Source organism: Bos grunniens, chromosome 1 (genome assembly GCF_055505025.1).
Source record: "Bos grunniens cultivar Pamir isolate PY7600 chromosome 1, Bosgru_T2T1.0, whole genome shotgun sequence".
Classification (NCBI taxonomy): Eukaryota; Metazoa; Chordata; class Mammalia; order Artiodactyla; family Bovidae; genus Bos; species Bos grunniens.
In genome coordinates, this window is record NC_141165.1 from 14,363,656 (window position 1) to 14,429,054 (window position 65,399).

The window sequence follows — 65,399 nt, forward strand, 5'->3', positions numbered from 1 at the left end:
GGACTCAGCCCCACACTGCGGGCCAACTGGACGGTGCGTCCACTTCCGGGGCCCAGGACTCTTGGCTTTGGTCTCTGTTGTTCTATAGAAAGCATCCGGCATTTGGTCAGGAGTCAGGAGATACAGCGAAGAGAAAACCACCCATCCTCAGAACCAGACCTGAGAGTATCTGCCTGCCACCCATTCTCCATCAACTGCACGGCTGCTCCACTCGGCAGGGACCCCAGGGTGCTTCTGTGACTCTCGCTGCCACAGATAGCACCCACGTGCATCGCCGTAGGTCCCGTGTGACCCTGTAGGAGCCTTCTGGTGAAGCCTGTAGGACCACAGAGTCCAGCTTCATCTCCTTGGGGACCGCTAGGTTCCATGACAACCGCCCCAGCAATGCTCCCACCAGCAGCAACCAGCAGTAGGGCCACCCATTAACAGCAGGGCCAGATAAACTGCCATCTCACGGGTCTCCAAGCATGTGTCTCTGATGAGGCCGAGGCCCAGAACATCTTCATGCACTTGTTGGCCGCGTGGCTTTTCTTTTCAGGGAGCTATTAAGATCCTCTGCCATTTTCTCCTGATTTCCAACAATTCTCCCTTAACCCTAAATATGAATTCCTTGCCAGCTTTAGCATTAAAAAAGAGAGAGAGGGAGAAGGCTTCCTCCCCGATGGTCGCCTGTTCATAGTCAAGGCTCTCCTCCTGATGTGGCTGCATCTCCCAGGGCCTCCACCGATGACTCACACGTGTCTCATAGGTCTTCTTCACCCTGAGTAGCTATGATCAGGAGAAGGCAATGGCACCCCACTCCAGTACTCTTGCCTGGAAAATCCCATGGGAGGAGCTTGTTAGGCTACAGTCCATGGGGTCGCTAAGAGTCGGACACGACTGAGTGGCTTCACTTTCACTTTTCACTTTCATGCACTGGAGAAGGAAATGGCAACCCACTCCAGTGTTCTTGCGTGGAAAATCCCAGGGACGGCAGAGCCTGGTGGGCTGCTGTCTGCGGGGTTGCACAGAGTTGGACGCGACTGAAGTGACTTAGCAGCAGCAGCTATGATCAGCTCCCACGTTACCTTCTGCTGGCTTCACACCCCCACTCCAGGACCCCTGCATCTGGCTTGGCCCTGGCCCCGCTGCCGTGACGCTGCTCTGATCAAAGCCGCCCTGGTTCCCATCCAGTGTCCTCCACACTCAGCTCCTCCTCTAAACTTTCCCCTCTGGCTTCACTTCCTGCAACATTTCCTCCAGCTCTATGGCTGTCCTCCTGCCAACAGAACTCTCTGGCTGGAAAACTCAGGTCCACACTCACAGAGCATACACTACTGAGGGCTTCACCTCTCATCTCTGACACGGACTGATCGTGGTGTTAATATTGGAAGGAAACTGAGTGAACGTGAAGCAAAATATGTTTAAAATATACCCGATTTTTTTCTACCAACCATTTTCTAAAGATGTGTAAGCAACTAAAGCCACTAATTTCATTAAAATGTTCCTTTTCAGAAATACTGCAATCAAAGAATTCCTGCTTTATCCCTATATATTAAACCCATCATTGGCTTTTACAGATTGCATTTTTAAAAAAATGTCTCTTTTCTCCTCCATTTATTTAATTTTTTGGCTTCACCTGGTGTGGCCTGTGCGATTTTGGTTCCCTGACCAGGGATGGAGTCTGGACCCCGGGCAGTGAAAGCACTGAATCCTAACCACCGGACCCCCAGGGGTTCCGCCCAGGGCCCAGTTCTGGGTTGTTTCAACAGAGACATAAAAAGTGGGAGCACTTGTATGAGACAATGCCTCAATACCATTTGTGTGTAAATTTTTCACCAAATCATTTAGTTAAGAAACACTAACTAGTTATTTTTAGACCAATTAGAGATGAGACAGACCTGGGCCCTGCTTTGCTGAGGCCGGCCCTGGGCCTGGGGGTCAGTGTGATGCTCAGAGTGGTCACTGGAGGCTGGCCGTAGGTTGAGACGCCTGTCCCCTAAGCCGGCATTCATTGTCATTAAGCAATAGCTCTACTGTTTAACGAATTTTAGTTTAAAAATGGTACAGAGATCTTAGGTCTTAGTGAAAATAAGAGGGTCTGTCCGTAAAATGGCAAAAATAATTTGTGCAAAGAATTTCTTCTTAGAGGGTATAGAGCACAGCATGTGGGCTAAACATAATGTACATTATTTAGGACATCTGCATAATGCAACAGAATGCAAAACACTGAATATTTGGCCCAAGTACAGTTATTTTTAGGATTTGCCAGGTCACTGCTTTTTAAAAATGTTGTTTATTTTTGGCCATGCTGGGTCTTTGTTGCTGCGCTCGGGCTTTCTCTAGTAACAGCTGTGGTGCACAGGTTTCTCATTATAGTGGGTCCTGTTGCAGCATGGGCCCTGGGCACACGGGCTTAGCTGCTCCTCGCTATGCGCAATCTTCCTGAACCAGGGATCCATCCCAGATCCCCTGCATTGGCAGGCGGATCCTTAACCACTGGACCACTGGGGCAACCCCCAGATTGTTATTTACTCATTTTTCTTTTTAGAGAATATTATTAGTCAAGTATTACTTTGAGCTACACTAAATCTTGTAAACCAACTTCTTCTTGATATGAAGGAAGCACTTAGGGGCTGAAGGCTGGGCCAAGGTCTCACTGGGTAAAATTTCACGCCCACCCTCTCGCCTCTGACCTGAAGGAGTTGGAGACAGAACAAGGTGACTGTCTTCTGCCAAACCCATGAGAAGCGTGTCTTAAAACAACACACTTCACCACGGTCATTCCTCACTCCAGCCAAGTCCACAATTTTACATGCACTTAAAAACAATACTTTAGTCTGCAGACTCAAGCCTCTATGTACAAACGTTAGCCTCTACGTATAAACAGTTTGGCAGCTAAAACTCTCTGACAGTGGTTTAATGGACTCTTCAGCGCAACTGGAAATTTACTGGCAGGAAATTTCACATTATGAACTACAAAAGGTAATATCTTACTGATGAATTTTCTTCTCATTACTATCAGAATAATTAGATTTACGGTGAACTACAATAAAAAACAAACTGAAGCTTTCCATTTTTTTTTTTCCTGGAAAACCAGTGACTACCTCAAGAAACTTAGAAAACATTCTTGAAGATGCAAATGGGCCTGAGTGCTCCAGGGTGGTGCAATCCTGATTTTTTAGAATCTGTGGGGGTCACGACAAACCCCAAGTGTCACCAGCAAACATGTCAACATCTGAATGTTGAATGTCCTTAAAATGGAAAAGCATCTGTGGTGACATGAGTTTTAGAAAATAAAACGTCCATGAAGCATGTTTCTGTTTTTAATTTTTTTGCTTTGATAAATCAGTTGCTTCACAAAAATCCCTTTCAAAGACAACAATCCAAGAAAACATTGTTACAGCATTCACATTTAAAGATTGTCAGTTCACAGACCAGACAGAACTAAATTAGGGGAGGGTGGCGGGGTTTTTTTTCTGTCCCTAACTACCAGAGGCGGGCCGTTCTCACTTTCCCGGGATGTCTGAGCTTGTCTAAAAGAAAAGGTGCTCCCCCACTTTATCGCCCCAGTCAGAGTCAGGTCAGGTCGTGGGCAGGTTATGTGGAGAAGACTCTGGGACTCGGGCCACGGCGGCTCCAGCATCAGGGCCCTGTGGTCTTCGAGCGAGCTGGGGCTGTGGCCCACCGTACATTGCACGCTGGACAAACACTTACACTGTTTTATTTCTGGAATCAAAACACGAAAGCTGCATTACTGCAGCAGCTGGAGTGTGGCTGGACATGGCCCAGCTATCTGCTACCCACTCAAGAGCTGAACAGCAGGTAACTCGACACGTTCAACCTGGGTTGCAAGACACAGTCAAAACCATCCTTCAGGGAAAAGAATTTAACAAGAGCAAATTCCTTTAAGATGAGAGCTCAGCAGGGTTGTGCTCTCACAGATGCTCTTAAAATCCCAGGGGCTGGAAAATGGGTCTTTATTAGGTGCCAGCTAACTACCAATGCCCCAGACAGTGGCTTATGAACCAAAACAGTCTGCCTGTTGGGTTAAGATCCCATTAGTTACTCATGGGAAGAGCTTGAAATGCCCCCTCTCGAATGATCTTTATCCTAGTCCTCTGAATGTAGCGACCAGGATGCAGACTCCAGCTGCAGGGAGCAGGGACTGCGACCCCAGGCACCGACTGCCAGACCCCAACATGGCCCTGATGTGGCCCCATGTCCACGCTGCTGCAGCCTGTGCAGCCCGAGCCCTCTACCCCGGCTCCAGGGAACAGGATTTCTGCTTGGGGAAACTGACCAGGAGTGACCACCAACCTGAACCTGAGGTCAGAGGGACAGAGGGAGGCGAGGGAGGGAGAAGGTGGCTGGCCAGCTTCCACAGGGTCTAGTCTTAAATCCTAACTTTGTTGGACTTAAAACAATTTTTCAAACTGCTATAGTTTAAAAGATGTGACTTAAAACATAAAATTGTTTAAAAGGAACACAATAGCTGCTTAAAAATGTTATTCTCTCCCCCAAAAGAGAGTCAAGTTTTTCTTTTAAATCTCCTGAAATATTTTAAAAGAAATTCCTCTGTATTTCTTGCTTCCTTCTAAGTTATCCAGGAAGTACTCTCCTATGACTAACTTTAATTATTAATAATTTGGGAAGAAAAAGTCAGTTCCAGAAAAAAAATCTGCACTTGCTCAGAACACTTCTGGATAGCCTTGGTCCACAGCCAACTACTGTCGCTGCTTTTCAGGAGCTGATGACCATTAGACTGTCCTTCAGGGCTTCCGGTGTCCCACTGATGGTGACGCAGAGACGTCTTCTGTGAAACCAGGTCCTGCTTCCTCTCTGAGAAAAAGCCTCACTTGAAAGTAAACTGGCAGATGCAAATCCAAACCCAGAGAAACAAACCCAGTCTGCTCTGTGGTCCATCTGGTCACCAGGAGCCGAAGTCCCACCGTTATCCAGATGTGATGTGATCAAGTCAGAGGAAGAACCACCGACCGAGTGATGACGAGCCGCCGGCACCCCACCCCCAGGCCCTGCCGGTTCCTGTCCATCCTGCAGTGGACATGCACTAATCGTGTAACAAAGCCAAGGGTCTGCTCTTTGCCTGCTCTGAGCCAACAGGATGGACACTTTATAGTAGTTTATGACACACGTTCTATGCATAACATACGCTGACCGAAAGCTCCTAAGACAACGCCCAGCTAACACGGCACATCACCACTCAACCGTGGTCAGACTTAAATCAGACGGAAACAGTCAGCAAAAGCTTTTAACTGACCACCGGCTACCACTTAACTTAGCTAAGCCCTACTTAGCAAATACCTTGAGACGCACGTTTAGATAAAGTGTAAATTGCAATCTGAGCAACATATTGACTAAAATTTGAAGATATCAAAATTTCATTAAATAGATGTTTCTTTTATAGTAGAAAATGTGAATTAATACCCTGGGAGAGCAGAGAACCAGAATACTAGCTAACTGGGGGCAGGTTCATCAAATTTGGCCAATTCAGAACATTCCAAATTGAGACAGTCAATAAGTGTGTACTGTTTCTCCTCTAGAATTTACCCTTGACATAGTCATAATCCAATTCATACGGAATTTATAAAAATAGCTTTTTATCCAATAATTCCAGCAAGGTAAAAATAGGAGTTTCTTTTCATATATAGCAAATGACACAGGCTCACGGAACATGAGAACGGAACCACATCTGAGTCGCCAAACATCCACCACAGGTCACACGCGGTTTATTGTGCTGTCACCCGCCTCGCACGGGCGGTCTCCAGGTGCAGAGGCTTCTTCCTAATCCCGGGGCTGACAAGTAAACCAGCCCCCTGAGGCCTGCCTTACCCACAGAACGAAATTAAAACTGCGTAATCGCTCAGAAAATGGAAGCACTAGTCCTTAACCTAATCAGGGGCTCATGGGGGGGCGGAGGTGTTTGTCATTCATCACATTTTTAGCGTTAAACCTTTAAAGAATTTCCTTAAAAACTCACGCACACACGCACACACACACACATGCACACACACGCACACACACCTTGAAAGAAGTCGCTGCACCGGCAAAGACGCCCTGGAAGCTTACTATGAAATACAAAAGTGCACTCTTCTATGCCTACATATAAAACATATTAGAAATAAAACTGTGTAAAATGTTTGCTGTGCAAACTATAAAAAGGGGCGCCGGCGGCCGGGCCCTACTGCAGGGAGTCGCTGTTCTCCAGGACCAGCCCGCCCAGGTGGCTGGGCGCCAGTGCCGCCCCGCCGTCCCCCGTGCTGTCCACGGAGTCGTCCTCGCTCTGCTCGGCCATCATCACCTGCTGCACCGCCAGCGTGGCCCCGTCCGATGACAGGGACTGCAGGCTGTCCACGTTCATGCTCACGGGCGCGGTGATGGTCACGACGGCCCCTGTGGCACAAAGCGGCGTCACCGTGCCATCGGGGTTCAGCCCGCTGGGCTGCGCAGCCTGGCTTCCCCTGGCTGTGTTTCTGGGACCATCCACAGGGATTTAAGGAATGTCTCTACTAGGATCGTCCCAGACCCTGCAAAGCTAAGCTCTCTGTTTAGAGAGGGTCTGAGGGTCAGGATGGTAAAGGGGACAGACGCCTGGGGTGGAAAGCAAGCGTCACACAGAGGAGAAGGGACCCAGGACACAGGGGAGAGGCCTCAGAGGACAGGCAGGGGTGGGGGGACTGAGGTCAGAGGACGGCAGGCCAGTCTGCGAGGGAAAGTGGACACCCGAGACACATGCTCCTGTGCTCCAGCCCAACAGCGGGGAGTGGGAACCACTAGGTACCCGTGAGCGGGACGCAGACTAGAGATGCTAGGCCGTGAAGGCTCTGCGCCAGGAAATCGCACAGCTGGATGAAGCCTGGGGGGACACAGGGTGAAATACCAGGCAGTGGGCGCATGACACACACACACACCCTGCACTGAAGCAGGAGGGGCAGAGAGAGACAGGAGCGGCCTTGGGCGTCTGGCCGCGCACTCCGCTCTCCTGGGCACACCTGCACTGCTGACGGGCACCTGGACCAGCACTGTCCCCACGGTCAGATGCAGCAAGACTGCTGCTTGCCCCTGGTTTACCGCCTCACCCGCACCTGCAGGACAGGGTCGCCCAGCCCGGTGCCCACCTTCAGACACAGTCAGCTCACTGGCAGCTGGCTGTGCCGCTCCCGAGGCAATGGAGTCAGGCCAAAACCTCTGGACGGGTCTGTTCTGAGCAGTCTTTTTCTTTGTTTTTGGAGTTTCTGAGCAACTAGAATCCAACATCGGCTGTAGGATTCGTCTTCTTGCGTTGATGAACCTGCGTGAAGGAAATACTCATGTCAAAATGGCCTTTCCAAGGCCCTGTGGCCTCAATGACAGGCCAGGTGCTTCACAAACCACATGAATGTGACCACGTATTCCCTGCTGTAAGAAGTGCTTAAGAGTAACGCCAAGCATCTCATCTAAACTTCCAGAGAGTAGGGCTGTTTTTAGAGTAATTCACTTGAATAAAGACAGACTGCCCCACAGCGTCTTTTCTCCACTCTGATTTATCCACCTCTGTGAACTGGGTATTCACGATGACACAGAGGATGCTGTTCAAACTGTGGATGTGACATGCCCTTCTCTAAGGAAGTGGCAGGGTAGAGCAGCAGAACCAGGCACCCTGCAGCCTCCGACCCGAGGCCCGCAGGCGGTGCATCTCCGAGCGCCCACCCTGTTAGGCCCTGAGTGTGGACAGATGTCCGGCTCGGAGGCTGTCTAATTGTGAAATACTAAGATTCAAAAAATCTCCAATTGCCCAAGGACATATTCTAATAATAGATATGAACAGGCTGACACTACAGAGCTCCGTTCAGAGACTGTCGCTGGTCCCTGCGGCTGAGTGTGAGCCGGACTGAAGGGTCACAACAGCCCCTCAGCACACCACAGACCCCAGCATGACCTGGGAGAGAAGCCTGCTGCCATCTCTACGTCTGTCCGTCCTTCTCCGTCAAAGCTTCTACAAGGCACAGGCGTGAGCTAATGATGGGTGTGTCCAAATTCACTCCAAAACACAATTTTTGCAAATATAAAAGGAAAGTCATAAAAGGTAAAAAATAGCCACTAGAAGACTTTAGAAATTTTAGAATTTATAAAAGACATGTATCAAATTGTTATTAATTTTAAAATGAAAAGCTGAGGTCAAAACTTCTAGAAAAGACAATTCTGTTAACAGCACAGAGGAGCAAGTTAGGAACAGCAGGGGCCCACAGGTGAAGAGGCTGACAAGCCGCCAACCATCAGCACATCCAGAGACATCGCTCTGTCCTCTGTCCGTCACCCATCCGTCAGTCACTGAACCAAAACACAGTTTCTAAATGGGATGCCATGAAGACAGCGGAGACTGTGACAGAGAAAGACTCAAAACTCACAGCAACGAAACACTCAAAGCCTTTCAACTCTTGTTAATGCTCTGTTTAAAAGATCCAACAGGAAATAATCCAACACCATGGTTTATAGTTGCCACTTAAGTCAAAAATAATAGCTCAAAGGCAAGATAGGAGAAGTACTTAATACAGTGCCAAAGCATACCTCCCGCATGTATAACTGCGCAAAATGGAAAATTTTTATTGTTTACACTGGAATCTACCTGATCTTCAAATTTAAATTTTAACAGTTAAAATGAAAATACAGCAATGTTAATAAGTGGTAGAAGCTGTGTCTTCTTTTACGCATGCCAATGCTATTAAGCTGAAATCATTTCCTACGTCTGACTGATGAGTAAAATAGTAAAAAAAGAGGCCAACGACTAAAAGCGCAATGCAAGCGCACGTTCAGAGCCCACCGCCACTTAGTGACATCAGTGCCTCTAATTTAAGGGGAAGCGGTCAGGATCCAAGCGTCCACAGTGACGCGTGACGCCAGAGCCACAACAGGGTGCTTCCTGTAGAAAGTACACGTTTCCTTCTCAGGACCCCTTAGGCCTGCTGGGACAGGGCCACTGTGGCCAGCCAGCTCGGGGGCTGCCTCCCCACATCACTGCTGAACAAAGGATACAGGGTCTCAAAAGCGGGGGGTGGGGGCTACCAGTGATCAGGTGAACTCACCTCGGCTGTTCATGGCCCATGGAAACTCGTCCACAAAACATCACGGTTTAAGGGGGGTCGGGGGAGGCCCTGGAGAAACGCGTTTCTGATTGAGCGAATACATCATAGTGAAAAGTCCTTGGGCATCGGTCACAAAACTTAGGTGAAAGTGTGTGCGATTTATGCTTAAGTGTCCTGCTGCCAATCCCAGACTCTGATAACAGAGGAATGCTTGTGTAATTCACCCAGACTGTACTATTCACTGGTGTCAGGATTTCCAGGTGTGCTGTTGACAGCAGAGTCTCAGAAAGTGGGCGCGTCTTACCAGTTGTTAACTTGGAGTAGTGTCAAGTTTGTCTGAGCAGCAATCTGTTTTTTCTCATCTTCTGTCGGGTATGGATGCTGAAAATAAAAAGGAGTGTCACCGTGAACTTTAGTGTTTAAAAAGGAATTCAAGACCATCCTGGTGAAACAGAAGCACACAAATAATTGTTAGTAAAAACTGGTATGAACAGTGCTTTTAGCTAAAACTTAACTTTAGTCTTATATTTGTTTCCAGAAATGCCTAAAACAGAATGAAGCCTTTTTCCCAGCTGCCCAAGAACACAGGGCCTGCACAGCTGGTGGAAGCCCAGGCAGAGCTGTCGTCCAGACGGGAGTCTGGCTCAAAGGCCGCGGGGAAGGTAAGAGATGAAGGTAAGAGCACTGGAAGTAGAGGGACTCCGGGGGCTCTGCCAGGTGCTGTTCTAAGCCCCCGATACAACCTGCGGTTCTTCTATCAGCTTCACAGCTGTCATTTCAGAACCATAAACTGTATCCATTTAAAGCAGATAAATGGCTGTGTTCTGACCCACAGCACAACAGATAATGTGATCACCTGTGTACATCCTACATAGGAATCCACTGATTCTGCACACTCACAGACGAGGAACCCAAGCAGGGCAGGGCACACCCTCCCCATCCTGGGCTGGTGGAACAGGAGGCGGCAGGAAGAGGCCCGGACAGACTGCCCCGGGCCATCACGTCCAGGTGACACGTTCTGTCACGGGAACTGTGAGCATGAAGTGGACCGGGATAAACTGCAGTCACCTAACAGCGTCTGCTAGGCTAACGAGCGCTGTCGGCAGAGAGCTCAGCTCGGGGCTGGGGAAGGGGTGTCTGCTATTTCCTCTTTCTTTCATGGATGACTGAGATATGTCACTTAGAAAAAACAGAATTAAACCAGAAGTAAATACAGACACACCTAGGAAATACTGCAGGTTCAGTTCCACACTACCTCATTAAATCGAGCATTGCGATAAAGTGGGCCACAAATTGTTCTGCTTCCAAAAATGTATGTAAGTTGTGTTTACACTATACTGTAGTCCAGTAAGTGTGTAATAAGCATTTTTGTCCAAAAAAAAGTACACACCTTAATTAGAAGAAACTTTATTGCTAAAAATCACTAACCATCATGTGAATCGTCAGCGAGTCATGATCTTTTCACAACTGCTAAGTCACTTCAGTCATGTCCGACTCTGTGCGACCCCATAGACATCAGCCCACCAGGCTCCCTTGTCCCTGGGATTCTCCAGGCAAGAACACTGGAGTGGGTTGCCATTTCCTTCTCCAATGCATGAAAGTGAAAAAGTGAAAGTGAAGTCGCTCAGTTGTGTCCGACTCTTAGCGACCCCATGGACTGCAGCCTACCAGGCTCCTCCATCCATGGGATTTTCCAGGCAAGAGTACTGGAGTGGGTGCCGTTGCCTTTTCACAACAGTCACATCAAAAATGATTGAGCACAGACCACCATAACAAATATAATAACGATGAAAGAGTTTGAAGTAAATATTGCGAGAATGACCAAAACATGATCCAGAGACACAGAGGGACCACGTGCTGTCAGGAACAGCACCAACAGATCTGATTCACGCTGAGCTGCCACAAACCTTCAACTCGCAAAAATCACGACATCTGAGAAGTGTGATATGCTTGTATCAAAATTCACAGAAGCACCAAAGGAAGGTAATTTCTATCTACAGGAATAACATGTCCAGAGGTGACTATTGCCCGCATGGGGGACCAGAGAGACACCTACTCTAAAACCTACATGCACTCAAGTCCCTCATTTTCCACCAACCAGGACCTCAGAGAGTGGACAGCGCCAACAAAGAAGGAGGTGGGAGTGTGTTTCAGTTCTTAAGTGAGCATCCTGTGTTGGAAAAGTAACTGTGTATCCTGGGGACAACAGAACAGCAGCAGATTCATCTCAGCAGCGCTCCATGCCTCACACTGACTGATAGTAACTCACTTTCATTCCACAGGAGCACACACGGAGCCAACTGAGAGCTTCTGGAAACAGAAATATCATTCTTGTCCTCTAAAAAGCTCATAAAATAAAAAGGTGACAGGAAGCAAGTACACAAACCAGGAAAAAAAAAAAGTAACAACTTCTGCCTAGAGTGTGAGGAAAAACCACAAAGGGAGGATAATATTTACAGGCAATGAGGGAAAGAAGACATAGAAAATGTTTACACTGGCATTTTAAAATGAACCTATGAGCAAGGTCTATTTTAGAAATGATTAATACATTAAAGGAAACAATAGGAAAAAACCCAATTCCATTCTGTGTGTAATAGTCCAATCACTACATTACAGACGTACTCACCAGCTCTAATAACCAGTGTATTAGAAACACATTCGATCTGCTTTCTCACCAGGTACCTAAGCTTCTGGTGCTTTGGGCCCTCATTCACCGTGTTAACTAGCTGCACAACCTTCCATCAAATCTATGGGTCCTGATTCACACACCACCTCATTCCCCATTATTATAATGAACATCACTGTGACACTCAGCCATGAAATCTCCATTTCCTTCTGACTCTTTCTAAGACCAACTTCCCCATGAGGCTGTACTGCAGCAAACAGCAGTGTTCTCCTTCCACACGAGTGCGTGAGCTGCGCCCTCCCACCGGGGCCCAGGGCGCAGAGCCTGACCCAGGCAGAGGAAAGAGGCTTAGCAGGGACCAGGGCCAAGCCCCAGGGGGACACAAGGCGACAATCGGGCGCTGGCCTTGGGGCTCCCAGTCAAGGGAGGACAAAGAAGACGCCGAGGAACAACCTTGGCCTTAGCCCAGGCGGCGGGCACCTCTGGGGGGTGAGGGGGACTGTAGAGACCTGAGGGCACCAAGGCGCACTGGGCAGAGGCAAGGAGGCGGGGGCAGTGAGGATGCGGCTGCAGGGGTGATGACTGTCGTGATGCCGAGGGGCAGGTCTGGGCCCACCGGCTCAGCTCAGGAGCAGCCCTGGGCAGGACCCTGGAAGGAAAACCTCGTGGACGGAAATGCCTGGTGGAGAGGGGCTTCCTGCCAGCCTTCCTGGCCTCCCGCCCCTCTGGATGCCAGAGGCAGCCTCCGCATCTGCCCACAAGCCCCCCTGCCCCATTCCTCCACCTGGACAGGCTGTAACTTAGTGGGTGAGCACTTTCCTACCCCCACCCCCTTCAACCTACCCCCACCCCCCAAAGGTCAGCCTGTCCTTCCCGACCCAGCAGCTAGACCACTGTCATCCCTGAAAACTACTCAGGGTCACCCCCTCTCCTGAGTCAGGGGTGTGAGGACTGCAGCTTGGGTGGGTCATGAGCGAGTCTTCCTGTGAAATCAACAGACCAAGCTCTGCTTCACAGTCAATAGCCCATCTGCCAATCACTCTGCCCACAAGCTCAACTCCCCACCTCCCTTTCAAATCCAACATACATAAAGTGTTGAAAGTGTTAATTGCTCAGTCGTGTCTGACTCTTTGTGACCCCCATGGACTGTAACTCTGCCCATGGAATTCTCCAGTCAGGAATACTGGAGTGGGTTGCCATTTTCTTCTCCAGCGGATCTTCCTAATCCAGGGATCGAACCTGGGTCTCCCACATTGCAGGCATTCTTTACAGTCTGAGCCACCAGGGAAGCCCATAACATACATAAAACATAACTATTTTGCAAGGTTTTGCCTGAGAGCACCATTTCTCTGCCCGCTTCTCTAATCAGCCTCCCCTCCCCCAGGTACGTTCCCCAGGCAGTTCTCTCAGGCTCAGGCACTGTTAATGTCGGCTGAACTCAGGGATTCCCTCTCACTAGTGGTATCCCTGGTTGATTTCCGTTTCCTGAAGCCTTTCCTCCAATTCTGGGTAGCCCCACTTCTGTCTCATGGTCTATGCACTATGGGCAGTCAGTAAAACACCGATTCTTACAACCTGGCCTACCAGCCCATGTAAGTCAATGTTTCCTAGACAATAAGCAGAAAGAAAGCATCTCGAAGCTGTGCTAACGGGGCAGTCACATCTGTTCTCACCCCAATGTGCTGAAAGAGCCAGGACCGCATCACGTTGGTGGCGTGCTTCGGCAGGACCCCCCTCTTGTTCTTAGATGAGCCGTCATCTTGATGCAAGATGCTGAGATCTTGGTTTAACTGTAACTGAAGCTTTTAAACAATTGAAAATAACGTTAGACAGCATAGTTAATCTCAGCACACCCCACCAGGGCCCCCGTCAACTCTATTTACTCTTCTGTGAGAAACCCCACGGGGCTTGTTTCTCTGCTCCTAGCCCTGATGCCCTGGAAGTGGCAGACACCCGGGACATGGCAGGGAGGGGACAAGGGCGGGGGAGGGCCTGTGGGGCTGGCCAGGACTAGGGCAGAGGGGGTTCGCTCGTCAGCCATGCTGCATGTTAGAAGGGGCTCCACTGACCCAACCCACACTCTGCACGTCTGCTCTGTAAACCAGAGGAAAATTCATATTCTCCCTTAATTGACAGCACGAATGAACCTCTACAAAACAAATAAGCACGTGATTTAAGAGTGCGCTTCCTCTAATTCTTCGCTATGATGCTAGGAAATGCTCTGCAAGCCAGCTCTATGTTCAGAGCCGCTGTAAATGGAAAGCTTCAGGGAAAGCAGGCTCGTGGCGGGGCGGTGGAGGAAGGGCTCTAGGGGCCTAGCCCCACCCTCCCCACTGCTGGGCCTGGGCAGCCACTCGTGTCGTGGGCCCGTGGGCCCAGCAGGCCCCTTGCCCAGGCCTTCTCATACCTGCTTCTGAGTTAGGAAAACGTTGACATGCCTAGGGCTGGGCCTCAAAGTGGCCAATAAGGATGTAGAAGACATCCATGCAGGCCAAAGAGAACTAATGTAAACAATGGTCTGAAATAAGTACTGATAACAGAAACACTGCTTCTGATGTAAACCCAGCAAAGTTGGGGGGGGGGGCGGGGAACAACTGCGTGTGTGTCTAGAATAGAAAGGAGACTGGCCTTATTTCACCACAAAGGCACAGAGAGGGCGGGAGGACTTCAAGGTGGGCACACCACAGCATTTTAGCACCGTCACTACTGCAAGCCCAGCCCCACACCCTTAGCTAGAAGCCTGCAGTCTGCCGTGAACCTCCAGGGGTCTGGGAAGGATGCGTCTACACAGCCTCCAATCTCCAGCAGTGGAGACAGCTGCACAGCCCACGTGGTGGGGAGGGGTCCTGGGCGACCTTTTCCTCCTTATGCTTCTCTGAACTTTGCAACAATAAGGCAGATGAAAAGTGAAAAAGACAGGCAACATGGACATTCAGATTAACTGGGAAGTACCTGAGGAAGCAGGTCTGGGACAGTGACCTTCACGCAGAGGGCAGAGCTTGAGCCCAGCTCCACCTGTGCCCCCACACTGGGAACACGCGCCCCACCCGCCCCCTGCACTGTGAACACGCACTCACCCGCACCCCGCCCAGCCCCTTCCACGCACCTGGGAGTTCTGGATCCGGATGGTGCCAGGCGACAATGCCTGTGTCACCACTTGGCCTTGGGGAGTGACAACTGTGACAGGCTGATAGACTGTACCCCCTGGAAAGGACAAGAGAAGTTAAATCACCCCAAGCCTCAACAGTGAACACCATGCCTCAACGTACTCATAGAAGAATAAAGTCGTAGCTTACGGGCTTTGAAAATCATTTCAGACAGTCACCAGCACCTTGCTAGTGGACCTGTCACTTCCAGGGTGGGGCGGAGGGCAGCCAGGGCTCCTCATGAGACAGTGTGGGGGGTGGCTGGGGGAGGTGGGGAGTCCGTGAGCCCCTTCCTTGGCTTGCCTCTATTTCCTGGCACGTCTTAAAGGACTCAAGCAAAGGTCTGAGATCACATTTCTTTTTACTCTAGTTGTTTCTTTCATCCAGTGTGCTTTCATCTTCCTGGGGAGGTTTCCTTTTGTGCGATTATGTGGGGGGTTCAGCATCAATTTCACTCCCTCCTTCAGCGCGCTTGCCCTTTTCATGATGGTTCTGATGTGCAACGTCTACTAAAAACCATCACAGGAAGGAGGACAGAGTCTACAGTTCCTTGGTGTATCAAGAACAGGTAATCCCAACATTAAGACTGCATTTTCACTCCTTGTCATCAATTAATAATACGACTTATGGAATTCCAGCTGAGATATTTCCTAAAAGATAAATCCTAAAAGATGATGCCATGAAAGTGTTGCACTCAATATGCCAGCAAATTTGGAAAACTCAACAACTTAAGATTTTCCAGGTGCTGCTAGGAGGACAACTGAAAACTGTGCTATTTAAAAATTTCAGGTGGTTTTGCTATGTATTTTCAACTTCTACATAAAACCTTTCCTTCCCATATTTTTTGACAGGGAAACACAGTTTGCATAATATATTTGTTACTGAGAATTAACAAGAACCAGACATTCAAAGAGATAGAGATGCTGGTGGTCCTGTACTGGGAACTGGCATTAATTAGAAACCTTGGTTATGTGCTGCTTCATTCTAATATGAAGGACTTTCTTCTGCAAAAGCTCAAGGAAAGTGTCTCTTTCTCTATCATCATACCTGCCACTGTTGCCATGGTGACATTCCCCTGCTGCAAAGCGGATGCTGGCACCACGATTCCTTGGGGGCTAAGAGTGCCTGTGATGGCACTTTGAATCTGCTGCAAGTCAGAAACACACAGTGAAGAGGTTATCAGAAATCAGAAAACCTATGGTTAACACTTCACAGCAAGTGGCATAAAGGCATCATTAATAAGGGAAAGATGCTCGAGCAAAGAGCATCATCAGATGACAAGTCTTCACAAGGCAAGTGCTACATCCGTATCTGGAAACCAAGAGATGCAAAACTGACTGTTAAATATGATGATCAATACTGAGACAGGACTTTCAATTTAGCTTCCAAAGATTATCTTTCACCTCATCAGCATACTAAATACATCCTATGGCCCTGGAGATATAATTAGGAAGACAAAAATTACCTGATCTCATGACACACCTTTTCCATTCAACTTAGCTCAGAGTTTTCCAAGAATCAAAGCCTCCTGGACAAGATGAACTATTCAGAAGACGATGCCACAGGCTGGGGCTGTGGCAGGGGGTGGAGGGTGGGGGCGCACCCTGGGGCAGCAGAGTCTGTACCTGCCCTTCCCACTGCGCAGAGCACATCAGAGCCCCCAGGGTTCAGGTGTGTGGGGTGCTGGGTCTGCACCTGGCCGACTGCAAGAGCCATGCAAATATCTGTAACACCACACTGGAGGATCTACTCATCTGAAGTCAGATCCAAATGGGCTAATTTATCCATTTTCTGTGATGGCTTCCCTGGGAGTTGACAGAGGACAGGCTCTTTGCACCTGGCTTCCAGCACTGGTTTGGCACAGAGAAGGCACCCAGACATTTGAGGGGTTGAACAGCCTATGTGGATATCCTTCAGAGATAATTCCTCTGTGTGCCATCGCATCGATTTGAACATAAAAGCTCTGGTCAGTCTACATCAAGTTTGCTACATAAATATAAAGCCATCTAAGTCAGTCATCTAAGCTCCCACATCAGGAACACAGAAAAAGAGGAGCCAAATGAGACCAAAGCAAGCAGAAGGAAGGAAACAATAAAGATGAAAACAGAAACAATGAAATTGAAAATAGAAAAACAGACAAAGCAGAGATAAGAGCTGGTTCTTTGCAAAGATCAATACACTGACAAATCCCTAGTAAGACTGACAGAAAAAAAAAAGAGAGAGACAGAAAAAACAAATTACCAATATTGGGAATGAAACAGGGCCTAAAAAGACCCTAAAGACATCAAAAGATGAAAAAGGAATACTACTGTAAACAACTCAACACACATAAATTTGACATCTGCAAAGTGCAAAGTGCAGCATGAAACAGATAATCTGAATAGCCCTATAACTAATGAAACTGAATTAGTAATTTTAAAACTCCCCAAAAAGAAATCTCCAGGTCTAGGTAGTGTCACTGGAGAATTCTGTCAAGCATTTAAAGAAGAATTAACACCAGTTCTACATCTCTTCCAGAAAACAGAAGAGGAGGGAATACTCTCCAATTCATTTGATACCAAAGTTAGCCAGACTGTACCAAAAAAGATAACTAAAACTAAGATCATGGCTTCCTGTCCCATCACTTAATGGCAAATAGAAGGGGGAAAAATGGAAGCAGTGACAGACTTTTCCTGGGCTCCAAAATCACTGCAGATGGTGACCACAGCCACAAAATTAAAAGACACTTGCTCTGTCTAGTCAAAGCTATGGTTTTTCCAGTAGTCATGTATGGATGTGAGAGTTGGACCATAAAGAAACCTGAACACTGAAGAACTGAAGCTTTTGAACTGTGGTGTTGGAGAGGACTCTTGAGAGTCCCTTGGACTGCAAGGAGATCAAACCAGTCAATCTTAAAGGAAATCAACCCTGAACACTCACTGGAAGGTCTGATACTAAAGCTGAAGCTTCAACACTTTGGCCACCTGATGGGAAGAGTCAACTAACTAGAAAGGACCCTGATGTTGGGAAATACTGAGGGTAGGAGGAGAAGGGGGCGACAGAGGCTGGGGTGGTTGGATGGCATCATTGATTCAATGGACATGAGTCTGAGCAAACCCCAGGAGATAGTGAAGAACAGGGAAGCCTGGAATACTGCAGTCCATGGAGTTGAAAAGAGTCAGACACGACTTAACAATTGAACAACAACAATTATAAAATTTGTACGGAAAGGCAAAGGAACTAGAATACCAAAAATAATTTTGAGAAAGAATAAACTAGGAGAAATCGACCTACCCAGTTTTGAGACACATATAGCAGCAGGAATCAAGACTAGACAGTCTAGATACACACAACAGAGAACACAGAAATGGGCCCTACTAATATACCCGACTAAGTTTTGACAATAATGCACAGGTAATTCCATGGAGTAAGTACAGCCTTTTCAACAAATGGCGCTGGAGTGAATGGACAAACATCGGCATAAAAACAGACCTCAAAATGGGTCACAGGTTTAAATGTAAAATATAAAATTTTTAGTAAAAAAAAAGTAAGAGAAAAAAATCTTTGGAATCTAGGGTTAGACAAAGAGTTTTTAGACTTGGCACTGAAAGTGTGACTCATAAAAGGAGATTCGATAAATAGGACTTTATCAAAATTTAAAAGGCTTGCTCTGCAAAAGACCCTATTAAAAGGATGCAAGATAAGCTACAGACTTGGAGAAAATATTGGCAAACAATATATCTAATGAAGGACTTGGATCTAGAACGTTCAAAGGTGAACAATTTTTAAAAAATCCAATTGGAAAATAGGCAAAAGACGTGAGTAGACATTCTACCAAAGAGGATACACAGATGGAAATCAGCATATGAAAAGATGGCTGTTGTCTCCCTGATGGTTAATGCGAAAGACAACCACAATGAAATGTTAGCACACCCTTTCAGTGACTAAATACAACAGTGCCTCAACGTGGATGAACTCTAGAGGACATTATGGTAAGTAAAATACACAGAAGGAAACACGCGTCATGACTGCCCCCACACAAGGCACCTAGATCATTCAAGTTCCTGGAGACATAAAGCAGGATGGAGGGGCCAGGGGCTGCGGGCGGGGAGGGCGAGGGGTCAGCTTCACGGGGACGGGGCTTCAGGCTGGGCAGGGACGGCGAGGAGTCAGTTTCACGGGGACGGGGCTTCAGGCTGGGAGGGGACGGGGCTTCAGGCTGGGAGGGGAGGGTGAGGGGTCAGTTTCACGGGGACGGGGCTTCAGGCTGGGAAGATGGCACGTTCTGGAGATGATGGTGAGGATGGCTGCAGAACCCTGTGAGGCTGCCTAATGCCCGAGCTGTGCACTCTAAAATGGTCAAGGTGGTCAATTCTGTGTTGTGTGCTTTACCACAATTTAATACATTCATTTACAAAAAGAGAAACAAAGAAATGACTGGTGCTCCACCTTGGGCTCTGGGGTAGGACGCAGTCAGGCCCACTTGGTTCACGGCGTGGAGCCCAGGCGGGAGGTCTCTCTGGCCTGAGGGGCCGTGTGTGTTCCCAGCACAGGCCATGTTTGGAGACCTGGGGGCTCCTCAGAGCAGGATAGCCAAGTACAGCCCCCACCCACCCCGATCTTGACAGGGCTAGTGGCCTTGGATATGCTTCACCCCTGCCAACACCGCAGTGCCCCAACAGGCGTGCAGCCCTGACGTAAATACCTGGGACTGGACGGGGGAGTATGGGCTGCCGGGTTCCCCACTCAGGAGAGTCTCGCTGTTCATCTTCGTTTTTAGACAAGCAATATAGCGACTGCAGAAATCTTTGCAGAGTTCATTAACCTTTTCCAGCTCAAGAAGATGAATACGCAGAACCTGGATGGCTTTTACCATCTAGAGGCAAGAAAATCGAAACTTTCAGACAAGAACCAGGGAGCACGAGGGTAAGCGGCCATCATCACCACACAAGTCTCCTGTACAGACACGGCCGCCTGGGCTGCCAGGACCAGGAAGAGGAAGACATCAGAGCTGCCCCGCGGCTTGGTGTCAGGCTCAGCGTAGTAGGGGAGACAGCAGGCGCAGGCTGGGAGCTGCCGGGCTCAACCTCGGTCCCCTTGGTGACTCACCCTCAGTCTGCTCCTGTTCCTTCATCTGTAAACGAGGAGGAACCTGTGCCCACCTCCCAGGCGCTTCTTAATTTTGAAGAAGTTCAACTTACCAACTCTGCTTGCAATGGATTCTGCTTTTGGTGTCAAGTCTAAGAACTCTCTGCCTGGCCCTAGATTAGCCCCAGATCCTAAAGATTCTCTCTTACAGTTTTCCTAAAAAAATCTTCAGTATTATACAAAGGCACTAAGTTTGGGAGTAATTCGCCTCCCAGTAGTACATAACGTGGACACTAGTGATGAAGCAGTACCACAAACACCACTTCCTGTGAACCCACAACCTAAAACTCAGCTCCCTCCCGTGACCTTGGTGGCAGCGGTTCAGGCATCTCCGAGGAACGAGCCAGCCAGCCAGCTGATGCCAAGAGTGACCGTGTGCCAGCCCTGCTGGACCTGTGTGGGGCATCCAGCAGGAGGGCCCCGGGCCCTGCCAGCCTGGCCCACACTGGCACTCCTGCTCCCTCCTCACTGATGGCAGCACATGGAGGGCCAGAGGCAGGGAGCACACATGGCCTTCATCCCCAGAGGGCGGGTGCTGTTGGTTCCAAGATGAGGACTCAGACTCAAAGTCAGACACCTCATCTAGAAAATCTATCTAGCTGTAAGGGTGAATACATACTGAGAAGTTAAAAACTACACCTAAGACCAGTGCAGTTTATCCAGCGAAGTTTTCCAAAAGCCCTTCCCTGCTGATGAGGGCCCTCGGGCTGTGGTCTGAGAGCTGGCTGACTCCAGGGAGGATCTAGTGGAGGAACACATCCCAGACACAGGCTGCCAGAGCTGCCAGCGCTGGAGGGCACCGCTCCCCTGGGGCACTGCAGAGATGTCACCCCAAGGAACTCTCCGCGGCCTTCAGAAAGCACAAAGAACCCAGAGCTTGGGAGCACTGCACCTGGGAGGAAGGCGCCCTCATGAGCCAGGCTGGCTCGGACAGAAAGGCCAAGGAGGCCATGAGGGGTGCCAGATGCTCTGTTAAGCCGGCCCCTGCTCTGTGCTCATGCCCTGGCCCGCTCAGCCCCAGGTCTTCACACAGTCTCACCCACCACCAGTGCTGGCCTCCAGAGCAAAACCAGGCTCCACAATGAGGGAAGAGCTGAGAGCTGAAGCTGGGCTCAGACACAATGCCTGGGAAGCAAGGCAGGGGGCACGACGATCCCAGAGGACCTTCCCAAACACTCGGGAGGGACTGAACTCCTGGCCCACTCAAGTCACAGGCTCAAGCCATCTGGCTGCATTACTACAGAAGGGGTCACCGGAGAATGCTCAAGACCTGGCTGATCTCAAGAAATAGAAAATTCCCCTCTTCAGCAAAACCAAAAACAATCCAAAGTTCTAATTAGAAATGTACATTTTATTGAACAGGTTAAATTTAGAAGAAATAAAAATGAAAACCGCAAATTTCACTTACTAAATTGTCAGTTTCTGGATCTTCACAGAAGAAGGGCTTTCCCTCCTTCTCCTGCTTCCTCACAAAGTTCTCAATGTCCACATCGAAACTGGCAGAAGTCGTGCCTTCTGAGCCCTGTGTAGACTGTTCACATTTTTCAAACAACAAAGCTAATAATGGAAACAGTGGATGCCTGGGGGAAAAATGTTAAAATATGTGTTCTACATTATCATGAAAACACTTTAGTATGTATATACGCACTGTTCTATATAAGAGCTCTGCTGAGATACAACTCACATGCCACACAATTCACCCACTTACAGTTTATAACTCAGTGGATTTTCATATATTCACAGAGTTGTGCAACCACCACCATAGGCAATTTTATAATATGTTCACCCCCCCAAGGAAACCCTGTAGCTGTTTGTAGTCACTCTCCCTTCTCCACCAAACCCCAGCCCCAGGTCAGCACTAATCTGCTGTCTTACAGATTTGCCAGTTCTAGACACTTTATACAAATGCAGTCATATATTATGCAACCTTCAGTGTCTGACTTCTTTCACTTAGCATGATGTCCTCAAGGCTTGTCAGTGTTGGAATATTATCGGTCAGTACCTCGTTGTTTTTTCTGGCCACATAATATTCCACTGTATGGTTAACACCAGTTGCTAACTCCAGAGTTTACATTAGATCTATATTCCATTTTGAGTAGATTTTTGTGTCGGATGTGAGCTTAGGGCAAGGGTCTTCTCTCTGCTCATCGCGTCCAGCTGCTCCAGCGCCATTTGTTGGAGAGTCTACCTCTCCTCCACTGAGAAAATCAAGTAGACAAATTCTTCCAACTTCATTCTTCTTTCTCAAAATTGTTTCAGCAGGTCTAGTTCTTTGACTTCCATATAAAATTTACAATCAACTTGTCTATATGTATAAATACATCTTGCTAAGATTTTCATTGGAACTGCTGCAGAGCTAAAGATCAATTTTAGGACATCTTTACTATGTTGACTCTTCCAATCCATGAACACAGCATGCTCTTTTATTAAGGATTTCTCTGATTGCTTGCATGGGCGTTTACAGTTTTCAGCACAAAGTTTCTGCATGTGTTTTGTCAGATTTACACCAAAAATTTTTTGGAGCTCTCATAACGGTATTATCTTTTAAACTTCAGTTTTCAATTGTACACTATTGGTATAAAAATAGGACTGGTTTCTATGTGTTGCTGTTGCAACCTGTGACCTTATTAAACTCAATTGTTTCATTCTGGAAGTTCTTTGGTAAATTTGGGGATTTTTTTTGGGGGGGGGATTTTCTATACATAGACAATCACGTCATTTGTGCATAAAGCCAATTTAATTTCTGCCTTTCTAACTGGATATGTCTTTTCTTTGTCTTGCCTCACTGAACTGGCTAAACTTCTGTCACAGAGATGAACAGGAGTCAGGGTGGACACCTCTGCCTTGTCCCCAGACTTGGGGAAAACATTCCATCTTCTACCATTAAGTATGATGTGAGCTATAGGTTTTTTTGTAGTTTCCCTACATCAGGTTAAGAAAGCTCCCCTCTGTGACTGCTGCACTGATGGGTTTTAGTTATAACTGGCTGTTGACTTCCATCAAATGCTTCTGGGCATCACTTGATATGATCATGTCATATGGCTCACTGGTTGATCTCTGAATGATGAACCAGTCTTGCTTCCTGGGATAAACTCCACCTGGTCACTAATATTCTTCTCTTTCCATGCTGCTTGATTTTATTAATATTTTACTAATGATTTTTATGCCAAAGTTCATGAAGCATACTGACTGGTCTTCACTTTTCTTTTTCTGTATTGTCTTTGTCTGGCTTTGGTAGCAGAGTTGATTCTCCATTCATAAGGTGAGCTCAGAAGCACCCCGTCTTCTGTTTACTGGGAGAAACTGGGTAGATTTGCTGTTTTTCCTTCTTTGTGGCAGAAATCTCTAGTACAACCAGCTGGGCTTAAAGACTGCTTTTTGTAAGGTTGACTAAAATGTAGACTTATATTCCAAAACTTTTTTTTAAAAAGTATATTAGCAATAACATGGTAACCTGAGAAAACTTTCACCCCAGCATTATTACATTCCAGCCCACTGCTCTGCCCATCCAACAGCTCACTTTCGGTTTAACAGGCCTCCATCCTCATCACTCCTCTGAATGAACACCCACACACTTCACATCTCACCGCTACCTATAAATGGCCTGCTTGTCTGCATCCATCGGCGTCTGGGACCCCACTGGGGGAGGGCTCACTCCTTCCACATCTGGTTCAGAGCAGTTGGGGTCTTGCTCCGTTTTTAACTCTGTGACTACCTGCATCTGTGAGAGGAGGGAGAGTATTTTTGTTACCAAAAACAAAGGAACTTGCTGCTAAGTATTCTATTCTCAAAGCAGTGGAATGGCAAACTGCCAGGTGGTTATATAACTGGCAGCAGTAGGTAAGGAATATCACCAGCAAAGCTCCTTCGAATGTACTAATAATATGCTTTTAAATGGCTAAAAAAAAATAAAAGGTCAGATTTCCAAACCATTTAAAAATTGAGAGGACTGATGTGTGAAACACTTATTATTTTCAAAACCTCTGAAGGGAACCAGTGCACATGAGATCTGACCCGTCCACCTCTCCTTGCTGTAACATCCTCACAGTGGGTAATGCTGTGGGTGGAGAAGGATAAACAAACAGTCCACGCTCTCTTATCTTGTCACAAAAACAACTCAAGCCCAAGACACTCCATATGTGTGACAGGGCTGGAATTCTCCCTTACCAGGCCTTAAACTCAGGAATACACAAGGTATAAAACTTTAAGGAAAGTCACTGCATCTAGAAAGCAAAGACTAGCTGTGTTTAAAGAAACAGTTTTAAACATAAGAGGAAGTCTTAAAGCTATTATCATTGAAATTGCTTTGGCTGGCTGTGCTATTTGGAACTTAGATGAAGAATATTTAAATCCCTAAACATAAAAGAAATCAATTTACAAATAAAACAAAATCACTCCATTAACTTCTCTTATCCCTGAGCAGATCGGTGCCCTGGCTTCTTCAGGGCAGGGGTGTCTGGGATCTACCTGCCCCGCCCCCAGCTGCTACCCCTTGCCCCTCAAGGAGGTAGACTCTTGGTGGAGCCTGGGTGGGGGGGCTCATCCTCAGTCGATAGAAGAACCTGAGTCCTGCCAGGAGGGCAGCCTGGCGCTCGGGGCCACAGCCCTGCAGCCTGGCTTGGGCTTTGTTCTCGTCTCTCCGACAGAACAGAGCCAGCAGGTCACTCCATGATGCCTCTGGATGAAACGGCATACTTGGGAATAGTTTCTCTCTTAAAAAATAAACCAAAACCGAAAGCAACTGACTAAAAAAGCCCAATCAAACACAGTATTTCTGGAGAGAAGTCTGACAGGATTATTTTTTAAAAAGCTTAAGATTTATTTCAGGATTTTTAAAAATGATTGTGAAAAAAGAGCAATCTAACTGCTCGCCCTCAGAGGGCTAAGTAGACGTGGTCGGTCTATATTGTAGAAAATCAAATGCTAACTGGAAGAAACACTCACAACGGTTTTCCACATCCTGGGAGGTGCGGAGCTATTACAAGCACGGGCCCAGCCCTCCCTGGACTCACTGCCTCAGGGCGGGGGTCAGCTGCAGGGCAGCAGAGGTGAGAACACGTGAGGGTCCAGGGTCCCCAGGGCACAGAGCCCCAAGAAGCGGCCACAGGGACACCATTAGATGTGCCTCTGAGAAACAAGATCGCTTGGAAACAGCAGAGGACTTCTGGTGAAGACAGCAGCCTGAAACAGAATTCCCTATCTCTGAGAAGTAAAAACACTTAATTTAAAAAGTCAACAAAGTTGCTGCAACGGGAAACATCCCAAGAATGGCACAAAACTGTCCATCAAGAAAAGACCTAACTTGGAAAGGGAGGGGCACAGCCTCCAAATCTCACCACATGGGGAGTGACAGGTGGGTGAGGTGCCCCAGGCTTGGGTGCTCCCTAAACCCTCAAGCAGGGAGCCGGGTATCGTGACTGCCTCCTGCAGGGATAGGAAAAGTACAGACAGAACCCATATGTCATCAGACGAGTCCCCTCCACCGCCCACGTCCGGGGACAGAAACCAAGCAGGTGGTCCAGCTCCACTCGGACCAGCAAGCGGGCAACACAGGAGTCTGCGATCATCACCACAACCAGCTTTTCTGTAAAACCGACATTTACTAACATTAAAAAGGTAAATTCCCAAGAAACTCTGATTTAGGGGACTCACAATTACTGAATCTTGGTGTTATTTAGGAAACAACTTGAACAATTCTACAGCTAATCCTTCAGGGCACCAAGATGAATAAATGCATCGAGCGTTTAACATTGAACCTGCCCGCAGGGAGACGTGTGTGAACACACAGGCACTGCTGGTGTTCCAGCGCCAGGTCGGTGGGCTGCTCAGGGTGTGGGGCAGGGTGCAGCACTCACTTGTTGCCCATCTGGATAGCTGTCTATGCTCAGTGTCTGTGTCGCCATCATGGTGAATGAATTCCTTATAAAACATCAGATCGTCTTGAGTCAAACGCAAATGGTGTCTGGGAAAACAAAAGCAGAGAAGCAACAGCCACTAAGTCAGAGCGTTGCTGTCCCCTTACTCCATAGCGCCCATATACCTTTTAAAATACGTTATTTCCACACGGAAAGTAAAAACCGCCCTTCACTACGATCTGAGACGAACACTACGCAGCACTCCGCACCTGCCTGGTATCACACCTTAGCACCTGCCTGGCCGGCTGCGTCAGCTCGTTGGCAGTCATTTGGGTCTCTTCCTCACTCACCGAGCAACAGCTAGTCAAGTCTACACGTGCAGGACACTGTCCTGGGCCCTGGGGCTTTCCCAGGACCACAAACAGGAGGGACACCAGGCAGCACACGGAGACTTGGGCAGGGTAACATGACAGAGGGCGAGCGTACAGCTGGCGGGTCCCCGGGCCGTGTGACACAGCCTGCCAGGAGGCCAGTCTTAGGCAGGAAAGACACAGGAGGGCTTGGAGGGGTGGCGCCAGGCACCGGCTCACATCCACATGCAGTGCAGAGGTGGACACTGTCATCCACCTGTCAGTGCACACTCAGGTAAAGGAGATGAGGGAACCAGGTGGGGACAGAGGATGACGGGGGCAGGGGCAGCTGCCCATGCCACCCACAGGCAGTAGGACAGTGGTGCTGTGTGCAGAGGGACAGCAGGGCGGGGGGGGTGGTGTGTGGCAGTGCGCCGTGGGGCACAGAGCAGGTCACACCGGCTCACGGTCCAGGTGAACACGGTGGTCTTCCTGGGGGGCAGGAAGTCCTGGGAAGGTGAGCAGGAGGGCACAGGCTTCAGCTCAGGACAGGCCCTCTGATGGTGTGCAGGGCAGACTGAATGACTGTGGTGCCAAGGAGGGCGGGGGTGTATGCACAAGAGCCTCGGGAGCACAGGCTGTGCAGAGGGTCTAGCTGGGCGTGGGAAGGGTCAGGAGAGTTGACAGTTCTCACCTGAGCAACCGGCCGAGCAGAGCCGCATGTCCCGAGGTGGAGCTGACCGTGGGGAGCAGGTTCTATGACCTGGGGGGAGAGAGCAAGAGACAAGACATTGCAAGCTTGAGACGCTTCTCAACATCCACAGGGGAACCTGAACAAGCGAGGCTGGGCCACAGGGACAAGCCCAGTAGCCATCATGGCGTGGCCAGCACATGCAGAGGTCGGACGTGTCCTCTAGGAGGGCCCAGGTCCTACCCCAGGCCTGCACACAGGGCCTTACTTAGACACAGGGTCTTCACAGATGTCATCATGTTAGGGGTCTCGAGAGGGGTGTTCTGAAAAGGGGGGAGTGGAGAGGCTCTTAGGGGCAGCCAGGTGAACCCCTGTGAATTGGAGGCAGAGACTGGGGTGACTGCGACAAGCCAAGGACTCCTGGAGCCAGCCGGTCCTCAGGGGATGGAGCCGGGAGGGGCCTGAGCCACTCACTGACTGGTGTCCCCCTGACACAGCTTCTGGGCAGGTCTGCCGTGCTCCCTACAGCAGACCTGGACGAAACACAGCAGAGGCCCCAGAGAGTTCCAGGCAGACTACCAAGGCCACAGCCACGTCGGTCTCGGCGGGAAGCCAGTTCTCCAAGGTCTCTTTCAAGGACCCACCAGCGGGGTGGAACACACTGCAGCCAAGCCCACTGCTGCCTGATCCAGGTCGTGGGGGTCACGCTTCCACTCTTTCAACGTCGGGGGCTTTCAGAATGCCCGCAATGAATACCAGGGACAAGTCAAAATTTTATCAACAGAATATATAGATGTGTAGTCCTTCTCACTACCAAATCTGGTTAAACCTTCAATATGGGACCTAACTGGGTACAACTGTTCTAAAAGAGAATTTTGAAATTTGTGTCAAGAGTTTTGAAAATACCTGCACTGTCTACAATGGAAGAAACTGGAAGAAGTGGGGGGTGGGGGTGGGCGAAGCAACTCCATGTGACCAACATTTCATTGAGTAAAGATGGGGAAAGACACAGATGTATAGAACAGTCTTTTGGACTCTGTGGGAGAAGGCGAGGGTGGGATGATCTGAGAGAATAGCATTGAAACATGTATATTATCATATGTGAAACAGATCGCCAGTCCAGGTTTGATTCATGAGCCAGGGTGCTCAGGGTTAGTACACTGGGATGACCCAGAGGGATGGGATGCGGAGGGAAGTGGGAGGGGGCTTCAGGATGAACACATGTACACCCATGGCTGATTCATGTCAATGTATGACAAAAACCACCACAACATTGTAAAGCAATTAGCCTCCAATTAAAAAAAAAAAATAGGGGTAAAGAGTGCCAAGGTGACCAACACTGCCACAGGACACCCAGAAAGCCAGGAAGACCAGCCAGCAGGTGGCGCTGTCCGCGCGAAAGGGCAGTCCAGGTCCAGGCCAGCCCGCGGCACTGAGGCGGCAGCAGCAGAACGATCCTCCACCTGGGCAGTAACACTGACTGGCACCTGCGGGCGGGCAGCGGAATTCACAGGGTTCACGCCAGCAGAGCTGCTTGGGCATGGGAGGAAGGGTCTGCTCTGGTCAAGGCCTCTGCCAAGCTGCTCAGCTACAGGCCCTCCCAGATCACAGATAGGCCCTCCCCTATTGCACAGAAAAGTAAGTTACTATTATGTTCAAACTCAAACAACAGTGTCTTCACTTCTTTTTGGAAAATATCATACTCCATTTATAGTTACTTAAAAATATTGGCTATATTCCTTGTGCTGTGCAAGATATCCTTGAATCTTACATTATTTAAAAAAAATATTCATCTATTGCTTATTTGGCTGTGCCAGGCCTCAGTTGCAGGATTCGGGATCTTTAGTAGTGGCACACGAACTCTTAGTTGCAGCACGTGGGATCTTGTTCCCAGGCCAGGGATTAAACCTGGGCTCCCTGCATCAGGAGAGCAGAGTCTTAGCGAAGACAGGGAAGTCCCTATCTTGCCCATTTTACACTTAGCAGTTTGTGTCTCTTAATCCCCTACCTCTGTTTGCCTTTCCCCTCTCCCTGCTGGTAACTACTAGTTTGATCTCTGTATCTGTGAATCTGCTTCTCTTTTGTTATATTCACTAGTTTATTTCTTAGATTCCACATATAAGGGAACCATGCAGTATTTGCCTCTTATTTCACTAAGCATAATATCCCCCATGTCCACCCATATTGTCTCAAAAGGCAAGTTTTCAATCTTTATGGCTGAGTAATATTCCATTGTATACATGTACCACTTCTTTACCTACTCATCTGCTGAAGGATGCTTAGACTGCTTCCACATCTTCGCTACTGTAAATAGTGCTGCTATGAACATCTGAATCAGTGTTTTCGTTTTCTTCAGATACATGCCCAGGAGTGGGATCGCTGGATCACACGGTAGCTCTATTTCAGTTTTCTAAGGAACCTCCATACTGTTCTCCACTGTGGCTGCACCAATCTATATTCCTACCAATAGTGCCCACAGGTCCCCTTTCTTCCGAGTGTCCTCACTACTTACTGTCATGTGAGGCTCCAACTCATTTGAAAAGACCCTGATGCTGGCAGAGATTGAGGGCAGGAGGAAAAGGGGATGACAGAGGATGAGATGGTTGGATGGCATCACTGACTCAATGGACATGGGTTTGGGTGGACTCCGGGAGTTGGTGATGGACAGGGAGGCCTGGCGTGCTGCGGTTCATGGGGTCGCAAAGAATCAGACACGACTGAGCGACTGAACTGAACTGAACTGAGGCTCCAACATACAAGTTGGAGAACCACCAGCCCAACAGACATACAACACCCTGGTGTTCAAGGGCAATATGACATGGGCTTTGTTTATTTTATTCTACAAGTTCCATCCAGTTAAAAAAGGACACATTAATGAAAACTGTCACTTTGATACCCTTTCAAGAGTCCAGCCAGACTAATACAAATGAAGAAAATGCAACTTTCCAAACTTCATGTACAGAAATCTTAAAACTAATTTAAAAAATACAAAATTTAAAACAATACATCCTTTTTCAGCTGGCAATTATTAAATCTAAAAGAGTGGTGCGTTACTTTGCTAGCAAAGATGAAGTGAAACCTGCTGCTCTGAAGGAGTCCCAGGTCCCACTAACAGCAATTTGTCAGAAAGCAATTTGACCATATGTATTTGAAGGGCATGCTCAATCACTAACTCATGACCGACTCTTTGTGACCCAATGGACTGTAGCCCACTAGGCTCTTCTGTCCATGAAATTTCCCAGTAAGACTACTGGATGGGCTGCATGGGTTGCCATTTCCTTCTCCAGGGGATCTTCCAGAACCAGGGACTGAACCCATGTCTCCTGTACTGGCAGGCAGATTCTTTACCACTGAGCCACCAGGGAAGCCCCAACCACATGTATGCATACTAAATCACTTTAGTCATGTCCGACTGTTTGCAACACTATAGACTGTAGCCCGCTATGGTCACCTATCAAAAAAAGTTACAATCTTCTCAAAGTCAGCTAAGAAGACAGCATTAGTGTTGTGACCTTGAAGGCAGACAAAAATATGAAATGTGAGCCAAATCTGACAGGCATTTTAACATTTCTGAGCATTCTAGTCCAGGACAACTGACAAATCAGGGAAGAACCAGAGGTAGACAGCCTGGCCGAGTCCCAACAGGTGGACAAGACCTTCCTGCTCGGAGCAGATGGGAAGGTCTGAGCTGGCTCAGTCCACAGGGACTGGAAGAAGAGGTGCGGCATGTGGGTCAAAGGAGGCCCCGGCTTGGCAGCACCCCAGCTCCCCACATTCCAGCCCACATGATAACCCCCAGATGACAACCCCGACACGCCTGAGATGACCTCCCTATTGCCTCAGTGGTGTCTCTAAGCCCTCAGGGAGATTTAGATTTTGATATTATTGTGTTTAGCTTCACAGAATAATCTGTGTATTTGCCACTTAAGTTGTTGGCAGTATTTAAGAAAACTTGGCAACTTTATCTTAGACATCAGCTTTGGTTCCAATTTAAAAGGTGTACTGAGTTCCTGAGTTTACACATTTCTTTTTTAGGGAAAAGGTATGAGAAAATTACTAAGATTGCAAACATTTCTTCCCTTATGCAAGTTTGCTGACTGCCAGGGACGATTCTAGGTCCCAAGGGTACAGCAGTAAACAAAATCAAGTTCCCCATCCCATGGAAGCCACTTCCTGGCAGAAGGCTTGGGAAGTGTGGTAACTTGAGACTTGCCACATGTGTGATTTTGGGTGACTACATCTACTAGAGAAAGTTTGATTTAGTCAGATAGTTAAGATGCTTAAAATGAAAAAGGTCTCTACTAAAAACTAGGTTTTCAAGCTGCATAAGGAGATTAAAGTTGTATATGCGTGCATGGTACATGTGAAAATGGTACATGCAGTCTGACCATCTTGATTTGACCAAAGGCTGTCTTGTAGGTGAAAGATCAAAACTGACTAAACTGATAAGAGAATAATAAAAATTGTACATAAAAGCATAGAGAAAAAAACAGGCCTGTAGCCTCAATAAACACTGATTTTATTTTTTTATTTTTAAAAATAATTTTGTTTATTGGCTGTGACGTGTCTTCACTGCTGTGCAGGCTTTTCTCTAGTTGGAGCGAGTGGGGGCTACTCTCCAGCTGCGGTGTGCAGGCTTCGTGTTGCGGTGGCTCCTCCTGTTGCGGAGCACGGGCTCTGCAGTGCTTGGGCTTCAGCAGCTGCCATCCTAGAGCACAGGCCCAGCAGCTGCAGCACACGGCTTAGCTGTTCCAAGGTATGTGGGTATCTTCCCGGATCAGGCATTGAATCTGTGTCTCCTGCATTGGCAGGTGGATTCTTTACCACTGAGCCCCCAGGGAAGTCCATAAATGCTGATTTTAAAATACCGTCAAATAAACTCTTCTATGCTCTAAACTTCATTTCAAAGGGCATTAAAAACTCTTGGAAATGTATCCCATTGTTCATTGCAGCACTATTTACAATAGCTAGAACATGGAAGCAACCTAGATATCCATTGACAGAGGAATGGATAAAGAAGTTGTGGTACATATACACAATGGAATATTACTCAGCCATAAAAAGGAACACAAATGTCAGTTCTAATGAGGTGGATGAACCTAGAGCCTATTATACAGAGTGAAGTAAGTCAGAAAGAGAAAGATAAATACTGTATTCTAACACAGGCATACGGAATCTAGAAAAACGGTAGTGAAGAATTTATTTACAGGGCAGCAGTGGAGAAACAGACATAGAGAATAGACTTATGGACATGGGGAGAGGGGAGGAGAGGGCGAGATGTATGGAAAGCGTAACATGGAAACTTACATTACCATGTGCAAAATAGATAGCCAACGGGAATTTGCTGTATGGCTCAGGAAATTCAAACAGGGGCTCTGTATCAATCTAGAGGGGAGGGAGATGGGAGGGAGGTTAAAGAGGAAGGGATCATATGTATACCTATGGCTCATTCATGTTGAGGTTTGACAGGAAACAACAAAATTCTGTAAAAGCAATTATCCTTCAATTTAAAAATAAATAAATTAAAAAAACAACAACTCATGGCAAAAAAGCCAGATGGAAATAATGTGTTTTATCCACATTAATAAAAAATGGAAACAGAACCTACACACCAGCCACAGGGCAGTGGGAGAATCCACAGTGGTCCCGACCATCAATCATGGACACGAAGGTTAATCATGGCAATAGGCTCATGGTGCTGTCAGGAGGAAAGGCAGGGCACCGAGTCTGCTGGGCACATGGCTGGGCCTGATGTAGCCCACAAACACCTACTGAAAGTCTTCTCTGAGCCAAGCTCTGTTTTCAACCCTGGGGATGGGGCAGCAAACCAGACACGGTCCCTGCTGTCAAGAGACAACTTCACAACCATGTTGAAAAAGTGTCCAGGATTAATTTGGGAAGAAGAGACATCTGTGAGCACCGTGAGCATGTGGTTCTCTCCCACATCCTTTATTAACTGATGTTCTTCTCTGTGGAGGTCTTCTGTACTCCTGGTTAATTAATCCTGAAACATTTTACCGTTTTTCTTGCTACTATCAAAAGTATCTCGTTGTCACTATACTTTCTGGTGGACTGCTGGGTAAGAAATGCCCCCAGTCTGCAGGCTAACCTCATGCCTACCAACATTTCTAATGGTTTACGAAAAGTCTACTGGTTTTTCTCAGCACATGCAGATAAAATCCCAATAAACATTTCTGTTTTTTTCTTCTTTAGAGAAACTAAAAAAATGTCAAGCTATCCTGCAAGGCCATAGTAACAACAAAGAAGAGGTGATGGCCCAAGAGCAGGTAAACAGGCCGGCGGGGCAGCAGAAACGAGACATCAGACCTGCCAGGGCCGGAAGGAGAAGTACCAAAGATGCAAAGAGCTTTGGAATCTTGATGTGTTTACGAAAATCTCTCTGAACTCAATCACTGCCTGCAAAGTGCGAGTGAACCCGGGGTTCTGGTGCTGCTCCCCAAAGGCACTGTGGTGGTCAACCACGTGCTCCCACTCAGCCTCGGGCATGTGGACTCTAGGGGACCTGGGCTGGCAGAGCAGAAGCCCCTCAAGGTCAGAGCTCTGTGTCGCCCTCCTGTTTACGTAACCCACACAACACAGAGACTCACTGAGCACTGGCCCCAGGAGGGAGCGTCTCCATTGTACCGCCAGCACCACAATGGGGCCTGGTGAGGGTGGGAGGGAAGACAAGGCAGGCAGCCCCTTCCTAGGGTCTACTTATGTCCAGACCCACACAAGCACTTTAGAACACATCCCCAAACTCTGACATGCCTTCCTCCTAAGAAGAGGGTCTTTGTCCCCGCCTCTTAAAGCTGACCCTAGTGACTCACTGGGAACCAGGCATGAGACAGCATCCAAAGCGAGGCTGCGTGAGTCCAGGCCTGCAGCAGCTCTCACCATTCTCACTGGGTCACTCAATCCTAGAGTACTGAGCGTCCCCCCAACCCCTGCCAAGTAAGAAGTATGACTAACCAGAACCCCACCTCCCCCGCCATGAGGAAGCCCAGGCCACAGGGAATGTCCACACAGAGGTCCACAGCCCAGCTCATGCCCCTACTGACAGCCAGCACCAAGTTTCTGATTTGAGAAAATCCCTCCCCAAGACTCCAGCCCTCAGACACCAAGCCACTCCCGGGCCTCCTGGTCCTCCCAGCTGAGGACCCCAACCTGTAGGGCAGAGACAGGTCACTCCCACCACACCCTTTCCAAACTCCTGGCCACAGACCCAGGAGCAGAATGAACAGGTCATCCTGTGCCCGCACCAGTAGGGACCAGGACACTTGGCATTCTCTGCAGCCCTGCCTGGCCTCCTCCTGCTCATGAGGCTGAGTGCCTCTGAAAGAGTCTGGCTGCCAGGCCCGGCCTTTCCCTCTACATGCTATTTCTAAGAGCACAATAGACTTTGTTTTGTGAAAATCAGTAAACAGAAACCTCAATGAAACAGAGTCAGGAGGCCAGCAGTGGTAGTCTCATGTCCTGACAGTAGGGACAGCCAGACAAGAAAGGGACAGACTCTTCTCCCCACTTCCCCAGAGTTCAGCCAATGAGGCAGTGTCCCAACCCAGCAATGCGAAGCCACTAGAGGAACCCTGGATTCCTCCAGTGGACTCTCTCAACTCCAGCTCGCCCAACCTCCCCTTCTCCTTTTAAAATGAGTTCTCCTCTCCTGGCCAGCCAGGGACTTGCCCGGGCTCCATGTGGTTGCAGACCTGAAATTGCAATTCTTTGCTGATCCAGAATAAACCCAGTTTTGCTGGCAAGATAACTGGCAGTCTATCTGTGTTAGAGCAAGTGTTTCTAAGATAACTATAGAACTCCCAAGGAAATCAAGAGAGTATTTGACAATCTGACAATTTTGATGCCTACAAATATCAATTTCATCAATTCAATCTATGAATTACTGTGTCATTCAAAATGGGAAATGCTAAGAGAATGGATGAAGAAGGTACACAGCACGACCTTCAGTTATGTGATGCTCAATGCTGCACAAATGTAACTCTGCACACACTAGTGAGTCTGAAGAAAGTGTGACCTGGTTCCAAGTGGCATCTCTCAGCAGCAGTCAAGGTGTGCAGTCATACACTTCCAGAATAACCCACCACACATTCCTGAAGAGGAAAGAGACTTCCTGCTCATCAACACCTATAGGAAATACATACTGGAGCCATGTTAACAGCACATGAAGGACTCTTGACACTACCTGTGAGCATCTAAGTTAAAACACTGGGCCACAAAGACCCTGGGGCTTCCCAGATGGCTCCTAGGTGGTGAGGAATTTGCTTGCCAATGCCAGAGATATGGGTTCGATCCCTGAGTTGGGAGGACCCCCTGGAGGAGGAAATGGCAACCCACTCCAGTATTCTTGCTTGGGAAATCCCATGAACAGAGGAGCCTTGTGGGCTCTAGTCCAGGGGATCACAAAGAGTCAGACACGACTGAGGGACTAAACAACAACATGCCCCACCGCCATCACAATGTCTGGTACACAGGAGGTGCACAATAAGTTTGTGTAGTGAATGGTTGCTCCATTTAACACAGGAATTATCTGTTTCATGAAAGTTTGCTGTAATTCACCCCAGTGCATCTTTAAAAAAAACTTTTGTATTTAAATTTTATTTACGCACTGGCTGGCTCTTTGTTGCTATGCATGAACTTTGGTTGTGGTGAGCAGGGGCTACTTTCCAGTTATGGTGGGCAGGCTTCTTCTTGTGGAGCACAGGGTCTAGGGTGCAGACTTAGTAGCTATGGCGCATGGGCTCAGTGGTTTTGCCACATGTGGGACCTTCCCAGACCAGGGACGATCCTGAGTCCCCTGCATTGGCAAGCAGATTCTTAACCACTGGACCACCAAAGAGTCCAAAAAGATAAATCTTGACTTCCTTCTCCATCTCATCTAAAGTTACTGGTCTGTGCAAGTTTTCTACCTCCAAGGCCAATTCTGGTCATTTATGCCTTCTTCATAAACGACTCACATCAGATACTTGGTCTTTTTATCATCTGCTCTGGAGAAGGAAATGGCACCCCACTCCAGTACTCTTGCTTGGAAAATCCCTACCAGGAACCTGGTAGGCTACAGTCCATGGGGTCGCAAAAGAGTTGGACACAACTGAGCAACTTCACTTCAAATTTACCACCATCAAATTGTACATGCATGTTATTATTTGTAAAATTTTCATATCCATAGCCACATCCCTTTTAAAATACTGTGTTCTCATTTCCTCATAATCAGATTCGCAAAAAGCAAAAATAGATTTGCCTTAACTTTATTTTCCTGGTTTCTTGAGTTGAAAGCTGAATTTATTTCTTTTTCTTGTTCTCTAATAAATGGGTGAGTCTACACACTTTGTTCCTCCTGAGAGCTGGTTTCGCTTCATCCCGTGGATAGTGTTCGGCAGTCTTCTTTCATTCACAGAATGAACGCTGAGCTCTTCAACCAGCATTATAAAGAACGGGGCCCTAGCGTTTTCCGGTGGATATTTTAGCTGTCTTTTCACTCTTAGGTTCTGTCCAGGTTGCACTGTGGTCTGAGAATCTGGTCTATAGAATTGACTTTTCGAAACGGGATTTTTCTTTGTGGCCTAATATGTGGCTGGTTTTTGTTCAATGTTCTGTGTAATTGAGAATCTATACTTTAGGTTTGTTGGGCACAAATTTCTGCACATCCATCAGTTCTAGCGTTTGAATCCTTTCTATCAGCGGTTCTCTACTGGGGGTGATTCTGGCCCCCAAGAGACGTTTGGCAACTTCAATTAACATTCTGCTTATCACAGTGGGTAGCGGCTGGGGACGCTGCTCACCCTACCACAGTGCATGGGACAGCGCCCACAAAGGTGCCAGTGGCACTGAGTTAAGAAGCCCTCCACACCTTCTCTTCTCTCTGGTCTAACCTGCTTTGTGGCTTGCTCAATGGCACCCCACTCCAGTACTCTTGCCTGGAAAATCCCATGGATGGAGGAGCCTGGTAGGCTGCAGTCCATGGGGTCGCTAAGAGTCGGACATGACTGAGGGACTTCACTTTCACTTTTTCACTTTCATGCATTGGAGAAGGAAATGGCAACCCACTCCAGTGTTCTTGCCTGGAGAATCCCAGGGGCAGGAGAGCCTGGTGGGTTGACGTCTATGGGGTCACACAGAGTCGGACAGGACTGAAGCGACTTAGCAGCAGCAGAGGGCCCCTCTGTCAACTTCTCCCACTTGGATCAACCTTCCAATTTTTCTACATTTTGATACATTGTTGATACATTGCTACATTACTGATACATTAGCTTATGATAGAAAGAACTGCTCTTCTCATGCTTTTGCCCTGAGTTCAGTTGACACTGGTATTGCTAAACCTTTCTTTCTGTAGGGCTGACAACAGTTTTCTATCCCTTGTTTCCCACCTTCTTGTTTTAGCTTTAGATAAAACAAGGTCGCTTGTTTAGGTCGCTCACATACCGCATCAGCTAGATTTCATTTTTCTACTAAATCTGGAGTTTTTATCACTTGGGAGAGCTAACCCTTTTACATTATTTGGTGTCTCTGGGCTTGTTCATGCCATCTTACATTGTTTGCTTTTTAACACACCAAGCAAACCTCATTCTCCTCTTTTTTCTGAATTCCTTTTTATTGAGATGACGAAACTCTTCTTTGCTCCACTCTCCCCTCAGGTACCTGGGAGTCACATATTCTACCTTCAGTCTCCTACTGGTTACCTCACACCACCTCAACACTAACACCTACATCCCAATCTGCTTCTAGAACAAGCCTTGCTCCATCGACAAAACGTCAACCTGCATTATCATTTCACACTTGAATCTGTGCTCCTTAGCAGCAGGGACTCAGCGCTGGCAGTGAGCACACAGCAATCTGCGAAGGCAAATGTGTCTAGGACCATTTCAGGATATTTTTTTAAACCTTTAAAATGAATTTCAGGGCATTTAAAGGTTACACTTATAATCTGGGGTTTATCTGACTATAATGCTAGTAAAGTAATGCTCAAAATTCTCCAAGCCAGGCTTCAGCAATACGTGAAACGTGAACTTCCAAATGTTCAAGCTGGTTTTAGAAAAGGCAGAGGAACCACAGATCAACTTGCCAACATCTGCTGAATCATGGAAAAAGCAAGAGAGTTCCAGAAAAACATCTATTTCTGCTTTATTGACTATGCCAAAGCCTTTGACTGTGTGGATCACAATAAACTGTGGAAAATTCTGAAAGAGATAGGAATACCAGACCACCTGATCTGCCTCTTGAGAAACCTATATGCAGGTCAGGAAGTAACAGTTAGAACTGGACATGGAACAACAGACTGGTTCCAAATAGGAAAAGGAGTACGTCAAGGCTGTATATTGTTACCCTGCTTATTTAACTTATATGCAGAGTACATCATGAGAAACACTGGGCTGGAAGAAGCACAAGCTGGAATCAAGATTGCCAGGAGAAATATCAATAACCTCAGATACGCAGATGACACCACCCTTATGGCAGAAAGTGAAGAGGAACTAAAAAGCCTCTTGATCAAAGTGAAAGTGGAGAGTGAAAAAGTTGGCTTAAAGCTCAACATTCAGAAAACGAAGATCATGGCATCTGGTCCCATCACTTCATGGGAAATAGATGGGGAAACAGTGTCAGACTTTATTCTTTTGGGCTCCAAAATCACTGCAGATGGTGACTGCAGCCATGAAATTAAAAGACACTTACTCCTTGGAAGAAAAGTTATGACCAACCTAGATAGCATATTGAAAAGCAGAGACAGTACTTTGCCAATAAAGGTCTGTGTAGTCAAAGCTATGGTTTTTCCAGTGGTCATGTATGGATGTGAGAGTTGGACTGTGAAGAAAGCTGAGCGCCAAAGAATTGATGCTTTTGAACTGTGGTGTTGGAGAAGACTCTTGAGAGTCCCTTGGACTGCAAGGAGATCCAACCAGTCCATTCTGAAGGAGATCAGCCCTGGGATTTCTTTGGAAGGAATGATGCTAAAGCTGAAACTCCAGTACTCTGGCCACCTCATGCGAAGAGTTGACTCGTTGGAAAAGACTCTGACGCTGGGAGGGATTGGGGGCAGGAGGAGAAGGGGATGACAGAGGATGAGATGGCTGGATGGCATCACTGACTCGATGGACGTGAGTCTGGGTGAACTCCGGGAGTTGGTGATGGACAGGGAGGCCTGGCGTGCTGCGATTCATGGGGTCACAAAGAGTCAGACACAACTGAGCGACTGAACTGAACTGAATGCTTCATTCTCATGAATGACATGTATGTAACCTGTCTAATATCATTTATACCCATGCACACGTATATTTGATATTCAATTTGTTCAGCAACACAGAGCTAACAACATTGCCTCCTTCTAATGGGGGACCAAGTCAAACTTAGCAAAGCATCTTACAGTAAGTAGTTTTGAACAGTGGGTTATTCTGACTTGTCTAGACAAGAATTCAGATTATTTTAATGACATTCTAGCTAAAAGGAGAAAATATTTAAATGTTTTGTCTGCACTATAATCATCACCTTCAATATTATTTATTTTATGAGAAAATGACATTAGAAAAGCATTCCTTTAAGTTTTGATGGCAGAAATACTGGGAATATTCCATAATATGTATTTCACTCCATGTATCAAATTCAACAGTTGATTTCTCCACTTGGAATTCACGTAGAAAATCTTTAAAACAAAAAAAAAACAGGAAAAATAACATACATAAAGATGGAGAGATTTTTAAAGTTTAAAATAGTTACAGGTTATAGTCTTGGGATATACCGGAAAGTGAAAGTGTTAGTCGCTTAGCTGTGTCTGACTCTTTGCAACCCCATGGACTGTAGCCCGGCAGGCTCCTCTGTACACAGAATTCTCCAAGCAAGAATACTGGAGTGGGTAGCCATTCTCTTCTCCAGGGATGTCCCCAACCCAGGGATCCAACCTGGGTCCTTCTTTACCAGATTCTTTACCATCTGAGCCACCAAGAAAGTCCCAGGATATACTGGACTAACATTAAAATTGAAACTGAGTAATAGGGACTTCCCAGGTGGTCCAGTGGTTAAGAATCCGCCTTGCAATGCAGGGGATGCAGGTCCAATCACTGGTCAGGGAACTAATACCCACATGCCCTGGAGCAACTTAAGCCCTGTTCCTCAACTAGAGAGTCCGTGCAACAAAGATCCCCCATGCTACAACTAAGACCCAATGCAACCAAATAAATAAGCTTAAAAAAAAATGAGAAATAAACATCTAAATAAACAATAGGTAAAGTAAGTATGTCCTCAGGCAAGTTAACTAAACATTAAGTCCCCCGCCAGGGGACCTTCCTGGTGGTCCAGTGATTAAGACTTCGAACTTTCACTGCAGGGGCATGGGGTTTGATCTCTGGTCTGGGAACTAAGATCCCACGTGCCACGCAGCATGGCCAAAAAATAAAAAAATAAACATTATCAAGTCAAAAGGGTCCATAAGAAAGCAAATCTCAGAAAAGTACTCAAAAAGAGTTGAGAATTATTCCATCTCCTGTTTTCATTCCTTTCACATAAGAATCACCCAAAGAGATATGAAGATCAAGGGAAAAAAAAAAAAAAAAGATTCTAGAAAGAAAAAAAGAGGCCATGAATGAGGCTCCGGTCCTTTCCCTAGCCTGGGTTCCAGGCACTCAGGAGCTTAGCTGGCCTGCTCTCCAGCCAGGAGCTCCGGAGCTGGCAATGTAGAGGCCTCTGGCATCTAGGGTCTCAGAACAGGGGGTTCTGGGCAAGGCAGGGGCATGCATGAGAGAGAATTCGACACTCTACACTGACTCCATTGGAGAGCATGGATTTTTGGTGCTCAGATGACAGAAAAAAATCAAAGAGCAAGGAGGCATTGGGAACTACCCACTGGAACAGAAGTTTCTAGATTTAGGCTTCCAGCATTTATTCCCATGGATCCCTTTAGAATCTAAGAGTTAAGAGCTATTTACATAGGCTGTGTTGATACCCATCACACTACATACTGGTCATCACAACTGGACATGGAACAACAGACTGGTTCCAAATAGGAAAAGGAGTATGTCAAGGCTGTATATTATCACCCTGCTTATTTAACTTATATGCAAAGTACATCATGAAAAATACTGGACTGGAAGAAACACAAGCTGGAATCAAGATTGCTGGGAGAAATATCAATAACCTCAGATATGCAGATAACACCACCCTTATGGTAGAAAGTGAAGAGGAACTAAAAAGCCTCTTGATCAAAGTGAAAGGGGAGAGTGAAAAAGTTGGCTTAAAGCTCAACATTCAGAAAATGAAGATCATGGCATCCGGTCCCATCACTTCATGGGAAATAGATGGGGAAACAGTGGAAACAGTGTCAGACTTTATTTTGGGGGGCTCTAAAATCACTGCAGATGGTGACTGCAGCCATGAAATTAAAAGACACTTACTCCTTGGAAGGAAAGTTATGACCAACCTAGATAGCATATTGAAAAGCACAGACAGTACTTTACCAACAAAGTTCTGTATAATCAAGGCTATGGTTTTTCCAGTGGTCATGTATGGATGTGAGAGTTGGACTGTGAAGAAGGCTGAGCACCAAAGAATTGATGCTTTTGAACTGTGGTGTTGGAGAAGACTCTTGAGAGTCCCTTGGACTGCAAGGAGATCCACCCAGTCCATTCTGAAGGAGATCAGCCCTGGGATTTCTTTGGAAGGAATGATGCTAAAGCTGAAACTCCAGTACTTTGGCCACCTCATGCGAAGAGTTGACTCACTGGAAAAGACTCTGATGCTGGGAGGGATTGGGGGCAGGAGGAGAAGGGGACGACAGAGGATGAGATGGCTGGATGGCATCACTGACTCGATGGATGTGAGTCTGAGTGAACTCCGGGAGTTGGTGATGGACAGGGAGGCCTGGCGTGCTGCGATTCATGGGGTCGCAAAGAGTCGGACACAACTGAGCAACTGAACTGAACTGAGAGAAAATACCCTACCCTTCCCCTTTTATTAGTCATATTTCCCCAGCAGTTACACTGTTTGATCCAGCTAGATCCAGACCTACTGGTTTCAGGGGAGCTGCTGAGTCGGCCAGCACTCCTCCTGAAGAGGGCCCTCTGGTCACCGTGTGCGGCTTTGCGGCCACACACAGCATGTACCACGTCTTCTTTTCCTCTGCAGTATACCAAGGATGGTTCCAGGACTGCACAAAAAGGGCCACAAACCCCAGCTACAACGTGCTCTAACTCAGCCTCAGTGACGCAGTCTCTTGCATTTTTCATTTAATCCACACACATGCTGAGGTGTCCAGCAGCTCCCTCCCTTCCTGGTTGCCAGGCCCACCCAACAGAGGCTCAGGTCTCCCAGCAGGGAGGGTCCTCAAGCCACTCTCGGAAATTGCTCTATGAGCAGGATCAATTCCATCCACACAGAAATGCAGGAAATTATGGGGTAATTTCAGTTTTAGTGGCTGTGAGAACTGGTAATGAAGCCAGAAGACGATGGAAAGACAGTACAAACTACACCTTTAGACTGGGGGTGGGGGGATGCGGAATTGATGATCCTCCTCTAAACCAAACTGGTGCATTAATAAAGCTGAGACAGCTGTTAAGGACCCCAAGAAAACTGTCAAAATTCTATATTCAAAACAAGAGACCTTTTCCAATGCCCTTGGAGGATAGCAGCTGTAGTCACTACAGCGCCATCAGTCTTCATTCCTGTATGGGAAGGGCTGTGACTGTGGCCAGAGAACCAGCCACCTGCCCCCCTCCCACCCCGCCGGGCGCCCCCTCCTCCCTCGCCTTCCATCTGCCTTCATGTCCCTCTCCGTGAGATGGTCAGTCAAGAACTCATTCTGAGGAGAAATGTTTGTCAAGAGATCACTTTATTTTTCAAGCAAGGTTTTGAGAGGCACCACTTGAAGTTTAACATAATATTCGAATAAAATCACAGGTGTTAAATCCTGTCAAAACAAAATCTAGCCCCCAAAAGCCAACCACATATGTTCAATAGAGACACAGCAAAATTCCAACAACAGAGGTGTTTAATGGTTTCAGAATCCGTTTCAGTAAATTCTGAGCTGGAAGGCCTATCACAGGTGGTAGAATTTAAACTCAAATCACAGCTTTGTTTTTAAAACCATGACTACCACTCTCATCATTAAAAACTGACATTTAAAACTTTCATGATATACTTGCTATTAATGGTCAATGAGTATGTTTTAGGTTCAATAGGAACCCCAACCCTTCAAGGCAAGGGTTATATCATGGTACCATCTTTCTCCCAAGGGCACCATCTGAGCTCAGCGACAGAACACTGTGGACCTGGGCCTGGCAGCCTCGTCCCTGCCCTGATCCGGCTGGCGTTCAGCCTGGCAGGCCAGAGGATGATCAAATAAACACAGGAAACAACAAGACCCACGTGCTTGAAAGGCTCCATCTACACCAGCAGGGACAGCCACACACACGAAACCAGAATCACAGAACTGTATTAAGACCATAGATAAATGCTGAAAATGTGAAACACGTCAATTATGTAAAACATGAAACTACACATAACACTGACTAAAAATACAACTTAAAATAGCTGCACTGATGAATATGTAAAAACTTACACCTATCCCATTAAACTTGGGTTCCACACAAGGTGGTTTGGAAAATGCTGTTCCAGGGCATTACTTCTCAACCAGGGGGAATTTTTGTCCCCCAGCAAATGCTTGGCACTATCTGAAGACATTTTTGGTTGTTACACTTGTTGGTGGGGGTCCCGCTGGCATCTGCTAAAATCCTACAATGCACAAGACAAGAAGTACCCAGCCCCAAAAGTCAACAGGGGCCCAGCTTTGAACCCCTGCCCCAGAGGATCACAGGGGTGTTTCATTTATACAGCAATAAACTGTTATCTTGTTTTTAAAAAGATACTTCGTATAAACACATAACTGAATTTATAATAACACAAAATTAAATTCCTGATTTTTTAAAGCAAAAAAAAATTAAAAACCTTGATAAAATGTCTCAGCTATAGTATAGCATATACTGAGGGCTTGCCAAGCTCTCATAAAGGTACTTTCTGCAAATCCAACGAGACTGTTGAGGAAACTGCAATCACAGTTCCTACCACCTACAGTCCCTTCCAAGTGACCCATCCCACTGCAGTGGCTGTGAGCTGGCAAAAGCCCACCCCTCCTTGGGGAGAGCTTGGGGACCAGGTGGGCACCTGGGGGACATGGTGGAGGCCGAGACAATCGTCACCCTGTCTCTGGGGTGGGCAGGGTGTGTGAGGAGAACAGAAGAGGATAAAGCAGGCAGAGTTGAGGAGCAGAGTGTGCAGGAGCAGCAGACGGTCGAGATCAACAAGGGAAGAGCAAGCCGGGAAGGTCAAGGCCGGGGTGGCAGCCAGATCCCGCCAGGCCCCAAGCTGCAACTCCATCCACCCCCAGGCCCAGCACTACCTGGGTCACTGGACTCCACTAGGTTCCTTTCTCCCTTATTCCTGCGTGACCTGCCGGTGAAGTCAGCCTGCGGCCTGCCACCCCAGGGCCTGAGTAAGGCAGCCGGGCGTTAAAGATGCAAACACCAGAGGCATTTCCCACCACATGCCCTGCGACCTCTCCCCAACAAGGCTGGAGGCTGCGCCAAATGACAGACACCTGTGGGGTGGCAGGGTCACCCTGAGTAGAATAATCCCCAGACAGGAGTGCATGACCCCACACTGGGCAGACCACCCTGAGGGGAAGGGAGGGCTGGGGGGCTGCTGGCTGGACCTGTCCTGATGAGTGCATCCTAACACTGAAGAGAAGGCTCAAGACAATGGGAACTGAAAACGTTCACCAATGCACAGGCCCTCAGTCCCAAAACCTGACTGATCAGCGCTTTTCAAGATTCTAGAAGAGCTGGAGGACTTTCCCCCAAGGAAGCTGAGATGGAATGAAGCAGCCACTCTGTCCCTTCCGCAGGTCCCCAGAAGTGACCTCAGAGCCACAGAGCTTCCACATCCAGAGTCTGAAACCACCTCGTCACACAAAGAGTTGGCTGGGCCAGCATCCGGCACAGTCTGCAAACCTCCCAGAAACAGTGAGGAGACCAGTGAGGCTGACACACCAAGACGAGGACAGTTGCCAGCCAAGGGCACCCAGCAGCAGGGTACTCTGACCATTCGCTGGCCAGGTGTGCAATAGAGCCAGAGGGGCCTTATTTGACAGTCTCTACAGCCAGGTCTTTCCAACCAAATGCCCCTGCCTCCCAGTCCCTGAATGTTGACTCCAACAATTTCTCAACTGAACCCTTTCAACACTATACTCCACCTTCCTAAACAACTTGTACAAGACAGAACTGTAACCCATCCCACATGTGAGTCATCACTACTGGTGTCAGACAGTTACTCCAATGACTCACCCTGCTGTGACCCCAGACAGTTCAGCTCTGGTTCCCTGAGTTGTGCTGTTTCTACTTCCTCATCGCCCTTGCCCTCAGCGCCCTTGCCCTCAGCACAAGCACTATGAGGAAGAAAAAGGGGGGTACATACATATTCCTAGTAAAGGATGCACTGGGAGCAAATTGACTGCTAGTGCAGAGGCTCTTAGTCTCTGTGAACCTGAATGAGAAAAAAATCACATCTTTATAACGTCTGGCTGAAATTTAGCACTCATTCAATTCCACAGGTAGTCACAAAATCCTGGAATTTGCACAGCACCTGTGACTTCTTCACCAACAGAAACCACAGATATTTTCACAAAACATTAGCACTGTACAAAAATCCCAAACTGACGCTTATACTCATCAATACTCAAAAAGAATTAGATTTGGTGTTCCATCTGTTACTACGTGAGCTAATAAAAAGCAGGTCAGGAAATTCATCACAAGTTTAGTTCAATATTTTTGATAACTGTATTTCAGTATAATAGGTTCTCTTCCTGCTCCTATTTTATTTTTTTAAAAACGTTTGTGCCAGGAGGAGGAGGAGACCAGAGATCTGGGGAGGGCAGGAAAGGCCCCCTGGGGCGCATGATGAGCGACTGAACTGAACTGAGAGGTTTCAAAGTGTTCTTCTGAACAGTTTCAATTAGTTGCAACAAAAGTGGAAGAGTTACGCTAGAATGTTACTATTTGCCCAGTACCTTTCATTGATCCTAAGTGGTACTTTCCTAAAGTTACCACACTGAAACACACATGTAAATATCTGTGCCCTAGAGGACAGCGTTAACACCCAGTATCGCTAGTGTCCGCACTTAGATTGTTAGCACGGGATGTTCACCTTTCCAGTCTTAACCTCATACGATATTTCACCAACTCTAATCCCCACTTGTAAATCTCTGAAGTAGGAAGGGTCCTTCGGAAAGCCCTATGTCCTACAACTCTATTCCACAACCGTGCTGAACGAAACGCACGACTCTGTCCACGCTGGGAAAGTGAAGGAAAAAACCGATGAAAGGCAAATTGGAGTCAGTGGGCCACCTTCCAAATCCACGTACACCTAGATTTGAGAGCATCACCAGCAACTGTACTGGCAGAATTTTCACATTTCACTTCGATTTTTCCACACAGTATTCAGAAAACACTGCATAAAACATTATGCAAGTACATAAGCCCTTTCTTAATATGTCAGGAGAAATCATCCAAGTATATCCAACGAAAGCTGAGGGTTTCATTTAGCATAAAGCGGGAAGTATCCCTACCAGTAGCTTCTACTGAAAACTAAGTCTTAGGATCAAAATTGTTAATCACAACCTCCTTACAAACGGCAAATCTACCCTGGATGGTGCAGGTCTGCGATCAAAGTTACCGACTGCACATTCGCGTCAGTACAGGTACTCCCCTCCCCCTCCCCAGCATCCGCCTTCCGCCCTCACCCCGGGACTCCGACCCGGGCAGCACGCACTAAGACGGATTCAGGAGTCATGCATCACAAAGGAAAGCCTAACGGGCCCAGCCTCTGAACCACTAAGGACGCCGCGTCCCAGCAGCCTCTGCGCTGAAATAAAGCAGACTCCTCTTTCCCTGCCTCTCCTGAGGTGACTCACGACCTCTCCCTCAAGGAATGTGGGAGCCAGCGGGCGGCCGGGCCGGGCCCCACACCGCCGTCCTCTAGTTCTAGTCGGCTGTTTACCACCCGCGACGCCTGTGTCACTCGTTCCAGACACCGCGCACCCCGGGCTCCCTAACAACCCGGGACCCGCCGGCCACCGCCCGGCCTCTGGGACCCCGGAAGCCCGAGGAGCGCGACGCCCCCGCCTCACGGCCGCCGAGCACCCCCGCCGCCGCCACGCGAACGTCCGCCCCGCGCGCCCCCGCGCGGCCCCGCCCCCGCGCCCCGGACGCCGGCCCCGCCCCCGCCCCGCCCCCGCGCGCCCCCTCAGCCCGGCCCCCGCCCCCGCCGCGCGCCCCCGCGCCCCCCGCCCCGCCCGCGCAGGGGCGCGCGCCGCGCTCCGAGAGGGACGGTTAGGAGCGCGCGCTTCGCCGCGGGCCCCGCGCGGCAGCGGCGGCGGAGCCTTCCAGAAATTTCCGCGTCCCTAAGCCCACACCGAAAAACAAGCAGGGCGCGCCCCCGCGCCGGCCCGGCCCTCAGCGCCCCTCCCCGCGGCCGCTGCTCCCCTCCCCCACCCGCGCCCCCTCCCCGCCCCCTGCCCCGGGCGGCAGGTCCGGCGCGGCCCTCCCGGGCGGCGGCGGCCCGCGGAGACCCGGCTGGCGGCGGCGGGGCGGCGGCCGCGGCGCCGGCGGGCCGGCGTGATTGATAGGGACGGGGCGGCGGAGCGGCGGCGGCGGCGGAGCGGTTGAGTGACAGCTTACCTGGGTGCCAATCTTCATCACACTGACAAGCGGCTGCAGCAATCGGGACCCGCAGTGCCGCGCCCGCGTCCAACCGTCACGCCGACGCTGGGCCACGCGACACAGTCTCGCTCAATGGGAGGAGGGCGACGCCGACGCGCGCCGCATCAATATTCACAGTGAGGGCGGGGCCTGAGGGTCCCGGGCCCCGCCCCGTCCTTGCGCTGCGGCGGCTGGAGGCGGGGCCTGGGCGCCGGGGGCGGAGAGTGAGCCGGGGGCGGGCGGCGGCCGGCCCCGCCCCCGCCTAGCAGTCGGGACCCGCCCCCAGACGCTGCGCCGCGGCGCGAAGAGCGTCCCGCCCCGCAGGCCGCGAGCCCCGCCTCACTAGTATGCAGCTGAGGGCGTGGCCTACTACCGTCACGCCCCCTCCGCTCTTTCCTCAGAGACCGGGGGAAGTGTGTGGAGCGGGCTTGGGTGGGCGAAACCACCCGCGACGGTCAGGCGGGGAGGGCGGGCTGTACCATCCGCGGGAGGAGTCCTGAATGCGCGCCCGGGAGATGCAGGGCAGGCCAGCCCCGGGCTGTCCTCGGAGGCCGGGCCGTGCGGGCGTCTGGCGCCCAGGCCCCTACTCTGCGCGGCGCCCCCTTGGTGTGCAGGTCCGAGGCAGTCCCCTGATTTCTTCCCGGAGGTTGCACACGTGCGCCCCGAGAGCGGCGGCAGTGGCCAGCCACCAGCCTGACCCCCGGCGCTCTCAGCCGCGGTCTGGGCTCCAGCCACCGCTGCAGGCTCGCCTCTGGTACCGCGCTCTGCCGTCAGGCACCTGTCCCCCGGTGGCCCACGCAGGCCCCATCTGCCAGTGAAGTGGCACCCCTTAGGAAGACGCGGAAAGTATGGTGTATCTCAAGGTGGACTTTCAGACACGGTGCTGCAGCAGGCCCGCGGGTCCCAGCAAGGCCTTTCCTACCGCAGAGGCATGGGGCCCGAACGGCTGTCCATTTCTACAGAAACGTTCCTCGGTGGGATCTCTGTCTGGAGAAGGACTCGCGCACTGCCCCGGGACCCAGGACTGGAACTCGTGGAGGATGCCTGGTGATTCAGGAGGGAGTCAGTCAGGAGCCACCAGGAAGGACCTCCCTGCTAAGTCTTCAGGACTCCACCACTCTTCGTGGTCCTGCAGAAATGCTCCGTTTTCCAGAGAGAAGGCTGTGATAGCAGCACCTGGGCTAGGGTGCAGTGAGCCACTGACCAGTGGAGAGTTGGAGGGAAGGGACCCCCACAATTCAGTGGTGCAGACCAGCTACCTGTGTTTGCAGGGCCCAGTGCAAAGTCGGAATGAACGGTCCCTTGTTCAAGAGTCGCTAAGAATTTTAAGGCAGGGACAGGAGGTTATACCCGGCTGGGGCCCCAACTGATGGCACTGCTCACAGGCACCATGAAGCAGCCCTGGCCTGGCTGGCCTCACCCTCTCCCCACCTGGGACTGAAGCTTTCACCTGGTTCCCATCAAGTGTGTGAGGCGGCAGAGGTCTCTGTCCAGGAGAACCCGGGAGTGTGCTGTCCCCTGATGACCTGAAACAAGTCCCAAGGCAGTTGAGACCCAGGCCCTGCACCCCTGTCTGGCCTCTGCGCCTGGCCTCCTCTACCCGGGCCCCCCATGATCTGCCTGCCCTTCCTTTCCTTCTCTTCACGGGGCCAGCTCCAGAGGAGAAAGGGCTGGAAGCATCGTCAGTGACACTGGCCCAGAGGCTCACACATCTGGGAGCCCTCTTTAGGAAAAGTAAATGAAAATGAGGTAGAAGTGGGGCCTTTGCTTTCCTCTGCCTCCACCCATGGCCTCCCCCCAGTGGTGGCACGAGGGTGGTTTATGAACAATAAAGAAAGGTTTGTGTACAACGGGTGCGTCTGCCTACTTTCTTCCCAATTTCTTTGTTAAAGACTTGCTGCTATTTCCCCAAGGACCACATTTAGGTGTATGAAGTAAAAAGCCACGTATAATTGTTCATAGAACTACCTGGATGACAGCAGGTGCTGTGAAGCCAGGAGGGGAGGAGGGAAGGTGGGAGCAGGCAGGCAAGTGAAGGAGCTTTGCAAGACCAGTGGGGAAGGGTAGAAAGAACTCTGCTGAGGTGCCAGTGGGACAGACAGAGCCCCGCTCCGTGCAGCCCTATCTCAAGCTGGAGAAGGTGGGGAAGAATGTAGAGGAAAGGTGAGCCTTGAACCTTGCCTGGCAGAGTGTGTGAGACAGTGCGCAAAGCCTGTGGCAGCCAGGATGGGGTGCAAGATGCTGTACTCGCAGGGGAGATTGCAAGGTGAAAGCTGGAGGAGGTGCGGGGAGGCAGGATTGAGGCCATCTTTAGAGGATGGCTGGGATCTGGGGTTTTGGTAAGAAAAATGAGTGAGAAAAAAAACCTACAAATAGGGGTGAATCTCTCGGCTTGTCAAGGCAGCCAGCATGGCAGAGAATAAGCCACTTCGGTTTGCACAGGTGAACAGGAGGTCACCAGCAATGAGTCAGACCACATTACTGCTATGCTCAACCCCTGCAAGAGTTCCCCATCTCATTTAGAGCAAAAGCAAAGTCCATGCAGTGCCTGTGAGGTCTCTACCATCCCTCTCCCCTCCACACCTCTGACCTCAGCTCCTGCCACCCTTCCCCTCACCTGCTCTGTTCCAGCCAGCCTCCTAGCTACTCCTAGCTCACTCCAAGTGTGATTCAGCCTCAGGGCCTTTGCACTGCTGATTTCCTGTGCTTAAAGTCCTCTTCTCAAAGGTATCTCCATGGCTCTCTCTTACTCCATGAAGTCTTTCTCAACTTCACTTTCTCAAAAGAGGTTTAAAATTGTAAACTCCCAACCCATTCCCTACCCTGCTTCCTCCTCCTATGGTACTTCTGTAGATGCATGTAGCTTGCAATGTAGCTGTATAACCACGTAACTTATTTACATGTAACATATGATACAACTGTATAACCATGTAGCTTACTTACATGTAATGTACAATGCAACCACTTAACCATGTAACTTTTACTGTGTCTATCCTCCAATACCCCTGCCCCCTGTACACACACATAAATAATAGAATCTAAACTCCAGAAGACCAAGAATTTTACTCTGTTTTGTTCACTGATGTATGCCAAGCACCCATGCTAGTACCTGGCAAATAATTGTTGAATGCACGAACCAGGGCTTCTAACACATGGTGTATTGGCTATCTATTGCTTTGTAACAAATTATCCCAAACTCAGTGTCTGAAAACAACATACATTATCTCACAGTCTCTGTGGGTTGGAAATCTGAGCATAACTTGGCTGGGTTCTCTGCCTCAGGGTGGGTCATGAGGGGCCTCCAGGGCTGTGGTCTCACTTGATGGCTTGACTGGGGAAGGATCCATTTCCAACCTCACATGTTTGTGGGCAGATGGACTGAGGGCCTCAGGTCCTTGCTGGTTCTTGGCTGGAGGCCTGTTCAGTTTCTTTGCCACATGGACCTCTCCAGAGAGGAGATGGAGAGAAAAACCAGCAGCTTGCTTCATCAAAGCCAGCAAGGAACAGAGTCAGCGTGGAAGACAGAAGTTGCAGTGTTGTATAAAGTAATCCCAGAAGCATCTTCCAAGCACCCTTGTCTATTCTGTTGGTTAGAAGCATGTCTCAGGTCCTGCCCAAATACAAGGGGAGGGGGAACCAGGAAGACACAAACAGCACGGAGAGAGAAACCCCCAGGACCATCTTAGAGCCTGCCCACATGACATTTGTTTTTCTGTGTAAAAGAGACACTGGTGTCTCTTTTACAAGAGACCTGGGCTTGCAGTCTACAGTCCTGAGTGTGGACAAGTGGCTTTGCCACTTGTCACGTGAATGTGGATGAGATCCAGTTCCCTACTTTCTATGGGGATGGTCGTGAATCTCTCAGGGATTTCTGCAGAGGAGGCAGTGAGCTGTGTAGGAAGGCCTCCAGCATATATGCGGATGTCCATGGTTCTTCAGGCTTGAGCCCCCGTTTTCTCCAGAAGACAGTTCAACAATGAAGTCCCTAAAAGATGAGGGCAGGAGACACTGCCCTCACCTGTGACACAGCCTCCTTGAGGACCCCAGCCCAATGCAGCAGGAAAATGGCAGCCATGGCAGTGTTAAAGCATGATGTTGGCCCAAGACAGAATCATGACTCTCAGGCAGACATGCAATCAATGGGTGGCAAACAGCTTCCTGAGCTCATTGATTGATTGAGGGAACAGTAAGATGTCACAGCCTGTTCAAAGGAAAATGCGAAGAACAAACACTTCAATAGGCTGGAATATTGGCATGAACTCACAATTTGTGCAAAACTGGCTTTGAGGGGAAGGATTTGAGAGCCATGGGGTGAGGGTTGTCCCTTCATCCCATAGTCGGCAACGGAGGGACATCTGCATCGTCACCCATTCCTGACAACTTAGACTATAGAGTAGCTCAAAGACAATGAAAAACTAGAATCAGAAAACCCAGAAGGTTGAGCTCTAAAGAGAGCAGTTTCCCACTGTAGATGCCCAGCAAATGTTTCGCTTGTTCCAGGTCTCCTTATACTAGTAATACCCTAGTGTATTACTTTCCTGGGGCCGCTGTAACAAAGTGCCACAGACTGCGTGTGAGTGCCTGTGCTTAAATAATTTCATATATGTTTGTATTTACTGGCTGTGCGGGGTCTCTGTTGCTGCTTGGGCTTTTCTCTAGTTGGGGTGAGCAGGGACTACTCTCTGGTTGTGGTACACGGGCTTCTCATTGGGGTGGCTTCTTTCGTTGCTGAGCACGGGCACATGGGCTTCAGTAGTTGCAACACATGGGCTTAGTTGCCCCACAGCACATGGAATCTTCCCAGACCAGATGGAGCCAGTGTTTCCTGCGTTGGCAGGTGGTTTCTTTACCACCCAGCCACCAGGGAAGCTCCAGACTGCATGCTCAAACAACAGAGTTATTCTCTCAAGTCTGGAGGCCAGGGGTCCAAGATCAAGGTGTGGACAGAGCTGGTTCCTTCTGAGGCTGGAAGGGAAAACGTGTCCTAGACTCTCCCTGAGTTTCTGCTGGTTTACTGGCCACCTTCAGTGTTCCTTGGCTTGTAGAAGTATCACCCAGATTTCTGCCTTTGTGGTGTTTTCACTGTGCACCTCTATAGGCCCAGTCTTCCCCTTTTGTAATGATCCGGCTTACTTGGGTAACTCTCTGTCAATAACTTAAAATCTGATCATCAGGAAAATGCTTACTGAGGAAGCATTCTGGGGGTGGGGGTGGGGTTGGGGGAGCGGTGGGAACACCGTGGTGGACCTTGTCTCCCAGGCTTGCATGCTGGCCAGGCATGCTCCCCTGAGATGAAGCTGAGACTATGAAACATGAGTCAAAATATTTTTGGTTGTTGTTCAGTCACTAAATCATTGCCAACTCTGTGTGACCCCATACGCTGCAGCACACCAGGCTTCCCTGTCCTTCACTATGTCATGGAGTTTGCTCAAATTAGTGTACATTGAATCAGTGATGCTACCTAACCTTTTCATCCTCTGCCACCCTCTTCTCCTTTTGCCTTCAATCTTTCCCAGCATCAGGGTCTTTTCCAATGTGTCAGCTCTTTGCGTCAGGTGGCCAAAGTATTGGAGCTTCAGCATCAATCCTTCCAATGAATATTCAGGGTTGATTTCCTTTAGGACTGACTGGTTTGATCTCCTTGCTGCCTAAGAGACTCTCAAGAGTCTTCTCTAGTACCATGATTCAAAAGTATCAGTTCAGTGCTCAGCTTTCTTTATAAGCCAACTCTCACATCTGTACATGACTACTGGAGAAAACATAGCTTTGACTATATGAACTTTTATCAACAAAGCAATATCTCTCCTTTTTAATATGCTATCTAGGTTTGTCATAGCTTTCCTTCCAAGGAGCAAGTGTCTTTTAATTTCATGGCTGCAGTCACTGTCCATAGTGATTTTGAAGCCTAAGAAAATAAAATCTGTCATATATATATATATATATATATATACACACACACACACACACATATATATATCAGCTGCTACTACAAAAAGCCGACTTTCTCCCAGTTTTATCCTGACCTTTTATTAACCAAGTTTTTACATTAAGTCTTCTTTATATAAATAAGTTCCCTGATACAAACTCATGTTTTTAGGCTGTGAAACCAATTTTCTTCTTACATTTTCAGGCACCCAGAGTCTTAACTGTAATGCTGGATCTTCACCTAGATTTTTGCTATGTAAACTATATTGTTCAGTTAAAAAAGAAAGAAAGAAAGAAAGAAAACACGAGGACGGCAGTAGCGGTTCCCAGCTTTTCCCTGTGTGCACAGCCTTTGACAACTTTGCCAGTGAAAGAGCTTTGTCCCGGCCATGCCCCAGAACAGCTGTGCCCGTGGCACAAAGCTTTGCCTGCGGCTCCTATTTCACAGCAATCATGTCTCCCTGGTCTCGTCGCGGTCACACCACGACGACTGCCCACCTCTCAGACCGACCACAAGTTTTGGAAACTGGCTGCTCCCGATGAAAGCTGGCTGGTGACCTTTACAGCAGGACCCCATCAGACCTCCTTGGGCCACTCGGCTGCCAGTGACACAGTGACCTGGCCGCTTGTTGGCAACCAGCAACTTTCCAAACCCAGCTGCTGCCTCAGCTTCCTTTGCGATCGGGCCAGTTTCTAAATTAGGTTCACAGTCAAGAGGCATGGTCTGTGATGTCATGCATGTGAAAATCTGTTTCTCCTTGAAGTACAAAAGTAATACCAACAAAAGCTTTTGCAGGGCTGAGCTCACTTTGTTCTAGTCTTGGCCACCAGTGTCGGGGGTCCAGGGAAGTGGATGGACAAAACCCACCTCTGCCCAAAGCATCCAGCCAGGCTGTGCACCCATTTCCTGGTCTGAGAAATGGAACCAATAAGCAAAATTCAACCTCTTTTTGTTGTTTGCTATAAAGAGTGACCCAATTTAAACATTACTCAAAGGTCCCTGGCTTATTCACTGAGCTCAGTATCTTCAGCATTCCTCCATGTTGTAGATCGTAACAGGAGTTCCTTCTTTTTTTAAGGTGGACTAGTATTTCATAGTCAGAATAGAGCACATCTTGTTTATCCACTCACCTGTCAATGACACTTGGACTGTGTCCACCCTGTGGCTACTGTGAATAGTGCTGGTGTGAACACAGTGTACAGATACTTGTTTCACAAGTGGAATTGCTGGATCATATAGTAATTTTGTTTTTAATTGCTTGAGGTATCGCCGTACCATTTTCTACAGTGGCCATGTAATTTGACATTCCCATTAACAAGGCCCAACGACTGCAATTTCTCTACATCTTTGCCAAAAGTTATTATTTTCTGGTTTTTGATAGTGGCCATTCTCATCGGTGTGAGGTGCTAGCAATGATTTTTAAGACTCCTTTGCTTTCAAATTTCTTTTGCTGTCTTTCCCTCCCCTCCTACCTTCTGAAATACAGTGGCATGCTTCATATTTCTGCAAATCTTTTTAACGTCTAGCTTAACAGAAGATAGCTGGATTCTCGTGTCTGCTTCTGTGTTCAGTCTGTTGTAATGTGATGTTTCAGTTGATGTCTGTGAAGATAGTCTGGCCTTGCGGAGATGAGTAGCAAGATAATGGAGGAGGGTTTACATGGATTCTCCACCTGGGATGAGGACGTGTCTTTCAGGTTCATTGCCACGTGGACTCCAGCACCACAGCAATGAACCTTTCTTAGTGTTAGACCAAACCCCACCGGTCTCTCTGGCTGGTTGGATGGATCTGTTTCTCACACATGATTTTGTAACATGGCCATTTAGTCATTTGGAAAATATTAATTCCCTGAGTTATGCACTTATTCCAAATGTTGACCCATTTCAGTGCGTCTGTGCTCACTCACTCAGTCGTGTCTGACTCTTTGCAGCCCCATGGACTGTAGCCTACCAGGCTTCTCTGTCCATGGAATTTTCCAGGCAAGAATACTGGAGTGGGTTGCCATTTCAGCCTGCAGGGGATCTTCCCTACCCAGGGATCAAACCTGCATCTCTTGCTGCTCCTGCATTAGCAGGCAGATTCTTTACCACTAAGCCACCTGGGACTCTCGACCCATTTCACTAGACAATATAAAAATCAGAGTTGTAGGGAATGTAAATTGATGCAGACACTATGGGTAACAGAAAAGAGATTCCTCAAAAAATAAAAATAGAACTACCATGCTGCTGCTGCTGCTGAGTCACTTCAGTCGTGTCCGACTCTGTGCGACCCCATAGACGGCAGCCCAACAGGCTCCCCCATCCCTGGGATTCTCCAGGCAAGAACACTGGAGTGGGTTGCCATTTCCATCTCCAATGAAAGTGAAAAGTGAAAGTGAAGTCCCCCAGTCGTGTCCGACCCTCAGCGACCCCATGGACTGCAGCCCACCAGGCCCCTCCATCCATGGGATTTTCCAGGCAAGGGTGCTGGAGTGGGGTGCCACTGCCTTCTCTGTAGAACTACCATATGATCCAGCTATTCCATTTCTGGGTAGTTATCCAAACACTATAAAAACACTAATTCAAAAGATATATGCATTCGGTGTTCACAGCAGCATTATTTACAACAGCCAAGACATGTAAACAACCCAGGTGTCCCTCAGCAGATGAGTGGATAAACAAGGTGATTTATATAAGGGACGTTCGTAGTGACACTGTCCTTCCTTTATGGTGAGAGTGTGGCAATGAGCTGCCCAGGGACAAACAAGCGGGGGCTGCTGCCAGGTCTTCACCCGGGGCCCAGAAAAATGCAAGGAACGTCTTAGTATTATCAGATAAGTACTTTTATGTATCATTTATTTTTCAATTGAAGTATACAATGTTGTGTTAGCTGCAAGTGTACAGCAAAGTGATTCAGTTATAAATATATATATGTACATATGTTTTTTTTTTTTCAGATTTTTTCCCTTATAGGTTACTTACAATTCCCTGTGCTATACAGTGGGTCCTTGTCGTTTACCTCTTTTATGTATAGTAGTGTGTATCTGTTAATCCCAGACTGCTAATTTTTAAAAGGAGTGTTGACCATGCTGATCCCTGAATGGGTCTGGACACCCTGAATGGGTCTGGACACCCTCGCTTTGAGAAAAGCTGGTTAGGCGTGTGTGTCCCACGGGAGAATGCTGTTCTTGGAATGGTTTCTAGTTAGTTACCTGCCAGATCTCTCCAATATTGTCCTCTCCTTTCCATCTTTTCCCTGCTTATTGTCCTGTAGCTGGAAGCCAGCACAGTGCGAGGTCCCAAGCGGGTGTTCAGTGGTCCGTGTGACCCTTCCCCTTTTTCTTTGGAGCAGAACCCTCATTTCACACACTCCCCCTGGCCGTCTCACTCCACAGGAACCGTGCAAATATCACCTGTGCCAATCATTGCAAATCGCTCGGTTCTGTAATCCCGTAAGAGATCCTTTGCGAGGAGGTCGCCAAGCAGTGGACATGTGACAACAGCAGCAGGAGGGAGCAGCCAGCACGTGCGCCCGGGTGTCCAGGAATCTAACAGGATTCAAGTCATACAAAGCACATTCTCACACCGGGTGAAACTTACCACGAGTCAGTAACAGAGGTGACAGGAACCTTCCCACCACCACCCCAGTATTTGGACCCTGTATCACACGCCCTTGGGGCAGAGTACACAGAACACAATGTTTGCCCTTTTGATTATCCGCAGGCATCCAGGTCACGGTCTTGAGCGCAGGTAGCCCCACCATCCCCTTCTATCCGCAGTGCTGCATCATCTTGCAGAGCTGAGGCTCTGGGCCTGGGACGGCAGCTCCCCGCCCCTGGGGGAGGGCAGCGAGGGGGTCACAGTTCTGCCTTCTGTCTCTGCCTCATTGGAGAGGAGTTGGGCAATGTTTGTCTTTCGGTGATTGGTTTATGGCACTGGGCACGGTGTCCTCGGGGGTTCATCCATGTGGTGGTGTGGGGCCGAATTTCCTTCCCTTATAAGGCTGAATGATAATCGTGCTGTATTCTGAAAGAGAGAAAGAGAGGATTTCTTGACTAGGTCAATGAACAGTCAAAACATGATAATCAGCCAGAGGGTGGAGTGAGGCAGCAGTGGAGGGGAACAGACCACACAGCAGGAAGGAGAAGGCTTGGGGTTCTGGGTGGACAGGGGACTGGGCCGGAGCCAGCACCCAGGTCCTGTTTTAAGGGAGGTGCCCACTCTGACAGGCTGGAGGAGACACGAGGCCAGAGCTGTGAGGTGACCCAGGGTGTGCGGCTGTCACTCGGCATGGTCTCAGCCACCCTGGGTCTGGACGGGATTCCTGGGGCTTTGGGATGGTTAGTTTCATGCATCTGCGGGGCTGGGCTGGGGTGCCCAGTTGTGTGGTCAAACATCAGTCTAGGTGCTATCACAGTCCAGATGCTGATGTTTGAGTCAGACTTTGAGTACAGCAGGTCTCTCTCTGCAATGCAGGTGGGCTTCACTCAGCAGATTGAAGGACTTAAGAGGAAGGATTGACTTTCCCTGGGGAAGGAGTTTTCCTAGCACACTGCTTACCTGAACTTCCAGCCTGCTAACCTGCTTGCACGCTTTAGGCTTGCCAGCACCAACACGGCACGAGCCAGTTCCTTAAAAGCAGTCTCTGTCTCTGTGTCTATGTGTGTGTAGTGGTCACGTCGGTCCCTCAGTCGTGTCTGACTCTTTGTGATCCCCCTGAACTGTAGTCTGCCAGGCTCCTCTGTCCATGGGATTCTCCAGGCAAGAATACTGGAGAGGACTGTCATTCCCTTCTCCAGCAGATCTTCCTGACCCAGGGATCAAAACCCAGTCTCCTGCATTGCAGATGGATTCTTTACCATCTGAGCCACCAGGGAAGTCCCATGTGTAAGTACATATATCTACGTATCTTTCGTCCTTTTATACAGGACGTGGACATGAACTTGGGCAAACTTTGGGAGATGGTGAGGGACAGAGAGTCCATGGGGTTGCAAAGAATCAGACACGACTGGGTGACTGAACAACAAAAGCAACAACAATCTGTCTATCTATCTATCTCTCCATCTTGCTGGTTCTGATTCTCTGGAGACTTCTAAGACAGGACCCCTTTCTGTCCCTATGTAGGTTCTTTTACACTGAGGCCACAAGGAAAGCAGCGGGTTTCATTTTTTTACTGCACCTTCCTTCCTTTCCTACTGTGGCCAGCAAGGTCCCTGTGGGAGGACCCTGGAGGGCTCGTGTCTGGGTTCTTCCTAGAGGGATGATACAGTTGGGGGCTCAGCCTCACAAGACATGCTTTTGAGTCCCGCTTCCTCTCTGCCCACAGCCATCGGGGTCCTTGGGAAGGGTGTCCTGCCTGGAAGGGCTCACCTGCCTGGCTGAGGAAGAGTGAGTAAGGAGAGGGATCAGGGAGGACGCACAGACAGGCGGATGGCTGCCAGCCTTTCTCTCAACCCTGCCCAGCGGCTGGCCATGCTGACATTTGCAGGGCCTGGGGTCTCTGTGGCTTGCTGGGTAAGGCTGACGATGGAGGTCCAGGGGAGAAGGAGGAGGAGCTGGCACACTGTCCTCCTGCCCTTGAGATGGCTCAAAATTAGCACAAAAAGGAGCATTAAAACAAAATATTTTTTTCTTTTCTTCTTGCCCCCTCATTCTTGGCTGTTTCCCGAATCTTGCTGAAATGAATGTTTACCCTCTCTTGAGAAATCAGGGAACAGAGCTGCTGTTTGTACAACGTATTTTCAGTGAGAAGGAAAGAGAGAACCAAGTCTGGGTGGGCGGCGGGCTGGCCGGCAGCTGGCCGTCCTGCGAGCTGCACCGTCCTCTCTCTGCCCATCCAACTGGGTGGCCTCTCGCGTGTTTGCATTTGCACAAATTACGTGATCCAAATGCAGTTTTAGATAATGCAGATCAATATACTTCTCTTAGGTGCAAATATTAGGGCCAGTAGAAAGATTAAAGAATAGACTTATTACAGGAAAACAGTATTCATGCAATTAGAGGCCTGGAAGAAAACTCTGGGTCCCTTTATATGGGGAGAAAACTGTCCGGACAAGTTGAAGGCTCTTGGCAGCCCCGAGGGGCCATGAAGACAGGCTGGGCCCTCATCCTGCTGGGGCTCTTCAGCCTTAACTACCTCTCCAGGGCACCGTCTGTGACTGCCTTCAATGTGAACAAAGAACGCAGATGCTTTCCTGGTCAGGATTCAGACGTCTTGTTTAACAATGAGATGGAACCCTGTATAATTAGCTAAGCGGTTGCCAATTACATATAAAAGTTTTCAAAGCCTTTTAAAAAGCATTTCTCACTTATTCAGATTCCCCTGTAAGCTTATTTATCTCACATCTTATTATCTCACAGCCGGAGTGTTTGCTGACAAAGATGTTTCCACTCCTGGCTTGTTCTAACCTTCAGCCATCCTGAATTCCTGAAGACATGTTTGCTCTCTGTTTTTAAAAATTAAGGAGGCCTTGAGCTACAGAGTAGTTTGGGGTACATTTTTGGTTCGTTTTTAGCAAGGTGTGCATTGGCTTTCTCCACGATTATCATTTCTTGAAACAGCTGTGGGGCCCTGTTTCTGAGGCTGGGTAGAGTTCCTGCTTCCCCCTCCTCCATCAGTCACTTCAGCGGCTCAGGAAGAGAAACACACACCCTCACCTGGCAGGGATGATCTTATTTTTTTTAATGATTATTATTATTTTAAACTTCCTTCTTTTTGGCTGCACTGGGCCTTCTTTGCTGCCCGAGGGTTTTCTCTAGTTGCAGTGAGCGGAGGCTACTCTTCCAAATGAGGGCTTCTCGGTGCCATCGCTTCTCTTGCTGTGAAGCATGGGCTCAGTAGTTGAGGTGTGGCAGCTTAGTTGCTCTGCAGCATGTGGGATCTTAGTTCCCTGACCAGGGATGGAACCCACACCCCCTGCATCAGAAGGCAGTTTCTGAACCACTGGACCACCAGGGAAGTCCATGGGAGGGATGCTCTTGATAAAACCCTGAGGCACTCTTTTCCTTTCAGAAGGTTTTTTTGGCACCAGTCTTTAGCTGATGCATTTTGTCTTATTACAGAAAGCTCAGGGGTTTGTAAGAAGCCCACAACATAGTCTCAAGCAGGGGCAGGTTTGCTGGTCTGCAACAATGTAGCATGAACTCTGATGCTTCCCTGGTGGCTCAGTAATGCAGGAGACCTGGCTTTGATCCCTGGATCAGGAAGATCCCCTGGAGAAGGGTATAGCAACCACTCCAGTATTCTTGCCTGGAGAATTCCGTGAACAGAGGAGCCTGGCGGGCTACAGGACCCAAAGAAAAGGACACGACTGAGAGACTCTCACTTCTTTTCAAGTCACTAAGCACACTTCTTCCAACACAGCCCCAGTGTTATGATGGGTACAGCTTTCCTGGATGAAGCAGCCCCTCCCTTCGGCTCACAAATTCCCCACACTCAGGGCATCCCCTCATGTCAACATGAGTTGGGTTGGTGGGAATTAACCAGCTCTGCACCTCCTTTTTTTTTTTCCTTTTTTTTGGAAAGTGAAAGTGAAGTCACTCAGTCGTGTCCGACTCTTTGTGATCCCCCTGGACTATAGTCTGACAAGCTCCTCTGTCCATGGGATTCTCCAGGCAAGAATACTGGAGTGGGTTGCCATTTTCTTCTCCAGGGGATCTTCCCGACCCAAGGATTGAACCCAGGGATCGAACCCAGGTCTCCCACATTGGAGGCAGATGCTTTAACCTCTGAGCCACCAGGGAAGCCTTTTTTTGGGTGGGGGGGGGTGATATAATTGTTTTACAATGTTGAGTTAGTTTCTGCTGTACAACAGAGTGAATCAGCTATACGTGTATATATATATACATCCCCTCCCTCTTGAGCCTTCCTCCCACCCCCCATCCCACCCCCCTAGGTCATCACAGAGCACTGAGCTGAGCTTGCTGGGCTACACAGCAGCTCCCACCAGGCGTCTATCTTACACACAGCGGTGTGTACATGTCAGTGCCCTCTCCCCGTTCACCCCACCCTCCCCTTCTCCCTCAGTTCTCTTTGTATGCACCTTTATTCCCTGCATCTTGTTTTTATTCACTGTGCTCCTCTGCCTTTGGAAACCAGTGATTTGTAAATAAATATTTATTATTGATCATTGACAAGATGGGAAATGTTATGCATGTGGAACTCACAAATAAATCATCAGTGACTGGGCAACCCATTTTTTATCTATTGCAAATATATTTCCTGCATTAACAGTTTCCCCAGATGGCCTTCCAGTTTGTCATATGAAGATGAGATCTTCCCGTGGAGCAGATGATGCTTTGGAAGTTTAATCTTCCTCTTTCGTGGCCTTGCTTCCCCTGGGTTCTAGTCTACTTTCTGTCTCCTTGTCAACAATCCCTCAAGGTGTGATGCAATCATTTGAGGGCTATGGAGTCAAACTCGGTCTTGTGTTGTTTACGAGCCATCCTTCTCCACGGACGAAATGTGCTCTAAGGACAGGTCACGTGTGGTACACAGGGGTAGGTGTTACTGTTATCTTTTCAACCTTTTTATTTTGGAAATTTTTGTTTGCACAAAAGTAGGAGGGAGGGGCTTCCCTGTGGTCCAGTGGCTAAGACTCCAAGCTCCCAATGTGCAGGGGGCCCGGGTTCTATCCCTTGTCAGAGGACTAGATGCCACACACCACAACTAAGACCTGGAGCAGCCAAATAAATTTAAAAATATATATATATTTTAAAAAGTATAGGGGAGAGTATCATGAACCTGTGTGACCCATCATTCGGCTATAAGATTATCAACATTTTGCCAATTTTTTATGCCTTTTTTTCCTCAGCTTTTTATTATTAGAGTAATAGTTGACTTACAATGTTGTGTTAGGTTCTGACATACAACAGAATTATAATATACATTATCTGACTTCTTTTTTTGGATTCTTTTCCATTACAGACACTAAATACAGTTTGCTGTGCCAAATGGCAGGTCCTTGTTTATTTTATATACAGTAGTGTGAATATGTGTATTAGTCATTCAGTCTGACTCTTTGTGATCCCATGGACTGTAGCCCAGCAGGCTCCTCTGTCCATGGGATTCTCCAGGCAAGAATACTGGAGTGGGCTGTCTTTCCCTCCTCCAGGTGAATATATTAACCCCAAACTCCTAATATATCCCTTCCCCACCCTTTCTCCTTTGGTAACCATAAGTTTGTCTTCTGTGTCTGTGAATCTCTTTCTGTTTTACAATAAATTCATTTGTATCTTTTTTGGATCCCACATAGAAATGATATCATATGATATATGTGTCTTTCTCTGACATACTTCACTTAGTATGATAATCTCTGGATCTATCCATATTGCTGCAAATGACAATATTTCACTTTTTTTGGTAGTTGAGTAATATTCCATTATATATATGTACCACACCTTCTTTATCCAGTCCTCTATCAATGTTTTGCCAATCTTGTTTCATCTATTTCCCATCCTTTTCTCTCCTCATACAGTGAGTGAAAGTTACTCAGTCGTGTCCAACTATTTGTGACCTCGTGGACAGAAGCCTACCAGGCTCCTCTGTCCATGGGATTCTCCAGGCAAGAATACTGGAGTACATTGCCATGCCCTCCTCCAGGGGATCTTCCCCACCCAGGGATTAGACCTAGATCTCTGGCATTGCAGGCAGGCTCTATACCATCTCGTCACATAATTTAAAACAAATCCCAGACATTGTACTGTTTCTCTACAGTAGAATGCACGTGTTAAAAATTCCACTTTATGGGAAAATGGAGGCACTGACAAGTGAAGACTCTCACCCAAAATGAAACACCGAGACTTTGGGAAAGATGGGTACCAGAAGCCACTTGCCCTCCATCCTAAGAATACTGCTGCCAGCCAAAGCTCCCTTCTGCACACAGCGCCTCACCCACGACACAACGCCGGAGGTACTCAAACAGATTCATCACAGAGAGTTATGTCAGCCCACAAGTATTTAAATTAAGAGCGCACTCCCTGAAAGTAAAAAATCAAAGCTGCTCTAAAGAATAACTAGGAAGCTAAATGCCCAAATTACGCTTACTCAGAAGAATGTTATGGAAAATCCAAACATATGGAGGCATAAAGAGTAAATATGTGAACTTTTGTTCAACTGCAACCCTGAAAATACTTGTTTTTGTTGTTTCGTTGGCAGCACCAACCTTCCTGCGAGGAGAGTGACGGCAAACACCACCTCCTGCCAAGACATCCCGAGTTTCTGGGGTTTTCTGTTGAGTTTGGGTGCTGGGGCCTCAAGGGAACATTGCCAGACATCTGTGCCCCAAGCCGACCTCCCCACAGAGGCCTGTGTCTTCCTTGGCAGCTCCCAGAGGCTTGTGGGCTGACTTGGGAATTTCCTTTTGTCCCTTGAGGTGCCCCCTGGCAGATGTTGTATAACAGGATGTTTGGCCATCTTCCTTCCTGGGAGGGGGCCTTCACCCCTGAGACCACACCCAAGTTTATGCTAATGAGGTGACTGTGTCCTGGAGGCACAGCTTGCCAGAAAGACCTCCCATGGGTTTAGAGAGTGAGGACTTTGAGCTGCGTGACCTCCAGAGAGGGGAGGGGGGCTGAGATTGGATTCAATCACGTGACCAGTTGTTCAAGCGTGTGTTTATAACAAATCCCTAATAAGAACTCCAGACACTGGAAACTCAGATGAGCTTCCAAGTTGGCGACTCACATGGCTGGGTGCAGGGGGTCCAACACTTGCCCTCCCAGACCTCACTCTGTGGTCATCAGCACTTTTGGAGGGGGTGGTGGGAACCCCAGAATATGTAGCCAGTTGGTCAGAAGCACGAGAGGCCTGGAACCCCCAAAGTGCAGCTGGTGTCCAGAGTGAGGGTGGTCTTCTGGGGGGGTGCTGCACTGCCCCCGGGGTTGGTGTCAGAGTCCCATGGCCCACTCACCCAGGACCCAGGGACCCATCCAGGGCAGTGCTGTGACCACCCCCAAGTCTCTGCACAGCACTTCAGGGGCCTGGGGGCTACCCCTTGAGGGGGGCATGACCTCCAGCCCAACCTCTAGCCAGGGGCAGGTGAGGGCTGGGCCAGTCGCCCTAGTATCTCTCCTATCACTGCTTCACATTTTTGGAAACAGAACAGTCATATTAGATTTATTTTTTATTTGTTTGTGGTCACATGTGGGATATTAGTTCCCTGACCAAGGATCGAACCCGAACTTCCCGCAGTGGAAGCACAGAGTCCTAACCACTGGGCCGCCAGAAAAATCCCTGTATTAGATTTTATCAAATAGCACACGTCATTAGGAGCTCAAATATAGAAGCAAACATAAAAATGTAGTTGCTGATAAATGAAAACCTCTCAGGTCTCCAGGAGCCCTCCCTGTCCTCTGGAAGAGGTGCTCTTCTCAGGGAGCTCCCACATTTATGGGCGAGGAGGAAGCCAGATTGGTTCTCATAGTGAAGCCGGGGATGCTACCCACCCCCCCAATCCAGCCAGGAGTCTACCTCCACCCCCTCCTGCTCTGCGCCCTAAGGGGCCACCGCACTGGCTGCCCCCGAGCTCCTCCTCTGGTGCCCAGGTGGGCTGATCAATGCAGGTACCATCTAAAGTCAGAGAACAGCTGGAAAGCAAGGGGTCATGCCCTGGTCACCATGGGCACCGGGTCCCCCACCCCCTGCCACAGCCTTCTTTGGGGCTCCAAAAATGCCCTCTCCTTGCCCTCTCTTGAGGGCTCTCAGCTCTTGATAACCACATGTGGGGAACATCCTCGACCACAGCTGGCAGCCAGGACAGAAGAGTCCTGAGATGACTGGGTCTGTGTGTGCAGGGCCCAGTCAGCATGGGGATGGCACTGGGGGAGACAGAGGGACAGCAGGAAGCAGCCTGTGCCCTTTGGGAGCAGCTGCCACCTGCCCAGCACTGAGGCTT

At 48.6% G+C, this 65,399-nt stretch overlaps 1 protein-coding gene across 6 annotated transcripts; it reads right to left on the reverse strand.

Annotated features, from left to right (window-relative positions):
* Positions 1 to 3,292: 3,292 nt before the first annotated feature.
* PKNOX1 (PBX/knotted 1 homeobox 1) lies at positions 3,293 to 47,683 on the reverse strand. Of its 6 annotated transcripts, none has more exons than XM_086336448.1 (13): positions 47,581 to 47,683; positions 32,170 to 32,242; positions 26,861 to 26,929; positions 25,817 to 25,923; positions 23,555 to 23,682; positions 21,370 to 21,541; positions 19,519 to 19,689; positions 15,882 to 15,981; positions 14,795 to 14,892; positions 13,362 to 13,490; positions 9,367 to 9,443; positions 7,119 to 7,291; positions 3,293 to 6,393 (listed from the first exon to the last, which is right to left on the reverse strand). In XM_086336448.1, the coding sequence occupies exons 4-13, from the start codon at positions 25,865 to 25,867 to the stop codon at positions 6,182 to 6,184; spliced, it is 1,311 nt and encodes a 436-aa protein (XP_086192574.1). In that variant the 5' UTR covers positions 25,868 to 25,923; positions 26,861 to 26,929; positions 32,170 to 32,242; positions 47,581 to 47,683; the 3' UTR covers positions 3,293 to 6,181. The 6 variants fall into 6 exon arrangements, with proteins under 6 accessions (XP_086192574.1, XP_086192416.1, XP_086192484.1 ...); XM_086336290.1 differs by having other exon boundaries at positions 32,165 to 32,242; XM_086336358.1 differs by lacking the exon at positions 47,581 to 47,683 and adding an exon at positions 32,470 to 36,226 and having other exon boundaries at positions 32,165 to 32,242.
* Positions 47,684 to 65,399: the final 17,716 nt, after the last annotated feature.

Bases quoted from the DNA above. Each gene is read 5' to 3' on its own strand.
- PKNOX1 (XM_086336229.1), bottom strand. From the start codon at position 25,867: ATGATGGCGACACAGACACTGAGCATAGACAGCTATCCAGATGGGCAA. The intron at 19,690-21,369 runs GTAAGTGAAATT...TCTTGCCTCTAG, and splicing joins ATCCAGAAACTGACAATTTA to ATGGTAAAAGCCATCCAGGT. The intron at 14,893-15,881 runs GTATGATGATAG...TGTCCTTTCCAG, and splicing joins CACCATGGCAACAGTGGCAG to GGGGTACAGTCTATCAGCCT.